The following is a 72,089-nucleotide window of genomic DNA, read 5'->3' as shown; positions in this document are numbered from 1 at the left end:
GCCAGCCCACTCCATGGTCTCCCCTTAAGCTAAGCCCACCTTCTATGCCTTGACAACAAATATCTATCTATCTATCTCTCTATCTATCTCTCTATCTATCTATATTTAATGTTTTGAAGCTTCCCTTATGCTCCTTCAAATATGCATTTTTTGCCAAGCAGAACACACTGAATGCAGCTCTGAGGACAGAAACACTCTCCTTCAAAAATCTCTCTACCCTTAACCAGTTCTTTCTGTTAGGGAGTTTGCATTCCCTCCATTTATATAGGAAAAAGTACCTCCCAGAAAGGACTGTCTCCTGGAAGGGCGGGGTCTCCTATCTAAGTACTCAGGGAAAGGAGGTGTGATCTCAGACTTCAATTGTAATCTCCCAACTCAACCACTAAAAAAATTTGGCAGAAGGTAAAGTTGAAATTGGCCAAAAGAACCTAAATAAGCCTGTGAAGCAGGAGGCTGTAAGAGGCTAAATGTATAAAGTGCAGAGAAGGTGTTGATTTATCTTATTAGTTAGTAGGAATTTCTTCCTCTGCCACTTCTCTGGGTCAGTGAATTCACAAGTCCACTGGCATGCCTACAATTCTGAAGCCTTATTTTCTAAGGCTAGCAACTGAATGATGAGGGCAGGTGTGGGGGAAAAAACAGGGCTTCTTCATTTAGCTCAAATGCCACCAGACCCTAAGCTGCTGGCCCGAAGATGACAAGGCACTGTCCCTCCTGAAATTCCTCTTTCCTTATCTTCGTATTTCTCCCCATCTCACCCCCAAGAGAACATGAGCAACCTTGGCTTTTGTTCCCAATTCAGTATCATACACAGAACTTAAGGCACTATTTTTTTTGTAATTTTTTTATTTAAACAAATACAAAATGAGAAAAGAAAAAAAAAACCACTGCTGTATACACAACAGACCCCAAGGGAGGATTCAATACAAAGCAATCAATGTCCATTTCATGAAAACCTATACAATAAAACTACACATTGTTTTCAAAGCTGCCCAGCTGTGCTTCCTTGTTGGTTTTCTTTTGTTCTGTGCAGTACAATTTTACTTTATATCTTTCTCCTCCCTCACTCCCCCAATGAAGCCTACAATTAATCATCGATATATAAAATTTAGGCATTACTTATATTCACATATAGAAAGATAGCTATAAATATACTCAGATATACCCTCATACATGTGTAAGACCGTACTATGTTTTTTACACCTGTCATCTCTTTCAAGTAGACAGCATCTTCCTTCCTGGTCCAACCTTTGTCCTTTGATCCTCCTGTGGTTGGGGGGAACAGTGCTTATTGCTTCTGGAATAGCATCCAAAGGGGTCCTAGTTATCTGGTGGTGACCCTGATTTTGCCAAGGGGAGGACCCCAGAGGAATGACCTGCTGACTTCCTCCCAGCCCTGTTTATTGCTGCAGGTGTTTGTCCATACTCAGGGATCACCAGATGGTTTTTTTTCCTTAGGAAGGTTAAAAGTTTTATTTTAAAATCACAGATAATTAGAGTTGCTTAACAGAGTCTTTCCCTTGTTACCCTGCTCCAGTCACAGGTTTTTGCTTTGGAGAGCAAGAGTTATCCAGGGAAAAGTGTTCACCTTGCACAGCCACTCATGGAGATGAACAATAAAAATAGGCCAGAAATGGTGTCCGTGGGTCCATGTCTTAGATACTTGTCAACCAGAGCATCCCCTGCAGCCACAGTGGGTACATACAATGATTCGCCCCACTTCCAGCTTGCTTTTTGGAACTCTACATATGCAGTTGGTTCCAAAATTGGTATCCCGAGTCTGGATGCAAGGGAGGCAGCAGAGATTTTCATAGCCTTGTTTCTTCCACTTGGCCATCAGGTTCTTGTCTGCATAACCTTCTTTTGTGCAGTAGTCATACAATTCTCTACTTATGGCTTTCCTCTTATAAAAGAGGTCAAATATGTATCTCGTTTTCTGGTGATGAATTCTGAAGATTGGCCAGAGAGATTCTACTTTCCTCTTTCCTTCATGAGGTTCAGTCTCTGCTTCTCTCATCTTCTGATCAAATTCATCCAGGGTTGGTGCAATGAGCTCCCAGCCATCTGGAGGGGCTTTCCTGCTTCTTCTGACTTTAGGCATCTTGGACTGCTCAGACCACCTCCAGTCCTGGCTTGAGCCAATTCTGTGATTTAGCCAAACCAGAGTTGATACAAAGGGTTATGGCCAAGGACTGTTGTTAGGCGAAGCTCAGGGCACAACTTGCTTGCTGGGCCTTCACTCTGGAGAAAGGATTGATGAGTGGCCCTGATGGCTCCCTTCTGCCCTAAATATAGCAGGAAGGTTGGAATGGTGGGGAGGGGCCTCTGACCAAAGTACTCAGGAAAAGGAGGTGTGAATTCAGTGTCCATGTAATCCACCCAACAACTGAAACTACAATTTGCTGGGAGGACAGTTGCCAATTGCCAAAAGAACCCAGAACTGGAAGGCTATAGGAGGATAAAAGCCCAGAGAAGGTGTTGACTTTGTCCTATTAGTTAGAAAGGGATTTCATTTGGGACTTCCCCAGATCAGTGAATTCACAAGTCCAGTCCCTTGCCTACAATTCTGAAGCCTTGTTTTCTAAGGCTGGCAGGTGAATGGTGAGGGCTGTTGTGGAGGAAAAGACAGGGCTTTTTCATTCAGCTTAAATGCCACCAGACACTAAGCTGATAGCCCTATGATGGCAAGGAACTGTCCCTCCTGAAATTCCTCTTAATCTTTGCATTTCCCCCATCTCACCTGCAAGAGATTGTGAGCAACCTAGGTTTTTCCACCTAATTTTCCCCAATATAACACACAACACTTAAGTCACTTATTTTTTCTTTTTTGTAAATTAGTTTATTTTAACCTTAAATACAAAATAAGAAAAGAAAAAAATAAACATTGCACAGTAGACCATAAGGGAGTATTCCATATAAACAATTTCCATGTCAAGAAAAGTTATTTAATAAATAATACACATTGGTTTCAAAACTGCCCATCTTCCCTTTGCTTCCTTGTTGGTTTTCTTTTGTTCTCTTTATCCTTTCCCCCACTCTGGGGAGATCAATGTGTACCATTACTGTCTTGATCTGTTATGAAATATCAAAAACATATTAACCCATACCACAAGGTTGCAGTCAAGTATTCTACTTAACTGGAGTAACAGGATAGAATGCTTTCAATACTCCAGATAAAGAAAATAATCCACATTTAATCTTTCATCAATAATGACTGCTTTACAGTCTCTTCTTGGATGGTGGCAGGAAAAGAATATTTATGTATTTAAAAATAAACAAACAGATATTTCCAAAGAGTTAAGCCTGAAGAAACAAGCTGGAGAGTAGATGGAAAACTAGGGCAGTGCTACCAATGGGCTCTGCTGTTAAATCTTCCAAAAGCACTGGGGCGTGGATGGGCATGTCAGTGCTTGGCTAGTCAGGGTCCTCTGGTCCCAACATCTCAGGAGGAGTTGTTCAGAGATATTAGAATCCCTCTTGGTCCATCTCTGCAGAGAAAGTGCTACATCCCTGTCATTCACACACACACACACACACACACACACACAAACACACACACACACACAGAGGGACACGATCAGGTCAAAAGTTCAAGAAGCAATGGATAGCTCCATTTTGTGAAGACTCCCCCACTACTCAGCACTTGATGCACAAGGGTAGATAGTTCTACTATGAAATGTTATTCCACCAGAAATAATGTCCCTAAAGCTATAATAGTCTTGTTTTTCTTGTGCTGGGTAGTATGGAGCTTCAGTCAATGCTAATGAGGTGGGCAGAGGTGGGCTTCCTCAGAGGGGGAAGCAAAAGCCTTACACTGAAAATGTGGCCCACCATCTTTAAAAAGAAATAGACTCATTTAAAGTATACTTCCCTTTTCCCCAACCCCAGTAATAAAAAGTAGGGAGGGGGTATGACCCCAGATTTGGTTTTCATCTTGACCATTTACAGAGAATTCCCAAATGACCATGTTCTCAGACTTAAGGATAATAGTTCTTTCTCTTTGAGAGGCTGGCCTACTCCTTCCTCCTCTTCCTGCCTTCGTGTTCATGTTGTTTGAGGGGGCTCCCATCTGAAGGTCTTTTAGACCCTGTGTGTTGTTTGGCCTCTTTCAAAAACTTGTCCAGACCAAAGGGATCTTCCTCAAATGGAATTGGTCCTTCTCGGCCTGGCTGCCTACGATCTGAGCCAGAGAACTCCTTATGGGGAGCAAACCTATTGGTCTTTATTCGGGTCTCTAGGTCATCAGCATACATGTCTTTGTCCAGATTTTTACTGGGTCTGTAGAGATTTTGGGCCATGCCTTTGGCACTTCTCCATGGTTGATCATAAACATTATAAATGTCATCTTCTCCACCAGCAAATCCACTATCCATACCCTTAGTCTGGTTGAACAGCCTCTGGTCATACTGAAGGTCATCAGCAGTCCGAGGATTGGGCACCCCTAGGGCAATGACGTCACTGATATCTCGATCCTCCTTTCTCTGTCCTTTGGACCTCTTCTCCGGAGCTGCTCTGGAAAGATTCCTGTCACGTTGTCTGTCTTTGCGACGATTGTGTCTTATTTCATCTCGTTCCCGAGCCTCCCCATGCTCTCTTTCTTCATGGCTCCTGATTGCAGCTCTTGTCTCCCGAGCTTTCTGGGCCATTTCTCGAAGCTTCTCTTCTTGTTTCTCCTTCTCCTTTTGGGCCATCTTCCTCTCCACTTGAGTCCGCATCTCCACTGCCTCCCGAGCCTTTCTATCTGCAATGTAGAGAGCTTCAGCCAGTTTGGCGAAGTTTTCATTTAAGCGAGCTGTCTGCAGGCCTCTGCCGTCAGCAGCCAGCCGTTTGTCTAGTGGAATAGTGTAGCCCTTTGCATTTTTCCAGTTTGAAATACAAGGCGGAATTTTCCACTCTTGCTGCTCTTTGAAGGTGATTGGTCGGCTAGGAGAATGCATGACAGGTGCAGGAGGAGAAGGAGGCCCACGAGGAATTTTCTTATTGATTCTGAATCTTGGAGGGTCCATGGGATCTGTTTGCATTTCCACCATTCGAATAAGTCTTTGCTTAGCTCCGGAATTGAAAGCTCCTCCTTGCTGAGATGGTGTGTAGCGGATATACTGAGCTGGAGCTGGTTTATGGGCAGCTCGAACCAGCAGAGCAGCAGCAACCTTCTGAGAGACGGTTTTCTCTAGGGCTAGCTGTGTCTTTTCTGCAATCTCTTTAATGGCTTCCTCATCAGGTCTTTGCAGGTCAGGGTCATCTGCATTCCTAACTTCTTTGGGAAGCAGGTCAGAGTACTTGCTGTAAATGACCTTGTCCTTTGACTGTCCCTGTTGAGCAATTGCATCGTATTTAATGTTTCCCTCTGCATCCACCTGAATGGCCAAGGCATTGGACATTTTCTTCTTTCTTCCCATATCCAGTGGGTATTGGGCCACATGTATTTCTGGAAAGGCCCCTCCATCCCCAAAATCTTCTAACAAATGAGGTATCCAACCTTTCCGATACCCGTAAGGGGGAGGTTCTCTTCCTGATGAGACCAGTGCAGTCTGCCTTGATCTCAGTGATCTTGCCCTTTCCTCAGTCTCCAGCTGGTCCTGAGAAAGCTGAGTTGGAGCAGGCAAAAAGTTGGTCAGCGCCATGTTCTTCTGGCTTCTTCCAGTGCACTGGGTGGCCGAGGGGGGAATTGGTGCCACGTTGTACACCCGGGATAGTCACTGGAGCTTGGTGAGCTCTTTGGTCCACTAGTGGGTGCCCACTAGGCCAGCCCACACCACGGTCTCCCCTTAGCTAAGCCTGCCTTCTGTGCCCCGATGATATTTTATTTTATTTTTTTTAGTATTTTGAAGCATCACTTATGCTCCTTGAAAGATTCATTTATTGCCAAGGGCAAGACACTGAGCACAACTGTACAGACAAGTGCTCTCCTTCAAAAATCTCTCCACCCTTAACTAGTTCTTTCTGTTAGGGAGTTTGCATTCCCTCCATTTATATAGGAAAAAAGTACCTCCCAGAAAGGACTGTCTCCTGGAAGGGTGGGGTCTCCTATCTAAGTACTCAGGGAAAGGAGGTGTGAACGCAGACTTCAGTTGTAATCTCCTCACTCAACAACTGAAAAAATTTGATAGAAGGGAGAGTTGAAATTGGCCAAAAGAACTTAAATAAGTCTGGGATCCAGAAAGCCATAAGAGGCCAAGTCTATACTGTGTAGAGGTGTTAACTCTTCCTATTAGTTAGTAGGAATTTCTACATCTGCCACTTCTCTGGGTCAGTGAATTCACAAGTCCACTGGCATGCCTACAATTCTGAAGCCTTATTTTCTAAGGCTAGCAACTGAATGATGAGGGCAGGTGTGGGGGAAAAAACAGGGCTTCTTCATTTAGCTCAAATGCCACCAGACCCTAAGCTGCTGGCCCGAAGATGACAAGGCACTGTCCCTCCTGAAACTCCTCTTTCCTTATCTTCGTATTTTCCCCAACTCACTCCCAAGAGAACATGAGCAACCTTGGCTTTTGTTCCCAATTCAGTATCATACACAGAACTTAAGGCACTATTTTTTTTGTAATTTTTTTTTATTGAAACTTAAATACAAAATGAGAAAAGAAAAAAAAATACCATTGCTGTATACACAACAGACCCCAAGGGAGGATTCAATACAAAGCAATCAATGTCCATTTCATGAAAACCTATACAATAAAACTATACATTGTTTTCAAAGCTGCCCAGCTGTGCTTCCTTGTTGGTTTTCTTTTGTTCTGTGCAGTACCCTTTTTACTTTATATCTTTCTCCTCCCTCACTCCCCCAATGAAGCCTACAATTAATCATCGATATATAAAATTTAGGCATTACATATATTCACATATAGAAAGATAGCTATAAATATACTCAGATATACCCTCATACGCATGTGTAAGACGTTACTATGCTTATTTCCACCTGTCATCTGTTTCTCTCCAGTAGACAGCATCTTCCTTCCTGATCCAACCTTTGTCATTTGATGCTCCTGTGGTTGTGGGGAACAGTGCTTATTGCTTCTGGAATCGCATCCAAAGGGGTCCTAGTTATCTGGTGGTGACCCTGATTTTGCCAAGGGGAGGACCCCAGAGGAATGACCTGCTGACTTCCTCCCAGCCCTGTTTATTGCTGCAGGTGTTTGTCCATACTCAGGGATCACCAGATGATTTTTTTTCTTAGGAAGGTTAAAAGTTTTATTTTAAAATCATGGATAATTACAGTTGCTTAACATAGTCTTTCACTTGCCTGAGCCTCCCCATGCTCTTTTTTCTTCCCGGTTCCTGATTGCAGCTCTTGTCTCCCGAGCTTTCTGGCCATTTTTCGAAGGTTCTCTTCCTGTTTCTCCTTCTCCTTTTGGGCAGTCTTCCTGGCCAGGTATTTTAAGTAGTCTAAAACAACATTGCATAATATTGCTGACAACACAGTGTAATTTTCCTGTGTTTTACTTTTGATTAATCTATTTTGACTTAAACTTTGTCTGCAATCATGATTACTATCCCTACCTTTTTCTTTTTAAACAAATTCTACTCTTGTCCTTCTGGGCAAGTTGTTTGTTGATTCAGCAGAGTCTTCCTGGAGGTGTTTGCACTTTACTCAGGCCAAACCTCTACAGCTGGAGGTGGGGTCTTTCCTGGGGGCCTCTCAGATAGTCCTAGGAAGACACCTGCTTTGTCTGGTGCTGATTTCTACTCTTCTGAGGCCAAGTTCTATCTTTTTTTTGTGGCGGAAATTTGGAGAGCTGAAAGTTTTCTGCCCTATTCCTCCATCTTCCCAGAATCTTCTCCTTAAGTGACTGTTTCATAAGTATTTACAAGGTTAAGGGACTTTTTTTTGTGCCCACAAATTAAACTCCATGCCCTCCAGGTGGTTCCATTCCACTGGGAGCAGGGATAGGGAGGAGATGTAGAGTCAAGAGAAAACTTCCATACAAGTAATGCAAAGTATATACTAAGTAATTACGAGACAGAGACTTCGGTTTTGTCTCTGGACTCCCCCCAACCTAGTGTAGGCAAGCAGTAGTCAGGCAGTCAACAAGCATTTAGGAAAGGGCTGTGTGCCAGGCCCTGGGCTAAGTGCTGGGGATACAAAGAATGGTTTTTACCTTGAAGGAATGGTCCCTTTTGCTGAAGGAGCTCACCTTTAACCTAGTATCAGTGATGGAACATGTAATTTCATTGACATCAGGAGTCCTGGGTGGGGAAGATCCCCCTATCAATGCAAACCGGTATTTCCTTTCCACCTTCACCCCCAAATTTCCCATTTTAAATTATTGTTCAGAGTCCTGAGAGATGACTTGGCCAGGGTGACACAAATAGTCTGTGTCAGGGACCAGATATTTTTTTTGAGGGCTGAGTTAGTGGAGCACGTTGGCAGCCCCTGGTCTGGCCAATACAAATGCCATTTTCAAAGGACTGCATTGTCAGCTCCAAAATCCTCAATCTTTCAGCTTGGAAGTGTCAGCCTCTATCCTCCATCATTCATTTCAGGTACCACGTATCCAACTCAACTCAACAAGCTACCTAGTGTTCCCCCAATTCAAAGAGGTCACCTGTCTAAGGCTCTTCCCCTACTCCTCACCACCCTACCCCCACCCCAAACCTCACGTCATGTTACAGCTGAAAAGACTGAAGACCTGAGAAGGAAGGGGATGCACCTTAGGGAACACAATAGGGGAGCTCAAGCCCTGGGCTCTTGCATGCTGTCTTCTGGTGTCAATGGAGTTCAGGGCATCCTACTTCCAAGTTTTGTCTTTGAAAAAACCTCCATTGGCCAAAGCGGCTCCTGGTCAAGGCATCCACTTCCACAGCCATTTCAATGGCTGATTTTCTTTGTCCATGTCTTCAGAATGAGTTTCCTGAATTATCCCTTTGCCTACTTGTTTCATTTCCTACCTTGGAAAGTAGGTGTGGTTTTAAAGCCTGGGACTCTCTCTCTCAGTGTGTAGCAGAGTCTTGCAAGTGATGGAGATGAACTAAGATCTGTGGCTGTTGAAGGTTCTGGGCACACATCTTTGTGAAGGACCATATTGTAATGTCATGCGACACAGCTCCTCAGACCACAGACTTGGCCCAGAGCCACATTGGAGGGCTGGATATAGTATCAGGAAGTCCCTCGTTCTTTCTAGCTATGTGACTGTGGGCAAGTCATTGAACTCCTCTGAGCCTCAGTTTCGCTGTCTGTGAATGTGGGGATGAACAATCTGTGAGAGAAACATTGTATCGTAGTGGGTAGAGAGTTGGCCTCTGAATTAGGAAGAGCCTGCTTCAGGTCCTGTTTCAACAACTTAATGTGTGTGTGACCTTGGCTAAGTCACAGATGTTTTCTGTGATCCAGGTCTCTTTTTAAGAATCTGTTTCAGGGAAGTTGTCCATTTGCTTGGGCAAAAGGAAGTTCTTCAGTCAGAGCTCCCAAAGAGATCACAGGTTGTATTCATCAAAACCTGTCCACTACATCCCAAGGTTGTTGTGAGAAGTCATGCAGAAAAAGTGGGTAATGTGTTTGACAGACTTTCAAATGTTTCATATGTTTTCATGTTTCTGTTTTTCTTCATGAGCTTCTCAATCTCAGACATTGCTATCCTATAGCAACAAGCTGAGGGTACCTTCTTTATGGAGATCAGTTCCTCCTCATTCCCTCCTTGCTGTTGAACACATGGCATTTTAGCTTTTTAAATTCTACTTGTTGAATATCTCCTATGATGTGCTGGGTTGTTATGTAGCACAGATGAATACAACATGGTCCCTTCAAGAGATTTATGGTTAATTTGGGAATTTCTCTTTCACCAGGTACTCAGTTATTAAGAAAACAAACAAGTAAAACCATGTAAATGCAAGCTAGCATTGCTTTACAGATATATTATCATTTTATTCTCATAATAGCCCTTGAGGTAGGCATTATTATATTCATTTTACAAGAGGAAACTGAGGCAGATAGGGGTTAAATCATTCACCTAGGTTGCCATTGTCAGCAGTGTCTGAAGCATGATTATAACTCAGGTCTTCCAGACTCCAAGTTCACAATCTTACCCCCTGCTCATCTAGCTTGTTCCTTAGGTGAAAGTTTGTGAGGTAAAAAGTTCTTGATGTAAAAGCCCCTGAGGCCATGAGTGAGGTGAAAGTGGAGGTGGAATTTCTTGAGGCCTAGTCAGCTTCCTGACAGAGCTGCTCCTGGGTCTACTGTTCGTTGATTCAGTGGAGTCTGCCTGGAGGTGTCTATACTTCACTCAGGCCAAACCTCGGGTCCCGCCTTTTCTGAGGTCCTCTTGAGTTTTCTTTGGAGGACTACTGTTTTACCCTTTTATTTTTGCTGCTTTACAGTCATTTTGTGATGATTTTCTGTCTGTTTGTGGAGGAAATCTGGAGAGCCTGGACTTTTCTGACCTACTCCATTTTGTCACCATTGGACACCACAGCTTCCTTTGTGAAGACACCCATATCCCATCACCTGTTTAATTATCCAATGGCACGTCCCAATGGAACCTTTTTTCCTCCAACCCTGTTCCTCTTCCAAATTTTCTTATTTCTGCCATACCATTTCCCTAGACACCCAGGTTCATAACCTAGGAGCTGTCCTTGATTCTTCTCTTTCTCTTATCACCACCAGTCCACTCTTAGAAAGAAAAAAGCTAGGAAGGTTCTTTCCCCTGCTCTAATTTTGGATGTGTTAGGGTTTTTGTGTTTTTATCAGCGAGTTATAGCAAGAATAAACCTTAAGTTAAAGAGTAATGATACAGCTCACTTATCTTTCTATGAGTGAGAGACAACCTTCCAATGAAGGGCTCTAGTTGAAAACAGAACCTGGAAACAGAAGGCTTCACAACCCTTTGCCCAGTGGAATTGTATATGGAAGTTTCTATACCTGGAATATGTGGCCAGGGCACACATATGAAGGTGCACTCATGGAGGGAACAAGTGTGAATGGGACATTAACGTGGCGGGGGCAATGCATGTGGGAATCACTTGTGGACTAGGCATACATGTGGAGAAGCACACATGTGCTAAACATGTGACTGGGGCTGTGACTCACAGTTCCTATGCTGAGATGCCTCCTAGTGATGTCGAGTTATTATTCATGAGTCTGCTCCCTCCTGGTTTTGTTTGGTTTATATTTTCTGCTAGATGAATGGTTTCCATTTTGGTCTTTTCCAGGCATTCCTTTAGATGTGTATGCCCAGCCACATATCTGATCTTATCACTGGCTTTGTGTAGTTGAAGGAGAGTGTGTCCCAGATTTATGGGGAAAATGTCCCTGTTCCCCCCTACTTTTTAATTATGCTCTTTTGTTAAAAGCTTTCGCTTAGAACTATTTCCTCTGGCTGACTAGTAAAGGTAAACATATTGGTGGAGGCTCTCAAACTCTGGATTTGAGCAGATACAGACTCACTTAGTACCTTTGATAGCGGGTATCCTTGTCCAGGCTATCTATTGTGAATTGGGCAGTGTTCCCAGGCACTACATAAAAATATGAGCTAATATTTAATGAGAGGTATAAAAGGTAGAGTAGATAAAAAGCTAGTCTTGAAGCTAGAAAAACCTAGTCTCAAGTTCCACCTCTGATTGTCTGACTCTGGGTAAGTCATTTAACCTCTTAGTGCTACGGAAAACTCCCTAAAGCTGTGAGTTACAGAGAAGGTGCCAATCAGCATCAGAAGAGGGAGTTTTCTCATGTAGAAGTTCCTGATACCAATGAAATCACTCATCGCATCTGTGGCTCTATTATTTAATAATTGATCCTGTGTACATAGCACTTTCGGGTTTAGGAATCCCTTCCCCCACAACCATGCTGTGATGCACATAAACAGAACAAGTGTTGTAAACACAGGTAGATTCGAACCCAGGTCCCCTGCCTCCAATTCCATCATTTGCCCCACTCTAACTTGCTGCCCCCTCTTTTGAGCACAGCTATCATGTCCTCACCAAGTCTTGTCTAAATGAAATCACCCCAATTTCTTTCATTTGTCTTTGAAGGGCACAGTTATGTACACTCCTTCCTAGAGTGGGCTGGATTCCTTAGACCAGTCATTGAATTTCTCTGGGTTATTTCCTTATTTTTAAGAAGGTGGAAATTGCTTGGACAATGTGGCCTTTATAGTTCCATCCCCCCCCCTTCCCCCATCTCCTCCCACCCCCACTCTAGATCTAAGAAACTATAAAACAGTATTTCAGACATTATCTGACCAGGACAAAGGATAGGGAAGTACAGGGCCCCTCCCACATTCCACTCCCAGTTTTCATCTTACTGAAAACCTTTTAAATCAAAACCTTGTGAATGGAACCTACTTCATATAGAAGCTCACGTAGCCAGTAGGCTTTCTGTTTCTTTGGAAAAGTTCTGATATTTCACTTTCTTTTATCCCAAAGTGGGGCGATCACCATTCGTCTTGACCTACGTCTTGCCACTGGACTCTGATGACTCTGGAGGAGAGAACAAGGCTGATGACTTTGCACAGGCCTGCTTTACTCAAATCCAATTCACTTGCAAGTGAAGACATTGATGTCATTGGTCCTCTTTGAGAACAAAGGACAAACACAACCACTACCCCAAAGTATATATTCATTGTATAAGGGCCTTTTGTTAGGCTTTACTTATTTCATCCCTTTTCCACTGTTTTTTTTTTTCCTGTGAGGATTTCTTTCCTTTCTCTTCTTTAGTCTCTGCTCTGCTTTAACTGCTGTTGGCACATTTTTTTTTTTTGAATTTCATACTTTATTATTTAATATATTTTAGTTTTCAGCATTGATTTCCACAACATTTTGAGTTACAAATTTCTCCCCATTTCTACCCTCCCCCCACTCCAAAATGGCATATATTCTGATTGCCCCATTCCCCTGTCAGCCTTTCCTCCTGTCACCCCCCTCCCCCTCCCCCCATCACTTTTCCCCTTGCTTTCTTGTATGGCAAGATAGATTTCTATGCCCTATTGCCTGTATATCTTATTTCCCAATTGCATGCAAAAACAACTTTTTTTTTGAGCATCTGATTTCGAGTTCCAAATTCTCTCCCTAACTCACTCCCCACTCACTCTCCCTAAGAAGGCAAGCAATTCAACATAGGCCACTCATGTGTCATCATGCAAAATACTCCCACAAATAGCCATGTGAAAGACTAACTATATTTTGCTCCCTCCTATCCTGTCCCCCTTTATTCAATTTTCTCCCTTGACCCTTCAAAAGCATTTGCTTTTGATTACTTCTTCCCCCATCTGCCCTCCCTTCTATCATCCCCCCTTTCTTATCCCCTTCCCCCTACTTTCATATGGGGTAAGATACCCAATTGATTGTGTATGGTATTCCCTCCTCAAGTCAAATCTCATGAGAGCAAGATTCACTCATTCCCCTTCACCTGCCCCCTCTTCCCTTCCAAATGAACTGCTTTTTCTTGCCAATTTTATGTGAGATAATTTACCCCATTCTATCTCTCCCTTTCTTCCTCTCTCAATATATTCCTCTCTCATCCCTTAATTTAATTTTTTTTAACATATCATCCCTTCATGTTGAACTCACCCTGAGTCCTCTGTCTATATATATGTGTATTCTCTTCAACTACCCTAATACTGAGAAAGGTCTCATGAACTACACACAACATCTTTCCATGTAGGAATGTAAGCAAAACAGTTCCATTTTAGTAAGTCCCTTATGGTTTCTCTTCCTTATTTACCTTTTCATGCTTCTCTTGATTCTTGTATTTGAAAGTCAAATTTTCTATTCAACTCTGGTCTTTTCACTGAGAAAGCATGAAAGTCCTCTATTTTGTTGAAAATCCATATTTTGCCTTGGAGCATGATATTCAGTTTTGCTGGGTAGGTGATTCTTGGTTTTAATCCTAGCTCCTTTGACCTCCAGAATATCATATTCCAAGCCCTTCAATCCCTTAATGTGGAAGCTGCTAGATCTTGTGTTATTCTGATTGTTTCCACAATACTCAAATTGTTTCTTTCTGGCTGCTTGCAGTATTTTCTCCTTGATCTGGGAGATCTGGTGACAATATTCCTAGGAGTTTTCTGTTTGGGACCTTTTTGAGGAGGTGATCAGTGGATTCTTTCAATTTCTGTTTTACCCTCTGGCTCTAGAATATCAGGGCAATTTTCCTTGATAGTTTCTTGAAAGGTGATATCTAGGCTCTTTTTTTTGATCATGGCTTTCAGATAGTCCAATAATTTTTAAATTATCTCTCCTGAATCTATTTTCCAGGTCAGTGGTTTTTCCAATGAGATATTTCACATTGTCTTCCATTTTTCTATTCCTTTGGTTCTGTTTGATAATATCTTGATTTCTCATAAAGTCACTAGTTTCCACTTGCTCCAATCTCATTTTTAAGGTAGTATTTTCTTCAGTGGTCTTTTGGACCTCCTTTTCCACTTGGCTAATTCTGCCTTTCAAGGCATTCTTCTCCTCATTGGCTTTTTGGAGCTCTTTTGCCATTTGAGTTAGTCTATTTTTTAAGGTGTTATTTTCTTCAGTATTTTTTTGGGTCTCCTTTAGCAAGTCATTGACTCATTTTTTGTGATTTTCTTGCATCACTCTCATTTCTCTTCCCAATTTTTCCTCTACTTCTCTTACTTGCTTTTCCAAATTCTTTTTGAGCTCTTCTATGGCCTGAGACCAGTTCATATTTTTCTCGGAGACTTTTGATTTAGGCTCTTTGACTTTGTTGACTTCTTCTGGCTGTATATTTTGGTCTTCTTTGTCACCAAAAAGATTTCAAAGTCTGAGTCTGAATCTGAGACCATTTTCGCTGCCTGTTCATGCTCCTAGCCAACTACTTGACCCTCGAGGAGCTTTTCATCAGTGTCTGACTGATTGTAGAGTAGTGAGTACTTTGTTCCAAGCTTTAGGGGCTGTGCTGCTGTTTTTGGAGCTACATCTACAAAGGAAACTCTGCCACACCAGCACTTCTCCATCCCCAAGAACTGCCAACCCGGACCGTGACCCAGATCCAAGCAGGCTCTGCACTCTCGCTCTGATCCGATGCTTAATTCCTCCCACCAGGTGGGCCTGGGGTCAGAAGCAACTGCAGCTCAAGCTCTGGGAGCAGCCCCAGAACTGTACCACTTCTGCGCCCCCAGGGCTCGGGCCGATTCTGCACTCCTTTCACTCCGATTTAGCAGTTTTTCCACTAACCTCTGTTGTCTTTGGCGTTTGTGGGTTGAGAAGTCTGGTAACTGCCACAGCTCACTGATTCAGGGCACTAGGGCCTGTTTCACCTGGCTTCTGGTCTGGTTGGTCCTGGGGAGGCCCGCACTGGGCTGTTCTCCCCTCTGCTCCCAGCTACATGTGATAGACCCTTCCCAGCGACCATCCAGGCTTTCCTAGGCTGGAGCCCTGCTTCCCTCTGCTATTTCTTGGGTTCTGCAGCTCTAGAATTTGTTCAGAGCCATTTTTTACAGGTGTTTGGAGGGATCTGGGGGAGAGTGTAAGCAAGTCCCTGTTTTCCAGCTGCCATCTTGGCTCTGCCCCTGTTGGCACATTTCTTGCTGGTTTAAGGTGAAGAAGGGGAGCTGGGTTAGATAGGACAGCTCACTCACCCACCTTGCCTGTTACTCATGAACCAGGTGACCTCTAGCTTTCTGCAATGAACAACTGCAATTCAAAATGATAGGTGAGAAGACCCATGTTCAGCCTGAAGAGGGAGAGTTTCTGTACCCCTTCCCACTTCCCAGAACTCTCTGAAACTTGCTTGGCAATTTGGTTCAATGAAAAAGAACACTGTATTTGTAGACAGAGGTCCTGGGTTCAAAAGTGCCTGTGTCACTTACTGCATGTGACCTTGAACAAGTCAATTCCTCTTTGAGCCCAGGTTTCCATATTTACAAATTGAAGAGGTTGCAGCCAATCTATGGCCCTAAGACTTTTCTCAGCCTCAGTTTCCTTATCTGGTAAATAAAAACAATGGCATATATAATACATTTGATCTTAGCTCTCTGGGAGGAGGGAAGGGGAAAGATGAGGGATGTGTGGAATCTAGGTAATATAAAACCAAAAGAAATCAGTAAAATATATTAACTTTAAAAGGCTAGTTGACCGTTGATATAAGAACACAATGGGTTGAGTAAGTATATCTTTTTTTTTAGAGGGAAGGCAGGGCAATTGGGGTTAAGTGGCTTGCCCAAAGTCACACTGCTATTAAGTGTGTCAAGTGTCTGAAGCCCAATTTGAACCTAGGTCCTCCTGACTCCAGGGCTGGTGCTCTACTCACTGCACCGCCTAGCTGCCCAAGTAAGTACATCTTTTAGGTAAAAGACTCCTCTTTCTTTGCTATATACTTTCAGAGTTTTAATGAAAGCTTCCCCAGGATCATAGACTTAGAACTGTCCCTTATAACAGGAAATTAAAAAAAAAAGAAACAGAAAATCAGTGAAACTGATCAACACAGGGACTGATCTGTTTGATGCGATGTTTCACATCCATGTCTGTTATTCCCTACTCCACCATCTCTGTTGAGGAGAGAGGGTTCTTCTCAGGCCTCTTCTTTGGGGCCAAACTTGTTTTTAGACTTTTGTAACAGTTTTGATTGTACCGGCTTTTTTATGTGCCAGGCACTGTGCTGAGTCTTAAGAAATAAAGAAAAATGAAAAACAGTCCATGCTTTCAGGAGTAACAATAGATATGAGTTGATAACTTTAGAGACTCAAGGGATTGGTGATTTGGGGCAGGAGAATCCAGCAGATATTGGTTTCTCTACCAGGATCACTAGCCAGTGAGGGAACACTCTCTTCTCCCTTTCTCAAGCAGCTTAATTTTCAGGGGAGAATCAGTCTGATGAAACCTCTTCCCTGGAACCTGGGCTCCTTGATGTGCTCACTCTCTCACCCTAAGCCCAAGCTGAAAGCACAGTTCTTCTGATGCTAATCTCAGAGGCAGGAGGATAACCAGGGCCTTGGATTCCACACTAGACCAGGTAGAACAGGTGGAACAGCTTTGTTCTTTCAGACAAAGGAGCAGTTCAGAGTCTGGTTTGGTAATCCCCACCTTACCTGGCCAGCTGAGGCATGGTCCAGAATGTTCCTCCTGAGCTGATGGACAAAGCTTAGTCATGTGTCTGATGAATGGATTGAAAATGCTTAAGACTCTGCCAAAGTCGCTCCCAAAAGGGAAATCTGGGTGAGGAGCTGATCTCATTTTTCTTTGTTCCTTTTCATATCCTTCCATTGCTCAGATCTGATGGTGACTCCAAGCTCAATAACAGCCCGGAGTGCTGATAGCAAGTACCCTTATTGAGGGGAGCCTTTAATTTCCTGATGGCTGACACCATTACCCTCCCCCTTCATGACACAAATGAGACAGCAAGACTACTAGGGAATCAGCGGTGGAAGAAATTATAAAGCTGATACAATCTCTGAGAAAATGATAAAAGTGCTGTCCAATGAGCAGCGTCAGCACCCTTCCTTCCATATTAGGTTTGGCGATATCCATCAGTGTTGCTGGGCACTCACACTTATTACGGTCCCTGAGCTCTCGAGCATAGTGCTGTCATTGTGGGGAGTATTAGAAGCTCTGCTCTTTTTTCATACTTCTCCCTCCAACCCTAGTCTCTTGGTAACTTTCAGTTTTATTGTTTCAAAGTCTTTTTGTCGCTAAGACAAGTGGGTGTTTCTGTGGGAAATACGGTTAAAGATTATAGAGATGAGTCTTTTTCTGACTAGGGCTCACTGTGACTTACAGCAAATTACTTGGCTGCTATGAGCTCCATTTATTCAACTACTAAGTGGAGAGAATAATACTTCCAATGAAGGGGTGCTCTGAAGCTTAGTGGCATCTCCTTCTGTGTGGACTTTGGAAAGAGCTTAAAGGACAATGGAGGTTTCTTTGGTCATCCCATAGCTACAGAAGGAAGCTGGAGATTCACGAATTATTTGCTCTTCCCCCAGCACTCTCCCTAAAAAAACCCCAAACCAAAACATTCATGCTTTGTGGATTGTATAAAATTGTATTTGATCAATAAACAATCACTAAACATTTATTAAGCAGCTGTTATATGTCAGGTTTTTCCATGTAGGAGAATCAAGCAAATATTGGTTTCCCCACCAGTGTTACTAGCCAGTGAGGGAACACTCTCCTCCATTTCTTGCGTTTTCCCCATTAGGCAAGAATCAGTCTGATGGCAGTTTGTGAAACCTCTCTTGTGAGATCTGGGTTCCTTGATGTCTTCACTCTCACCTCAAACCCAAGCCGAAACCAGTTTTCATTTAAATATTTATTAAGTGCCTACTATGTGCTAGCGACTATGCTAAGCACTAGAGCGACTAAAAGAGGCAAAAGACAGTCCCACTCACCAAGGAGCTTCCAATCTAATTAGTGGGGGGAACATGTAAACAAAGACACACCAAGCAAGCTAGGAAGGCACTAGAATTAAGAGAGGTTGGGAAAGGCTTTAATTGCAGAAGGACTTGTGGATCTATCACTCAAGAGTGCCCTGCATTCTGGGCCTACCTGTTTCCTTCCTTGCATGATAAGCATTTTCTTCTCCTCTGGGAACTATAGAGAATTCAGAAACTTGCCATTAGTGCAGAATCTGAATGGCCTCTCATCATGTCTCTGTACCACTGATATCGATGCACTGTGTGTGTGTGTGTGTGTGTATCATTAGAACTCAGAACACAGTCTAACTCCATGCTGTAAGCATCTGGTAGGGCTGAAGCTTTCACACACACAAATTCTTACTCCCTCAATCCTTCTCCCTTCCAGAGGTTTACTTCTCTTACTTACAGGAGCTAACATGGAAAGTGCTTTGGAAACCTCAAAGTGCGATATGAATGCTTGCTCTCCTCCTCTTTGTCCTCCTCCTTCTTCCTCCTCCTCCTCCTCCTCCTCCTCCTCCTCCTCCTCTTCCTCTTCTTCCTCTTCTTCCTCTCCCTCTTCTTCTTCTTCTTCCTCTTCTTCCACTTCTTCCTCTCTCTTCTTCTTCTTCCTCTCCCTCTTCTTCTTCTCCTCCTCTTCCTCATCTTCCTCCTCCTCCTCCTTCTCTTGTGTTTATACATACATATAAACATGTGCCCAGCCATTGGGGCTCCCTCTAGATATTTTTCTTGGGTTTTGTTTTGCGGGGGAGGTGTGCTTTCTTTGAAGACCTGACTAATATGGAAATATTATGTGTGCATTATACTGCACATGTATAACCTATACCAAATTAATTCCCTTCTCAATGAGGGGGAAGAGGAGGGAGTGAAAGAATTTGAAAACCAAAATTTTAAAAAACAAATGTTAAAAATTGTTTTTATACGCAATTGGGGAAAAATAAAGTACTAAATAAATAATAAAAAAGTAAAGTTCCTCCCAGCTCTGACAGTCTATATTCTAAGGTTCCTCCCAGTACTATGATAATGTATGTTCCAAGGTCCTTCACATCTATGATGTTTTATGTTTATGAGTCTGTCACCTCGTGTAACTGAAATTTAAACGTGCAACATTTTCCGACTGGTCTGAGATTTAGTCAGGTTTCTATCACAGGATTGAAAACATGTTTGCTTCTGTTACATCTCTTCCTGGAAGAGTTTGTAACACTTACTACAGATCATTACATTAAAAAATGACATTTAGGCAGAAAATATAATAAGATTTAAAAACAGGCATATTAGAGTGTTTAATAAAATATGTTAGACGTGTATTTTTGGCATTTGGTATCTTTGGCATTCTAAGCAATGCCATCTAAATAAAATAAATCACTGTTTGACCCTGAACAAATCACTTGACATCTCTGATCCTACCAGGCCTCATCCGTAAAATTAATTCAATTCAACTCAAGAAACATTTATTGAATCAATGAGTTGAAGCAGGTAATCTTTCTGGTGCCTTATAGCTCTAAAATTCTCTGATTCCCTGAATTTCATTATTGGTTCTGACTTTTAAAGGACACAGATCCCTTTATTGGTATAGTACACATTACCCATGTCTCATCAGGGCGATCAAATAGACTGTGGCCTGAAGAAAACAGTCAATTTTGGCCATCTCTGAGATCTCTCTGGATCACTGCACAATCAATTTAGCAGCAATGTCTGCATAGATGGAGTTGACTGCTCAAGGCAAGTCAAACTGACTGATTGGTTCAGTCATGCCAAGGTCAGTTGTTTGCCTTGTATAGATTCGCCGTTTTCTTTTCTTCTTCCTTTGCTTCCTATTCCCATTCCAATTTTTTCTTCCTTTCTCTTTTTATTCTAAACTCTTCCTTTGTTTCTCCTTTTCTTTCTTACCTCTTCTTTTCTTCTCTTTTATTTTCTCCTTTCTCTTCCTTCTTCCTTCCTCCTTTCTCTCTTATTCTTTTCCCCCCTCTACTGCTGTTTCTTCTCTCTTTTGTTTTCCCTTTTCCTTCAAATTCTCCCACTATCTCCTCTTTTCAAAGGCTGAAGAGCTTGAGAAGAGAGGAATAGTATCATAACTGCCAGATATTCCCCGAGCACTATTTGAGAGGGTCAGGAAATAACTTTAGGGTTGGTGTTGGGTTCTAGAAAGCATCCTTGGTGTAGCACTGGAATGACTGACCGTGGAATAGTTGAGGGAACTTGAGGCAGAGAGGACATTTGAGTGTCTGAAAGTGTATGAAGGAGTGTGGATGGAAGGCTTGAGTGGTGTAGAAACGGTAGAATCAGACAATGATAGAAATGCAGAACAGGAAGGAAGGACTCCAGAGGCTGTTTCGGTTCAATACAAGGCTCTCCTCTACATTACCTTCATTCAGCTTTTGCTTCAAGACCTCCAGTGAATGAGAACTGATGACCTCCCCAGGCAACTCATTCTACTCGAGCATGAAGTATTAGGAAGTTTTCCATACATGAATCACAAATCTGTCTCCTTTCGACTTCTACCCATTATCCCTAATTTTACCCTCTGGGTCCAAGGATCAGTCACCAGTCATATCAACAAGCATTTAAAGATCATTCATTTTCAGTCAACAAAATTCTATTTTCTCTCCCCTTATTAAAAAAGAAACCCAAAAAAAAAATAAAAAAAAATAAAAAAAAAGAACCCCCCCCACCTTATAACAAACATTGATAATCAAGCAAAACGAATGCCTGCATTGGTCATGCCTACATAGATGTTCTCTCTGTCTCTGTCTCTGTCTCTTTCTGTCTCTTCCCCCTTCTCTGCCCCCCCCCATCTCCCCCCTCCCTCCATATAGATATACATATATATATACACACATACATACATGCACACACATCATCATCCATCTATCCATCCATCCATCCATCCACCCATCCATCCATCCACCTATCGTCTACCTATCTATCTCTCAGTTTGTATCCTGAATCCATCACCTCTTAGTCAGATATCAACAAGCATTTTCCTTTTCCAGACACTGTGTTATGTACTGGGGATACAAATAAAAAGAATGAAATAATTGGTACTCTCAAAGAGCTTACAAATCCAAGAAGATGCATTGCTGTATGTTTCACCTCCAAACTCTGAAGACCATTGGACCTTTCCTTCTGACTTGCAGCTAAAACATCCGGTTTGTATTTTCTCCCCCATTAGAATGTTAGCTCTTTGAGAGCAGCAACTGTTTTTGCTTTTCTATTTGTTCTTTGTGTAAACAGAGTTCATTTGAATAAAATTCTCTTTAATGGTGGAGATTGATTGCTTGTTACTGGTGAGGGCTTAGGAGAAGAGAGAGCCTGGACTTTTGGCTTCCAGCTTGGGGGGGAGGAGGTGGGGAGAGATGGAGGGGGCAGGGGGGAGAGGGGGGAGAGACAGAGAAGGGGGGAGAGAGAGAAAGAAGGGGGAGGCGGGGAAGAGAGAGAAGAGGGGAGAGAAAGGGGGGAGTAGGGGGCAGAGAGAGAGAAGACATAAGGTGCCAGATTTTCTTCAGGTCTTTGAAGGAAGAAAAACTTTATTCCCCTACTCCCATGGGCTTGGAGAACAGAGTCAACAAGCTCCACCAGTGATGTGAGTCTGATGCAAATGGACTTTGAGTCTGGGTTTCTTTACCCCTGCAATTGCTTCCTATGTTTGCATGGAAGAATTCTGATAAGAAACCAGGAGTAAGATTTGGTCTCATACTCTGTTTGATGGGAACATTTTCTGAGCTCTTTCTAGACTGTTTTGGGTAGAAAGTTGCCTTGGAGTGTGGGCTGGAGGAGTAACAGGGTGACATCACATGGGAAATGTGTGATTGTGAGGAATAGGACCACGACACCATTTCTCCTTTTTCCTCATCAAAACCTAATTTTCCCCTCTCCTCCTCCTCCTTCTCCTCCTTCTCTTCTTTCTCCTCCTCTTCCTCTTTCTTTTTCATGGTATAATAAGAGAATGACACTGACTGGGTTTACAGCATCAAAGAATTTCAGTATTTGAGAGTAAGAAGTGGCCTCTGCGGCCACTTAGTCTAATCCAGACCTGAACAGGATTCCTCTCTACAACATGGCAGATCACAGGGTCATAGGATCCAAATCTAGATCAAGATGGAACCTTGGAAGTCACCTAGTCCAATCCTCTCCATTTTCGTATGAGGAAATGGAGGTCTAAGGAGGTTAAACCAGTTAGCCAAGGTCATATAATTCCTTCATAGTCTTCATTCCCCTCTAGGCTGCACTGCTGAGCCATCTGCATCAGACTTTCTCTACTATGTCATAGAGACCTCTTCTTCCTGAAATCTCACTCTTCCCCTTGTACTACTTCTCACCTTGGAAGTACCCCCCACCCCTGCAACCTCTCCCTCGGATTGGCTGTTTCCTTTGGGAACCTCCATCTTAAGGAGGATGAGTGGGTCAACCATGTCTGCCTCCCTCTCCAGGTTACCCCCATGGTTCTCCACAGGACCATGCCAGGTTCCAGAGCCTCCATTCCCCAACCCTACCCCCACCCCAACTTCTGTGAATTGTCTTCACCCATTAGAAGATAGTAGAAAGTGTCTTTCTTTGTGTTTGGATTTGTATTCCCATTGTGTTCCTAATTGACTTGACTCATATCTTACAAACTAGGAGTGATGGAAAGAAGGAAGGAAACATATTTCTTAAGCACCTAGCATATGCCAGGCACTGAGTTAAGTGATTTATAAATATTATCTCATTTGATCCTCACAACAACCCTGAGAGACAGGTGGTGTTACTATTCTCATTTTACAGTAGAGGAAACTGAAGATGATTGAGGTTAAGTGACTTGCCCAGGGTCACATGTTATTAAGTTCATCTGGGGCAGTGTTTCTGATTCTAGCCCCAGTGCCCTATCTACTCTGCCATCTGGCTGCCTCAGACACAATGGTGTGGGCATAAGTCAGGAGGACATACCGATAGACCAATAGGGTGAGCCACTACACAGATAGCCAGGAAGATGAATCCCAGGTGGGTCCAGTAAAATTGGGATGGAACCTTATTGCTCCACAGGTACTTCCTAATGAAAAATATATTGCAGAGTTTTTTCTTTCTTTTTGCTTCCTGGAAACTAAAGAAATGACTCAATAGAGGAACTTTCCAAATGGAAGGTTTGCCCTGTTGTTTTTATAAAGAGATTAGGCAGTTGGAGAGGCAGTGTGGCTCAAAGGGAAGGGTTTGGGCTCAGGACTAAGAGGGCCTTGGTTTGAATTCCAGCTCTGTTGCTCTTTACCTGACTGGCTGTGGTTTTCTCTTTACCTCATTGGTAAATGCCTCAGTTTCTCAATATCTAAAAAATGAAGACATTAGACTGGATGATGTCTAAGGTCCCTTTGGTTCTAAATCTCTGATCCTATGACCAGGGGAGGGATATTAAAACTTGTGGCCTATCACCACCATTTTGATGGCCTGTAAAACTTCACTCGCCTTGATATATGTCCAGAGGAGGGAGGGCAACCAGGATGGTGAAGGGACTTGGCCCAAAGTAGGCACTCAATGAATGCTTGGTTCCATGCCCTACGAGGACTAGCTGGAGAAGAACAGACTTAGGTGGTGCATGATAACTGTATTCAAGCATTTGAAAAGCTGTCATGGGAGAGAGGGAATAGATTTGTTTTTTCTGCTTGGCCTCGAAGGATAGAACCAGGAGCAGTGGGGAAAAAGATAAAGAAAGGCATGTTTAAGCTTGATGTTAGAAACACCTTCCCAACGATGAGAGCTGTTCAGAGGTTGAATGGACTGCCTGGGGAGGTGCTGGCTCCCTCCTCACTGGGGCTTTAAGAGGAGGCTGGGTGACCACTTGTCTGGCCATTGTAGAGAGTGTGGGTCAGAATGGTGAGTGTTGAGGTACCATTCAACTTTGAAACGCTATGGCTCATTGAAATATCAAAGCACAAGACTTCAGAAAGATATTATGCATACGATTAACATGTAGAAAATAAAATAGAAGGAATGCCACCGAGAATCAGAGGAGATAAATCTTTAACATGTTACCGTTGCTGCTTCATCTTCTAATAGACTCTGTTGAGGCATTTCCTGTGTCTCTCCATACATCTCAGACTCAAATCCCGTCCCGAAATTGATAGGAAGGAGGGACTATGGAGACTATGGCTTATGGGAATTGGGTGAAAAAACTGGGCATATTTGACCTGTCAAAGATTAGACAAGGCAGATGAATAGGGAACATTGGTGGACTAGTATACAACCAATAAAATCACAAAATCTCATGGAACTGAAGTGTAGAAGAAGAAGGCAAAGCAGAAGACATTCCAGGCACAGAGTGCTTAATAACTGTCTACTGACTAACTGACATTGCAGAGTGAGTGGAGAGCAGAAGGGTAGAGGAATATAGAGCAACAGCTTTAATCACTTAAAGAGCATTCATGTGGAAAAGAGATTAGACTTGATTCCACTTGACATCAGTGGGCAGAACCAGAGCAACTGGTGGAAATGACAAGGATATACATTTATGATTGAAATAAGGAAAACTTTTCAGATAATTGGAGGTGTCCCCTAATAGAATGGGCTGTCTTGGAACATGGTAGATTTACCTTCCCTGAATGTCTTCAAGAGGCTTGCTGAGCAACAGTCAGCTACGATGATGTAGGGCAGGGCTGTCCAACCTTAGGTTTTTATTGAAACAATAGACAATGTATTTTGATTTGCCTTTTTAGTGAGAGCTCTGTGGTAGCTGAGCTTCATTTACTAAAGCATTTATGTAAATTTCTATGCTTGTAGGCTGGCCACATAAATTGCACTGCTGGCCACATACCTCGTAGGCTGCATTTTGGACAGCCCTGATGCAGGGGATAGGGTGCTGGACTTGGATTCAGGAAGCCTTAAATTTGAGTCCTGTTTCAGATACCTGTTACCTGTGTGACTCTGGGAAATTTTTTTCAGCCTCAGTTTTCTCATCTGTAAAACAGGGATAGCATTAACACTTACCTCATAGGGCAGTTGTGAGGATCAATGACATAATATAGGAAAAAGAGTTTTGCAAGCCCTAAAGCATGATATAAATGCCAGTTATGATGATGATTTAGAGGGGGTTTTGGTGGGGTACAGGTTGCACTAGTGACCTCTGAAGTCTCTGGCACCTTGAGATACTTTGTTAATGTAAATCAGTCTTTGCCAACCAAGCAGTATGGGCACAGCACTCCTTACCTGACTTCAATCAGCAGGTGTGAATTGCTCTAACCCAGGGATTTTTAACTTTTTTGTGTCATAGACCCCTTGGGCAGCCTGCTGAAGCCTCTGGACCTCTTATCAGGATAATGTTTTTAAATATTTAAATAAAATGAAACACACAAGATTACAAGGGAAACCAATTATATTGAAATAAAGTTATAAAAAGGTTTTAAAAAGCTCTAAGTCTAAATAAGTCTAAGTCTATATAAGGCAATCTTGATCTTGTTGCTAATGTACCCCTGAGCAGGCTTTATCACTAGTAGCTGCTGACAGATTTTATGATTTTTGAATGGGGGAAGGGTGAAGCCTCCCAGCCCTAATGTCTTCCTCTGATAAGTCATCCTGGCCTAGAGGTGATCTTGGCTTCTCAAAGGTCTGGTCAGTGAAACCCAAGCTTTACTAAGATACCATCAGTTGTCACATACAGGGCCTAGAAACAAGGTGTGTCTGGCTCTTTCAGGTGATCATCCCAGCTAAGTTCAGATATTCTCATCGCCAGGAGCTCGGCCAGTACTTTCTGGGTGACAGAGACTGTGGTGAAATGGAAAGACCATAGGATTTGTATTTAGACACCCTGGGTTTTAATCTCATCTCCCCTGCTTTCTGTCTGTGTGACCTTGGGCAATTCACTTCCTTTAATTGGGCCTCAGTTTCCCCATGTACAAAATAAGGATTTTGGTCTGATTTCAAAGGTCCTTTTGACTGGGAATCTTATGAACTTGTGAAACTATTTACAAGACAGAAGAGTTACTATCTCTACTTAGGCAGGAGGTATTCACAACTAATGACATCAAAGATTTGTTGTGGTGAGAAAAGGGTTAAGATTTTCTAATGGTGTTGACAAGGGAGCCACAACATTAACACACTTGTAGAGGGATTTAAGTTTTGCAAAGCACTTTATTCAAAGCAGTCTACAGAGATGGACAGTGCAATCATTTTAGTGATGAGAACACAGGTTGTGCCTTGCTCCTTCTCATACTGATAGCAAATGTCTAAAGTAGAATTTGAAAGGCCTGTTAAGCACGAGTTAGGCACTCTCTCTGCCATGCCAGTCATTAGGAAGTTACTTGGCTGTAGAGAAAGCAGCAATTTTGACTCTAGCACAATTGGAAGACAGAGGTTAGTTACTAGTTACATCCCATCTTACTAGTCTTCCTAAATGAAATTCTAAGGTAATGCGTGATAGCTAAGTGGTGCAGTGGAATCAGTAAGATTCATCTTCATGAGTTCAAATCTGACCTCAGACACCAGCTGCATGACCCTGGGCAAGTCACTTAACCTTGTTTGCCTCAGTTTCTCATCTGTAAAATGAGCTAGAGAAGGAAATAGCAAACCACTCTAGTATCTTTGCCAACAAAATTTCAAATGGAGTCACAAAGGATCAGATGGAACTAAATAACAACAAGGTAAACTGTTAATAAATATCTGCTAATAGATAACAAGGGTCATGATAGGAACTGAAGGAATTTTCTTAGCCCAACCCTGAAAACTGGCAGGGAGGGAGTGGTTGTTAAGACATCATCATCATCACCACCACCATCACCATCACCACCACCACCATCATCATCATCATCATCATCATCATCATCATCATCATCATCACCACCACCACCACCACCACCACCATCATCATCATCATCATCACCATCACCACCACCACCATCATCATCACCATCATCATCATCATCACCACCACCACCACTACCACCATAATCATCATCACTACCACTACCACCATAATCATCATAACTACCACAACCACCACCATCATCATCATCAACACCATCATCATTACCACCACCAGTACCACCACCACCACCATCATCACCACCACCATCACCACCACCACCATCATCACCATCATCATCATCATCATCATCACCACCACCACCATCATCATCACCATCACCACCACCATAATCATCATCATCACCACCACCACCACCATCACAACCACCACCATCATCACCACCATCATCATCATCATCACCACCACCATCACCACCACCACCATCATCACCATCATCATCATCATCATCATCACCACCACCACCATCATCATCACCATCACCACCACCATAATCATCATCATCACCACCACCACCACCATCACAACCACCACCATCATCACCACCATCATCATCATCACCACCACCACCATCACCACCACCACCATCATCACCATCATCATCATCATCATCACTATCACCACCACCACCACCACCACCACCATCATCATCATCATCATCACCACCACCACCACCATCATCATCATCACCACCACCACCACTACCACCATAATCATCACTACCACAACCACCACCATCACCATCATCATCACCATCATCATTACCACCACCAGTACCACCACCACCACCATCATCACCACCACCATCACCACCACCACCATCATCACCATCATCATCATCATCACCACCACCACCACCACCACCACCACCACCACCACCATCACCATCATCATCATCATCACCACCACCACCACCATCATCATCATCATCATCATCATCATCATCATCACCACCACCACCACCACCACCACCATCATCATCATCATCATCACCATCACCACCACCACCATCATCATCACCATCATCATCATCATCACCACCACCACCACTACCACCATAATCATCATCACTACCACTACCACCATAATCATCATCACTACCACAACCACCACCATCATCATCATCAACACCATCATCATTACCACCACCAGTACCACCACCACCACCATCATCACCACCACCATCACCACCACCACCATCATCACCATCATCATCATCATCATCATCACCACCACCACCATCATCATCACCATCACCACCACCATAATCATCATCATCACCACCACCACCACCATCACAACCACCACCATCATCACCACCATCATCATCATCACCACCACCACCATCACCACCACCACCATCATCACCATCATCATCATCATCATCACTATCACCACCACCACCACCACCACCACCATCATCATCATCATCATCACCACCACCACCACCACCATCATCATCATCATCACCATCACCACCACCACCATCATCATCACCATCATCATCATCATCACCACCACCACCACTACCACCATAATCATCATCACTACCACAACCACCACCATCACCATCATCATCACCATCATCATTACCACCACCAGTACCACCACCACCACCATCATCACCACCACCATCACCACCACCACCATCATCATCATCATCATCACCATCACCACCACCATAATCATCATCATCACCACCACCACCACCATCACAACCACCACCATCATCACCATCATCATCACCATCACCACCACCACAACCACCACCATCATCACCATCATCATCAACACCACCACCATAATCATCATCATCACCACCATCACCATCACCATCACTACCACTACCACCATGATTAACAACAACAGCATAAGTAGCATTTACATAGCGCTTTAGGTATATGGGCTGAAGCACAGAAGTTTCAAAAGAGATTTGATCAAAGACTTGTTGGTGGGTGACTAGGTGAAATTTTCATTCTGACTCACCAGAGAGCTAGAATTACCCCAAGGCTATGGTACAGAGGCCACAAAAAGAGCTGTGACCATTCTCCTATTGGGAAGAGGCTGAATAGCTATGGCAACAAGTACAGAGGGCACCAGGTAGAATCAGTTGATGGTAGTCAATTAGCAGAGAATGAGCTGAAGAGAACCAAGCAAGGTGCTGAAAATAAGCTAGCACATGCCTTCAGCAGCTCCCAGCTCATGAAGGGAAGGAATAAACATTTATAGTAGAACCTTGGTTTACGAATTTAATTCGTTCTGAGGTTCTGTTCAGCATGCTATTTGTTCGTATTGCAAAGTGAATTTTCCCATAGGAAATAAGGTAAAGTCAGATGATCGGTACCACATCCCCAAAATATTCATATAAAAATAATTGTTTATAATTTTAAGTAAGTTTTTTGTCCCTAATGCACCTGAAACACAATAGCAATGATTAGTACACAATATAAACTGAAAATAAAACATTTTTTTGAGGCTGTGACTGACACGCAGATTTATTTGGGATCGTTGTACATTTAAACCAGTGAGAGTCATCTGGCTCCAAGCACACATTTTTGGTCTTTAAAGTGACAAAAGGAAGCAAAAGCCCCCAACCCCCACACCCTACCTCTGTTCTCTTTACTTGACCATGATACCACGGAGCACCAAGCTGACCTGATGGGCAGAGGCTGGAGTGGAAGACCAGGCCATGTGGGCAGGTGGGCACCAGGAGTGGGGTGGGCAGCCAGGAGGGCCCAGGCCATGGCCTGTGAGCAAGGGGGAGGGGCCCAAAAATAGGGGAGGGGGCATCCTCTTCAAAGCAGTAGCAGCACTGTATTCAAGTGGTCCCCTTCCAGCCTGCGGATCTAAGCTAACTTGGTATTTTGAATCAGGAATAAATACATTCAGAGTGGGGCAGCCCTCCCCACCAGGCATCGAGCTCTCTGCACCATTTCCCCTGGTCCAGGCCAGGGTTATTGCTTGGAAGGAGAACCTCCTTCCACGAGAACGTCGGGGATTTTAATATTGGAAGTGTTCTCACTTATGCTACTTCTGCTAAAAGTAAGGCTAACACTACTGCCTTCACTTATTTTTTGTTTTTTAGAATCACTTTCATGTTTTGACTCACTGATTTTTTTAAGTCCAAACATGATGCTTATACTGCGAATTTTTGTTTGTCCTGCAAGACAAATTTTGCAAAAAATTTTTCCTTGTCCAGCGAAGCATACATAAACCAGGTTACTCGTAAACTGAGGTTCTACTGTATTAAGCACCTACTATGTGCCAGGCACTATCCTAATTACTCTACAAATATTATCCCATTTGATATGAGATGAAGAAAGCAGCCCAGTAGATGACATTACCAGATGAGTTGATGGCACCTGTAAATGAGATTTCAGAGGCAAAAATGGAATCTCTGGACATAGTTCTTGGAACTTGAGTTGCCCTGACTGTGTGTATTTCCTCTCGGTCTAAGGAGCTGAAAACCTATGGGGGGAGTGCATCTCCGTATGTAAATGGGGTAATGTCCTTCTGCTTAGTTAGGGGGCTTTTGCTTTGAATTAATATGCCCTTTGAAACATTAGTGGGGGCATGTGAGTTGTGGTTTTAAATAGGTACTGACTCAAAGCGTGCTTTGAACTTACAGCTTTCAGGCTCCCATGTTTAAGAGAGACCCAGCATTATAATTTTTAAAATCAGGACAGGGAAAATCACTTTTACTCAAGGAGAGACAAAAACCACTCTGATATGCTCACCTTTGGTTGAATTTTCAAAGAAATGTAACTTGGAGAGGCATTTCAAACAAATGTGAAGTGATCACAACCATGTGTATCCCATTGGCTCTTCCTCTGGTTACTGACTACATTTCCTCACCTCCCTCCCCTCCCTGCCTCCCCCCCCCCCACTCTGCAATGGAGCTTTTATGTTAGCAAAGTTTCTTTGTGAAAAATTTAAAGCTAGTATTTAGAAACATTAGGAGGAGTACTCACAGACTTTCCCTCTTTTTAGTGAGTCTGTTTTAAAAGAAGTTGACTACCCTTGGACTGAATTATCTTTAAGGAGAATTCATTCAACAAATGTTTATCATGTAATTACTGAATGCTCAGAGCTATGCCAGGCACTGGGGAGACCCAGAGTTTATATGGAACATGGCCCCTGTCCTCATGAGTTTTATGGTCTAGTATGGAGATTATACACAAATATAGAAGAATGTGGGGCATAGGTTGGCTCTGTTGGCAGACGAATGGCCAGTTTGGATGGAGCGTGGAATTTGTGGAAAATCTATGGTTAGCATTTTTCACAAAATCTCAGAGCTCCTAGGATCATAGATTTAGAGTTGGGAGGGATCTTAGAAGTCATTTAGATACCCTCCCCTCATTTTACAGATAAGGAAACTGAGGCCAGAGAGGTTAAGTGGCTTGTCCAAATCCCCACACTAGTAAGATGGGGTTTGAAGCCATGTCCTCTAACTCTAAGTCAATCAATTACCAAACATTATTAAGTACTTAGGAATATAAAGAAAAAATGAAAAGGCAGTTCCTGATCCCAAAGGAGCTCACATTTTAATGCGGGGGTGGGGGGGGGAGGTAACAGACATAAATCAGAAGACCCAGGATAGATGGAGAGTAGATGGAAGGTGACCGTGGAGGATATGCCATTAGTGACTGGTGGGACCAGGAAAGGCTGCCTGGAGGAGGTGGTGATTGAACTGAGTCTTACAGGAAGTTGAGGGGTCTAAGAGTCAGAGGCTGGGAGGGAGAGCATTCCACGTGTGAGGGACAGCCAGTGGCATTTGTAAGAATGGCAAATAGACCAGAATGGCTGGATTGTACAGGGGAGTAGAGTGTAATGTGATGGGGCAGCTAGATGGCGCAATGGGTCAAACAGTGGGTTTGGAATCAGGAAGACCTGAGTTCAAATTTGGCCTCAGACACTTACTAGGTGTGTGACCCTGGACAAGTCACTTGACCTGGTTGGCCTCAGTTTCCTTATCTGCAAAATGAGCTAGAGAAGGAAATGGCAAACTCTTCTAGTATCTTTGCCAAGAAAAGCCCAAATAGGATCACAGAGAGTCAGGAAAGACTGAAAATGACTCAACCACAAGAATGTGAGAAGATTGGAGAGGTGGGAAGAGCTGCAAATGTCAATGAGCTTGACATTCGGTCCTGGGGGTAACAGGGAGTCACTGCGCTGACCTGGGGGGAGGGGTGGAGCTGTACTTTAAAAACCCCATATTGGCAGCCGAGCGGACGATAGATTGGAATGGGGAGAGACGCGCACGGGGAGGCCGTTCAGCATGCCATCGAAGTAGTCCAGGCAAGAGAAAGGTGGACCTGGTGGTGATAGTGGCTACGGGAGTGGGAATTAACGTAAAATATGTCATAGGGAAGAAATGGTAAGTTTGGGTGAGACCGATTAGATTGTGGTGTGATCAAGAGAGAGGGGCTGAGGATGACACAGAGGTTTCAAACGTGGGAGATAAGAAATATTGTGGTCCTACTGAGAATAATGGGGAAGTTCAGAAGGAGGAAGGGTTTGTGAGCAAAAAAAGTTGTTTTGGACAGGTTGAGTTTGCGATAATTCCAGATCTCCAGTTCAAAACATCCGACTGGTGGTTGGTAATGTAAGACTAGCTCCAGAGAGACTAGAACTGGACACAAAGATATGGAAGTGATCGGCAGAGAGACAGCCGTGGAGCCCACGGAAGCCAATGAGATCACCAGCTGACAAGAGTATAGAGAAAAAAGCGCAGAGAGCTCAGGACTGAGTCTTCTGGGACATCCCCAATTAGTGTGCATGACGTGGATAAAGAACCAGTAAAGGAAACTAAGGAAAGGCGATGGCGGGTAGGAGGAGGACACGGAAAGAGGAGAGAAAATCCAGGAAGGTGACTAATAGTGTCAAAGGTTACAGAGAGGTGCAGAAGGGTGAGGACTGAGGAAAGATCAATAGATTGGACAATTCAAACACTGTTAATTTTCCAGAGAGTAGAATGCTGAGATCTGAAGCCAAATTGCAGAGGGTTTATTTTTATTTATTTCTTTATTCTAAATTTAATGGATATCAAATAAGGTGAGCATTTCCACATATGTGTGTATATATATTTATATATGTATATATAATACATACGTGTGTACATATACATATACATACATGAAGATTGTATAGATGGCTGGAGTCGTTCAGGATTGGATTTGACAAGGCACAATCAGCAACAAGGCAGGGGAGCACAGGATTCAGAGTAGAAGATAGTGTTAAATTGAACTGGTTCACCAAGGGGTCAAGCCTGGGGGAGGAAGGCTGGAGCAGGTTCGAGGGCCTGGGCTAGTACTAAGGGATGCAGAGATTGGAAGTTACGAGGAGGCTGAAGAATAGAGTCAGGAGGATTCAGAAATATGGAAATACAAAGATTACAATCAGTCAGAACACAAGCACTCATTAAGCACTTATTATGTGCTAGATACTCATAAAGGACATTCAAGTTTTTGAACATGGAAATGGGACACATGGTGGGGGGGGAGGTGGTAGGATCAAGGGGATGGACATCTCTGTGCATATCTGAGAGTGAAGGCATATGTCATGAAAACTGAGTAGACTGAAGAAGTGGGAAGTTAGCATAATTGGGGGAACAGTATGTATGTGGAGGTTTCCTAGAATAGATGAAGGAGTTGAGGTGGTGAGGGAGACTGAGGTAGGCACTTAAATTGATGAAGGGAGGAGAATGTCCCAGGAGTTAAGATAACAGACACTAGAATGTGGCAGGGTGACTAATTTTGATTGATGAACCGCTAAAGCAGATGTTCCTAAACTTATTTGGCCTATTGCCCCCTTTAAAAAAATTACTCAGTGCCCCCCACCCCGAAAAATCTACTTTAACCCTTTAATATTTTTTAAAAATTTGCATCATTTCAAAAAAACATAAAATATTTCAAAAAATGATGCATCTTAAATTTAATAATTTATTGTAAATTTGTGGTTTTTTTCTGCATTGAAATTTTGATGATACAATATTGCATCATGTCACTGTATAGTATGGTATTGTTAACAAGTCATCACATGCACATATTCCTGCCGATGCATGCTGGACTTCCTGACAATGCATGACATGCTTGCCTGCCAACACTTGCTTGTTAAGACCTGTCCTCAGACTTGACCACTGATTGGTTATAACTTGCATTTTGTGTGTTTATTTGGAAAATAAAGTAATCACTACGACTTCGACTCTGTTACACAACAGATGAAACATGTACAGATGGTTTTGCAAAATTTTCTTCTCTTCTTTCCTTATGCTTCCACTGCCCCTTTATTTTTATTCTCCCCCTCCCCAATTGCACCTGAGGCTACTACCACTTCCCTGGATCATTCTAGTACCCCAGGGGTACCTGTGCTAGAGGAGAGAGGTTGCTGAGTGACAGTGGTAAAGGAAAGTCTGGGAGTGGCTACAGAGCAATTACTATTCAGGCTCCCCCGCCATGAGGGTAAATTAAGGAATAGGAGTGAAAGTGCAATGAGTCCTGGAAAGGGCTCATGGTGCTGTGTCATAAGGAAAGAGCCAGGTCTCAGCTATTTACAAAAGGTGCAAGGACAAAGGAAGAGGTTTGTGATGAAAGTAAGTTTGTTACCTATGGAACGTGCTTTCCAGAGGGCACAGTGAAAAAATGGGTAGATCTGAAGTGGGGCACTGGAGGAAGAGGGTTAAGAGGGATAGGAATGAAGCTGCAAACAGCTGAGGTTGGGGAGGAGGCTTGTTCTTTGGGAGGCCTGGGGTTGAAAATTACAGTGATGGGGATAATAGGAAGAGATGAGCAGAAGAACAGTCAAGGCTTCCCGAAGAAGTCTGGTGATTAGATAGTTCAGAGTTGACCTTCTGGGTTTTTAAGAGTTCTCAACTTCCCAATCTGTTGTGCTGCTGTGTCTTAGGAGGTGCTGAGGAGGTGCTTTGTGTTAGATATGGGCCGGAGGTGGTAGATTTCTGGCTGGGAGGCTACTGTGTTCCACTGTGCCAAAGGAACCATTGAGTGCCACAAAGCTTTAAGCTTTAGAGAAAGAGGAAATCTCAGAGGTCACCAGTCCAACACCTTTAGGGTGGCTAGGTGGCTCAGTGGACAGAGTGCTGGGTCTGGAGTCAGGAAGACTCATCTTGAGTTCAAATCCGGCTTCAGACACTTGCTGGCTGTGTGACCGTGGGCAAGTCACTTCACCCTGTTTGCCTCAGTTTCCTCATCTGTAAAATGAGCTAGAGAAGGAAATGACAAACCACTCCAGTATCTTTGCCAAGAAAATCCCACATGGGGTCATGAAGAGTTGAACATGACTGAGAAAGGACTAAACAACAGTGGAAACCCTACCTGCTAAAGATGAAGAAATTGGAGCTCCCAGTGAGGGTGTTCAATGGCCAGCTCCAAGTCACACAGCTAACAAGATTTGAAGCCAGGTTCTATCACTCCATATCCAGCCTTCTGTCTAGTGCACCATGCTGAGTTATCGAGTCTAACTAGAATCTTCCTCTCCACATATCCAACAAGTGGCCATTCAGCTTTCCCATAAAAACCTCTAGGGAAGGGGTCATAGTGTAGGGATAGTCGCTGCCCTTAAAGTCAGCGTGATCTGGAGTTAAAACTTGATGAGCTATATGACCTGAGTCAGCCTTTTAACCACCCTTAGGCTATTTCCTCATCTATAACAGGGGGATAATAAAAGCCTTAACCTTATCGTGTTATAAGGATCAAGTTAATAACAGATAAAAAGTGCTTTGTAAACCTTAGCCTCATATAAATATCAACTCTTTTCTCCTCCTCCTCTTCTTTCTCCTTCCCTTCCTTGATCATCCTTCCTCTCTTCCTTTTGTTTGCTTCTTCTTCTTTCCACCCAACACCCATGGTCTACACTCCAAACGACTGAGGGGGGTTACCACATTGAAAGCTAGTGAAAGACACAATAGTAAAATGTAAAGCTCGTTGATGCAATGCTGTACTTACTATGCCCAATGAAACAAATCTGATTTTGAATCTGTAGGAGCTGACCAGACTTGCCTTAGGTAGCCAGGAGATGGCACTATCGGATTGAGAGTAAAGGAAGGTTGCCAAGCTATCATTTGACCAAGAAGCACAAGCAAGTTGAAGATACAGGGCATTGCTATTTCTCTGTCTCTGCCCACGAGCTTTAGATGGCATCGGCATCCTATTCCACACAAAGGTGCATGATTGAGAAATTGTCAGAGGGGTCATTGGCCTGCCTTCTACCGTGGAGAAGGACTGTGAAATTTAAACAAATCTAGAAATTACCGACTCTAGTTTGCGAATGTTGCTACTGTTTGTGTAGTAATGACTTGAATCAGGCCAATTCAACCTGTCTTCATTAAAAGTCTGCCATGTTCCAGACATGGTGCTAGGTGCTGGGAATACAGAGACAATCCCTGCCCTCGATGAACTTACATTCTACTGGGGGCTGATGTATCCCATGATGAGTAAATGCTAGGGAATTTGAGAAGAACATTAATAGGGGTGAGTGTCTTTGTGTGTGGGAAAGTCAGGGAAGACTTCACAGAGGAGGTGACATTTGAGTTGGTAACATGTGTCCCTGAAGATTCTGGCCTAGGTCCAGCTTCCTACCCTCAAATTAGCCAGCTGAGGATGCATTCCAATGAAAAACTTGTGTTATTAGGAATTTAATGAACAGTATTATGATATATTCTAAGATGTCACAAAATAAGGCAGTATGGTGCACTAGGAAGAACCGTATCTAGAGTAAGAATTTGGGTTCAAATCTCACCTTTGCCAGTTACTCCCTGTGTCACAGGCAAGTCACTTTATCTGTTTAGCCTCAGTTTCCTCATCAGTTGAATTAGATGGCTTTTGAGGGTCCTTCCAATTCTGAATCTATGGTACTATGATTTATAGTACAAAACCTCTAAAATGTGGTGGGAAAAGTAATCTGTGTGTTGGGGAGTTTGAGGAGGCTGAAGGAAGAGGTCAGGTTAGGAGAAAGAGGAGCTGGGGACCAGAATGATGTTCAAGCAGGGAAAGGAATCCTGTGTCTGGCAGGCAGAAAGAGGGGGAGGTTGGAGGAAAGACATCTCTTGGGACTGGGCCAGGACAAAGCAGGTAAACCAAGTGGATGAAGAATGACCCTTGTCTGTATTATGATATACCCTTGGAGAGACAACCAATAGAAATGGTCCATCAGCACCATATATCTTGGATGGACTCCTTGAAAATCTAGCAAGGACTCCTGTAGAGAGGTCCTCTTCAATACACTCAGGATCCGTGATTTTTATATTAGTTTTTACTTTTGGTCTGAATGCTTCCTCTGCTGATGAAGCTAACCCTCCGGGGAAAAGGTCTTTAAGAATGTATATAGTCTCCCCACCCCCCCGCCGCCCCCTGCCCCAAATCCCTTGTAGTCAATCTTTTAAAAAATATTTATTTTCAGTTTTCAACATTCACTTCCATAAGTTTTAAATTTTCTCTTCTTCCCTCCCCAAGACAGCATGCAGTCTGATATGGGCTCTACACATACATTCCTATTAAACACATTTTCACATCAGTCATGTGGCACAGAAGAACTATAATGAATGGGAGAAACCATGAGAAAGAAAACAAAACAAAACAAAAGAGGAACGAGTCTGCTTCACTCTGCCTTCTAACTCCATAGTTCTTTCTCTGGATGTGGATGGCATTTTCCATCATGAGTCATTTGGAAAAGTTTTAGGTCTTTGTATTGCTGAGAAGGGCTGTCCATCAAAATCAGTCCTCACACACTGTGTTTGTTCTTCTGGTTCTGCTCACTTCACTCAGTATCAGTTCATATAAATCTTTCTAGGTTTCCCCAAAGTCTGCCTTGCAGTCAACTTTTTGAGGAGCCTCCCAGAGCTTAGGCTGGTCCTTGGACAATTAAAATACAATCAGTTGTCAGGCCAGTACTCAAGGCCTTTCTAGCTTGGTTGGGTCTACCAGAGCTCAAAGTCATAGACACTGAAATTTACTTCACCTCTGTTACACCACTAGACATCAGAGGAAGACCTTAGTGGTAAGATGGAAAGAGTACAAATTCCTTGAGAGAAGAAACCATTTCATTCTTTGTCTTTGCATCCCTAGAGATTAGTACAGTGTGTGGCATAGAGTAGGTGCTTCAGACTGACTAATTGGTTGAAAAAAGGGCCACTTCTTTTGGCAAGAAGGAATGCCTTCAATAGGGGACAGAAGCCATTTTTCTGGGAGTTAAGACAGCAGGTAGTAGGCACCATGGTACAATGCAAGGAGCATCATCCTGGAGTCAAAGATCCCCAAGCTGAAATCCTGCCCCTTCCATTTATCACCAGTGAGAATCTTAAGCAAGTCACTTAACTTTTCTTAGCCTTAGTTTCTTCCTTTCTATAATGAGGATTGGACTAGATGACCTCTGAGTTTCCTTTCAGCTCTCCATCTATGTGTTTATGGGGCAGAATGATGAATAGCTCCAGCAGCTTTGGGGGTTGATGAAGGACCTGCCCTTATTCTTTGTCTCCAAGAGAGAAGGGGCCACGTTGGGGAAGGGTGTAGAGAATCCTTCCTGTCTGCTCTGTGACGGTGTCTTCTATACTGTGTTTCCTGCATAAACCATGTTTGCACTGTTTGCAAAGTCTCTTATATCCAACATATGTCATTCCATTGCCCTCTTTGTCACCTGAAAATTTGATTCTTCTAAGATCTTGGGGGTTCCATTGTAGGTAGCGCCCACGTCACCTGGAGAACCTCAGTGTTAAAAAGGTGGATTTTGAGGCAAGAAACAGCTTAGGATCACTGAAAGCATCTTTCAGTTCCCAAAACGCCATGCAATGTGTTCTTTCTGGATTCATGTCTGAATCCAGCCCTCTATCCAACAGCATTGCCTGCCCAAGCTTGGCGTGCTGATTGATTATCACAATAGAATGCCCATGCAGCTGCATGTTATGGTCTGGGTAATATCCATTCTTCATCCTCTTGGTCTTTCCTTATGAATTGTCTTGCCGGGACGATCTCTTTGAATGACCAGTCAGCCCAATTTCTCTTGCCAACAGGATCATTTGGAGAACTTCACCACCCATAGAGAACTTCTTTTTCATTTGGGCTATGAGCACCACATCCTCCATGATGGTGAGAATTTGGAAAAGGGAAGAAAGAGAGGGAAGAACCAAAGGAAAAAGAAAGATACAGGAAGACACGTGAAGAAAGGACTGAGCTTAGTGGCCAAGAACTCTTGGGGTGTTCTCAAGCTGCCATGGGTTAAAGAAGCAAGCTGGAGACTGTGGTCAGAGTAGGGAGACCAGGGGCGGGGCTGTGTATGGACTAGTATTGTGATGATATCTTTGAATCCAAGAGTCTCGGTGGGATCCTGATGACTTTGGAGGTGAGATAGGAGGGGCAGATAGCAGATTCCAGCCTGCCTTGAGAAGTCATCAGATATTTATGCTGACCACTGAGCATATGCTGAGATGAAATGGGGAGAATGATAGTTTCTTCACTCTGTCCATCCTTGTGTTGAAGGACAGTTTCTCTATCCCCTCATGACTTTCTCCCTGGGAGGTTAATTATCCCATTCTCTGCCATGGGAGGTGTGTGGAGTTATAGCCATTTGTATATGGTGATTGAGAATGATTATATGTCTCGATTTTTTTTACTCGTTACTGTAATGGCGAGCAAAGTGAGACTTTTTGTTTTGCACTTTTTTCTTTTGGAGTTCTAGTTCTTCTCAGCACTAAGGCAATCAAATGCCTTTGAGTCTTGCCTTTGTTTCAATCAAGAGTCTTTGATGACCTGTTTAAGTCATAAGAAAGCCTAAGTCACACACACACACACACACACACACACACACACACACACTCTGAGGTTAGCATTTTGTTTTGGGGGCTTACTCATTGGAAGAGTGTTCCTGTGACTTGGCCAGATGAGACTCTGGGTAGTCATTAAGGAGTACCCTCCCCACCCCAGCTTTGAAAACCCAGATGTTGGTGCTTCTCTCTCTGGTAACTATGTATGTATTGCTATGGACAGACAGAAGCTCTGTCTGCTGATTTGTGTTACTTGCTCTGTTTATATAATTTCTGCTTGTAATTTCTGTTTATTTTTTCTCTGAAGTTCAGGGTGCTGACTTTTCCCCCTGAAGTGAGTGAATGATATATATATATATATATATATATATATATATATATATAACACATATATATGTATATATATGTATACACATATGTGTGTATGTTTAATTAAAGTGAGATTGTTAATCCCTTAAAGTTGCTTTCCTTAGAAAAGGAGATCAAAGAACCTGTGTTAGCAGCCCTCCTGTGTGCTGGTGTTGTTGGTCTTACACCTCCACAGCAGTTGCTAGTAACCTTGTTACAGTTACTTACATTGCTTCTATGTCTTAATTATATGTTCTTTTCTATTGGGTTGATGACCCTTGCATCTAGATGGGGGTGTCAGGCAGTTATTTACGTATTTGAGTACCTGAAACTGTTTCACTGGACTTGGGAAAAGGAGCCAAGGGCTGCAGATATCAGAACTTTTTAGGGCCTGCTGTATTAAGAGCATCTTTCTTAATGGATGCAACAGAGATGACTTTGTTCAGTGACTCTGAATGTTAGTATCAAATGAGACAAAACAGGAAGACAGATGTTTAACCAAGGTGTTCTCCACTATCATGGAGGTCATTCAATATGGAGTTCAAATGGAAGATGAATTTTCTCTAGGTAGTGAGAACATCCAGATTATTCCTGCTTTGGGATGGTATTGAACTGATTACCATATTTTAGAACCTTCTACATGAGAGTCACAACTACACAAAAGAGTTCAACCCAAGAATACACACTGGAAAATTCAAGTGGATGAAGAATGACTTTGTCTATTTGGGTGGACAACCTATATAATTTGTCCATCAGCACCTCAGTTCTGGATAAATGAAGCCTCTTCATAACTACTATAATATACTTTCATGACATGTTTGTGATTTGCTTCCCAAACTTCTCATTTTTTTCCTTCTGATCGTATGGTCTATTATATTCTTTCAACAATATCAATTCTGTTTTTCCCTCCTGCCATTGGTCCTTTCCCAAAAGATTTCCACTGTTTTCTCCCTTAGGTTTCTGGATTCCTCACATGAGTATAGATCTTAAATGAATAATGCAATCCCACTGACCCTATCCTCTTCTTGGAACACCTAGCATCTTTCAACTTTTTTCATGTCACGGACCTCTGGTGAAGCCCGTGCATCCTTTTTCAGAACAACATGTTTAAATGCACAAAATAAAACCTATAGAATTCTAAAGTAGACCAGTTATATTGAAATATTAAAGGAAACAAGCTAATGGATACCAGGTTAAGAACTCCTGTAAAGGAAACCTTTCCTTATCCCTCCCAGTTGTTAGAGCCTTTTCTCCAGTTTCCCTCGAATTTATTCGAGAAATACATATACATATGTGTGTGTGTATGTACACACATATGTATATATGTGTATGTATATATTGTAACCACTAGGTGTCACTGTACATAGCATGGTCTAGAGATTCAGGGTGGAGAATGACACCCAAGAAAAGCTTTTGTCTCTCCCCTTCCTTCTGGTTCTCACTTAAATCCAGTTCCAAGCAAGCCAAGATGCCACTCTCCTGATGTCATTGGTCCAAAGGTAAAGGTCCTCAGGAGCCCAGGCTCAGGCTCTTAGTTGTACTCCAGGTTATATTAGCTCAGTCTTCTAAGGGAAAGAAAGTGAACACCAAGTTCAGGCTGAAGGTTCTGCTCATAGGGAATTATAGAATGACTCAACAGAACTCAACAATAGCTTGTTAAGTCGCTAGGGCACCCAGACCCCCAGACTGGGAGTGGGAATTTACAGCTAGTTACTTACTCAGCCAAACATGCCTGTCCCCCCGTCCCCCACCCCGCTGCTCCCCACTCTCTCAGACTCCTGGAAGGACACGCATGCCAAGACACCCATCTTGGTTGCCCAAATTTTTATAGAGAAAGCAAAAGCCCGTGTAAAGCAAACAGCTCAGCATATAACAAGGAAACAATCAGCAGTGAATGCCTGCTAATGAACAAGCAAGTGGAAAGGAGATGAGAGTTGGATAGAAACTGCTAGCTCCCCCATATTTCCTGCAATCTGACCCAAGCTTCAGCCACATGGCAGGTTGCCAATGAGGGCAGTCTCTAAACCTCTCTGTAATCACTTTTCCACCCCATGGATCAGGAAAGGGAAACAGCTGGGTTGGTCCTGGAACAGCTGCAGCTGCCACTTTGGGGCTCTTGGTCCCCCCTCTGGCTTCTTGGCAGCTGCCCTCTCCTTTCTCCTCTTCTGACCTTCCCGAATCTCACACAGTCCAGTCCCCAAAGAGTGGGACAGTTCTGCTGAGATGTCAGACTACATTTCTCAAGGGGTAATGTATTCAGTGTCTGGAGCCTTGTTCTAGGGTACTTCACTGTATAAACTTACATGTAAGTTTATATACATACACACATACATACACACATTATATATAAATATGAATATTTATACACACATGTGTATCTGTATACATACATGTGTGTTATATATATGTATATATGCATATATATGTGTATATATATACAAACACATATACATATATACACATAGTTCAGTTGTTTTCAGTCATGTATGGCTCTTTGTGACCCAATTTGGGGTCTTCTTTGCAAAGATACTAGAGTGGTTTGCCATTTCCTTCATTTTACAGTAAAGCCAACAGGGTTAAGTGACTTGCCCAGGGTCACACAGCTAGTAAGTGTCTGAGGCTGGATTTGAACTCTGGTCTTCCTGACTCCAGGCCACCCCCCCCCCCCACACACACCCCATCCCCACCCACACCTCTTTGTCCCAAAGCCCATTGGTTTGGGCCTCTCTTTATTGGTGGAGATGAATGCCCTCAAGTCTGGGATGGGGCCTGGCTCAGAACCAAAGCTCTCTGATTTCTGGACACCTCCACCCCTCACACAGGGCAACATTCATCTCCAACAATAAGCCGTCTCATCTGAGTGGGCTTTGGTACGAGAATTGTATTGTTTCCTTTTACAGAATGTGAGCTCCTCGTGAGGGCAGGGAATGTTTTAATTTTATTTTTGTATCCCCATCTCCCAGCACTCTGCCTAGCATAGGGTAAGCACTTCATAAATGATGAATGATTGCTCCATCAATCCAGCTTTCTCTCTTCCTTTAGACTAAGGTTTCACTTTCATGTCGATTTGTTGCCATGCGGCATAGTGGAGCTGCAGAGATGGGACAGCAGCTTGTCAAAGTGTTAAGGAATTTTCCTGGCTATAGGGGATCTAGTAGAAACTCAAAGTCTGCACAGTAACCCTGAGTGAAGGGGACATGCCCCTGCCCACCTGCTTCTTCAATTTCTCCCACAATCGATCACAGTTCTAGAGAACAGTAGAGATTAAAGTGTGAGCAACACACAGACTTAATGTTTCTAGCACCCTGGGTTCAAATGAGTCAGCTCTAGCTTAAGAGGCTCCTGAAAAATAACTGGAATTCTAGGAATTTCTGTTAAAAATTCTAGCCATCCCCAGAGAAACTTGTAGCTACATCAGCCTATGCTGACATAATTGTGCCCCCAGGGTAGGGCCTTGGGGATATGAAAGGTGCATGTTTTATGAAGCATTACAAAGAATTCAGGGTTGAGAGCTGCCTTGTAGAAGGACAGGATTATTTGTAAATGGGTGTGTGGGAGATGAATTAGTGGATGAATTTTTTCAGTTGCCACACTGATTCGTCAGGAGATGACATTCCAAATTCAGTTTCCGACTTAACTTTGCAAGAATGACTTAAGGGTGGGTTCTTTTTAGAAACTAATTTATTTCCAAAATTTGGGCCAACCGACCCAGAAATGTCATTCTCTATTGCTCTTCCTACCCCTGACTTTGCCATGGAAATGTGCCAGTATATCGTTCCTGATCTCCAGGCGATAACATGATTTCGCTTTGCTTTCTCCCTGGTCTTGAAAAATGACCGTCAGTCAGGGAGATTGATGCCTCTTAAGCAACTCATTTCTTACATGTGTTAATACATCACCACCGACTTGGAGCACTCCATCTTTCTGAAACATTCTTTTTGCCCCTCCCCCCACTTCCTTCTTAAGGTTCATTAGAAAAAGAACCCTCCAACCATTTCCCCCAAGATTGCCTCCATAAAGAATCCCAGTCACCATTTCCTACTTTGCTTCTCTGTATTTCCAAGTTTGATTTGGCTCTTTTCCTCCTTATTCAACAATCACTGTTGAATCTTCATTGATTTCCCTAGCCTTCCACTAAAGGTCTCTTCTGAGGAGCCTCTTCCTGAGAAGTCAGTGACCTGGCTTCAAGGTCACATCAATGTACCAGAATGGTCCACCCCCGAGCATCAGTCAAGGGACAGCATGTCTGTAGTATGAAGACCAGCCTAGTTAAGTTCAGAGAGGCTGACGATGAGAGGACTGAACAGTGAGTGTTTGGGCCACTGCAAATGAGGACATCAAGGTACGGCAGAAAGAACACTGGAGCTGTAGTTAGAATGGGGGTTAAAAATCCAATTTTACTACCTGGGTGATCCCTCACAAATCACTTCACCTGGTTTGATCTCAGCTCCTTGTCTTCAAAATGAGGGCACAGCTCTAACCGTTTCAGGCCTGTGCTCCCAAAACTTCAGTGGACTCGAATCTGGGGGTTCCTATATTTTTGTGTCTGTCCTGGACCCCTTTGGCTGTCTGATGAAGCCTATGGACTCCTGCCTAGAATAATATTCTTAAATGCACAAAACAAAATACATAGAATTTTAAAGTAAACCAATTCTATTGAAACAGTTATCAAAAATATTTTAAAAAAAATCAACAAGTTTATGGATCCTGGGGTTAAGAACTTTTGCTCTGGGATCAGTTATAAACTCCTTAGTCTGGCATTCAAGGCTCACCTTGAGTGGTTCTACATTATCTTTCTGGCACATTTCTCCTCTCCACCACTATTTCATGAGGGGCTGCAGACCCTCTGCAGTCTGGCTTGACTCACTCTCCAGACTTTTCCACCTTCTTGCTAGCTTTATCTCCTCCCCAACCTATCCTATTTTCCAGTACCTTTTTATGAGTTTTTTGCCCCCATTAGAATGTATGCTAATTGAGGTTATTGTAGTTGGATCCCTAGTATTCAGGGCTCATGGTGAGCACTTAATAAATGCTTGAGAACAATTGAATCATTGTTTTTATTATTTTTTTATTTGGAAGGTCATACAATAGAGTCCTTAATAAAGACTTTATGGATGCCTGCATCTATCTATCCATTCATCTATCTCTCTATCTCTCAGCTCCATCCATCCATCCATCTATCATATCAGCTCCATCCATCCATCCATCTATCCATCCGTCTATCTATCAGCTCTATCCATCTATCTATCCATCCATCTCTCTCTCTATCATGTCAGGTCTATCCATCCATCCATCTCTCTATCAGCTCCATCCATCCATCCATCCATCTATCATATCAGCTCTATCTATCTATCTATCTCATTGATCTGTCTCCATGCACTCTACATTTGAGTCATGCTGGTTATTCCTGAGCTTGGTGCTTTATCCCCTACTCTCCCTCCTTATTGCTGTCTGTCACCCTATCTTTCTTCTCTCTCCAAATTCTTTTGCGTCACACTCATCTATGCCCATGTTGTATGTTCCTAGGAGAATGTAAGTGCCTGGAGGACAGGGGCTTCTTCATTTTTATCTTGTGCCTTGTGCAATGCCTGGTGCCTAGTAGGCTCTTGATAAGCATTTGTTGAATTGAGTAGAGTCAGTGAAGTAGGCCTTTTCTGCTTGGCCCAACAGGGCAGAATGAAGAGCAATGGGAAGAAGGCTTGAGCTTCATTGGCAAGACAATTCTTGATATATTCCCCTTCATTGGAGGTCCTCAGGCATCTAGACCACCACTGGTCCATTAGGAAACAGAAAGGATTCTGGTTTGGGTTTGGTTTGGACAAGATGGTCGCTGAGGTCAATCAGGCAAATGACAGACACGTGTAAGTGTGTATGTATCACCTACTATGTGCCCGCTGCTGGGGATACAAGCATAAAGAGTGAAACAATCTCTACTTGCAAGACATTTACATTTTAATGGTGAAGATGAGTTCATATGTTGAACAAATGTAAAGTTAGTAAGTACAGGATTGCCTGGGAGGAAGGCACTGGCGGTTGGGGGAATCACTAAATCATAAAGGAAAAGTTGTATCAGTCTTTGTGACCCCATTTGGCCTTTCCTTCTCATTTTACAGATGAGGGAATTAAGGCAGACAGGGATAAGTGGCTTGCCCAGGGCCACACAGCTAGTAAGTGTCTGAGGAGCATCTGAACTCAGGTCTTCCTGACTCTAAGCCTGAGCCTCTAAGCACTGAGCCATCTTAAAGTGAGAGAGGGAGACCCTATGAGGCCCAGGTGAGGAGGGAGGGCATTCCAGCTGGGAGAAGTAACCTTGTGAGAGAAGAACAGACAGAAGGCCAGTGTGGCTGAATCCTTTTGTGGGCTTTGGTGACCCATCCCTAATATCCCTTCCAACTCCAAGTGACGATCTCATGACCTCACCAAGGCCGTCTCCTAAGGGCTTGGAGGAGCTGTGGTCTGCATCTGAGGAGGGACAAATTACAAGGACACTTGAAGTTGTGAAGTATTCCTAAATTGCATCTGGACATTTCTCACTGGGAAAATGGGCGGGGGTGGGGGAGTGCGGGGGTTCTCTGATGAGCAGAAGGGGTGGTCCTGGGCCACAGTGGACATCTTCAAGCAAAGCCTAGGTGACCACTTGTCGGGTGAGTGCAGTCGGCTTTCTTTGTAAGACTAGATGGCCTCGGAGGTCCTGTGACTCAGGAAGCTGTTGCATTTCCTAGCCACGGTCCCCGTGTCACAGGGGCCGACTGGCCTCCACTGGCCACTGTGACCCGAGCCGGCAGATGCTGTTGTTCAGCCAGACCTGCCTCTGTTTCCCTACCCGACTGTAGGAAGGTACTAACTTTTCATTGAGTTCCTTCCTTCTCAACTTCCCAATTTCAAAAACACTTGAAGAAGGAAGGTGACTTGTGAAATGCCATGATTTTGCCCTTCACTCTCTGTAATCTATGTCTATATGCACACACGCGCGCGCCCACGCACGCACACACACACACACACACACACGCGCGCGCGCGCAGGCATGCGTGCCCTGACCCTCCCCTCCCCTAGGTGGGCCGGGCTAATCCTCTCTCTCCAGCACTGGGGAGGGTCTCTTTTTCGGGGCAGGGGTGACCTGCCGGTGTCTCCCCAGCACAGAGCTGGCTGGCACCTAGCAGGTCCTCAGCGATTGAGTGAATGAATGCACATGCCCACGTGCCTACCTCCATACATGTATATTGCATTGTGAAGATTTCACCTGCCCCGGCCTCAGTTTGTCTGTAAGATGAAAGGGTTAGGATGCGTGAGCTCTGAGGTCCCTCCAGGTTCTCAGTCCAAAGTCTGAGAACGCTCTGGGAGTCTTTGGGCAAAGCCCTTGGTCTGCCTGGCCTCCGATTCCTAGCTGTAAAACGAGGAGGTGGATGAGGGGATCGCTACGGCTGCACGGCCCCCTCCCCCTTCCTCGGCCTCCGGCCCGTCGCGGTCCTAAGGGATGAAATCGCACCTTAGGAGGAAAAGGGGAAGCTAAAATGCGAAGCTCCCGCTCCACCCGCAGCGAGCAGGGTTCGAACCTGCGCGGGGAGACCCCATTGGATTTCAAGTCCAACGCCTTAACCACTCGGCCATCGCTGCAGTCGGAAAATGACGCGGGTGGGGACACCTTAGAGCACTTACCAATGCGGACGCACGCCGCCAGTTGTGGGGCGGGGCCCTCGAGTCTCCCGGGAGAGTGGCCAGGAAAGCGAGGCGCATGCTCGAGAGGGGACGTAACATAGCGTAGGCTTCTGGGCGGGGCCCAGGGCTCCCGGGTCCGGGAGGAGGGGGCTGGTTGCGGCCTACTCTTTGCGCAGTTTGGATCTCTTTTGTGATCCGCCCGAGCGCCTTCCGAAGGCGGCCCGACAGCCGTGAAACCACCAGTGTTCCCTTCGTCCTTTGGGGTGCGTGCCCGCCCGCTCCAGAATTCCTGCGGCGTCTCCCGCAGCCGAACCCTTGGGAGCGGGGCTGCTCTTGGAGAACCCCTAGGGACCCCGAGGTCCCAGAGGCTGGGGGGTTCAGGGTAAACCGACCAGGAGAGGGGGACGGTCTCCCCCAAAGACGCAGGAAGTGCCTTCAAATTCGAAACCACAACACCCGATTCTATAATTAGCCCTTTCCGAGGGAAAATCATCCCCCTCCTCCCTTTCCTCTCCTTCCTCTCCTTTCCCCACTAGCCCCCTCCCCCTCCTCTTTTCTTTTTTCTTTCCCCTCCCCATCTCTCTGTCCTCCTCCCCCTTCTCTCCCCTCCCCTTTCCTCTCCTTTCCTCCTCTCCCCACCAGTTACTTCCTTTCTCTCCCCCTCCCCAATCTTCTTCTTCCCCCGCCGCATCTCCCCCTCCCTTCCCCCTCCCATCTCTCCAGCCCAAACCCTATTGGAAAACAGCCAGCAGTTCTGTGCTCTAGGCGCTGTGGACGTAAAGAGGTGGGGGAAGTGGTGCAGGCCACCGCTGATCAATTACACCCCCCCCCCCCCCACCCCCCCCGCCCTCAGCTTCCTGGAGAAGGTGAAGGGTGGTTTTAGGCATCTGGGCGCCGTAGTCGGAGATGTAAGAGACCCTGCCCCCGGGGGGCTTCTTTTCCATCAGAGATATGTGTGTGTGTGGGGGGGGGGGGGCGAGGGTGCTGTAGAGCTTTCGGGGAAGCGTGGATACCTTGGAAATGAGCAAATGGTACAAATCGGGGTGATTTGTTGCTTTGCTGATTGTTTAGACTTAATAAAGAGATAGAGACTATGTTAATGATGCGAGTTAGAACTAAGAGTGTGTCTGGCCTCTGCACCTCCTTTTAGCCTCCGGTTAAGTATCTACCAGCGTACCCCTGGATATAGACCCTCCTCCTCCCTCCCCTCCTCACCACCCGTGCACAGAGGGAGCCCCCATTGTGGTCACTGACTGGGGCGGGGGGACAGGCACAGGTACCATGACGTGGGATCTGGGGTTGGAGGGGAGCATCCACAGGCATGAGGACACATCTCTTTTTGGGGAGCACATAGGAGAGTTCTATACTTCTGCCAACAGTTCATAAGATCAAAAATGTAGAGGTGGAAGGAACAGTAGAGGCCCAACTTAGCAGTCCAACCTACATACTTTACAGATGATGGCATTGAGGCTCAGAGAAGTTGTTTAAATCCAGGCGGAGGCAGGATTCAAACTCTGTGCCTCTGACTCGGTATCTTACTTTCTCTTCACCACACCCCTAGTTGCAGGTTCCTGCATTTCTTGATAGCTCTTTCAGTTGACTTTTTCTCCCTCTATAAGGGACGTGAATCTTTCCTCCCGTGAAATTTCTCTGGTCTCACCTAGGAACAAAGCAGTTTGATAGTAGCACTCTTGGTGTTAAAAGCAAGTCAAACTGGGAACAGATTGAGATGAAGGGCAAGGGCTGAAAGTAAATGGAAATTTGGGAAAAAAATTCCTCACATTTGTTGCCAGTCCTTTGTTTTTTCTAAAATTCTGCGAGGCAATTTTAACTGTTCTACTTAGTACATGACATTTGAAAGAAAAAATACCGCTCAGTTTAATTCAACAGGGCATCCTGTGAAGGCATAGTAGGTACTGGGCATACAAAGACAAGAATGAAAAATTGCCAGCCCCCAAGGAGATTGTATTCAAGTGCTTCAGGCAATTGGACGAACACTTTGGTGGCTGCAAATCAAAATGGTAAAGGTGAGTCTGATTTGACATCAGTGTGCGTGTGAGAAACAAATGAAATTTTTGTTGACTATGTTTTGATGTTAGGACTTTAATTAATTATGCCAAGGGGAAGATCGGATTTTTTTTTCATTTTTGGAAGATGAAAGGAAATTTCAAGAGATCAAACTGATTAAGAGGAAAAGAGCAGGCTGGATCACATTTGGGTAACTGCATTACATTGTCAATAATCCCAAGCTGCTTTCCCTGACAGAAAAGTCCATTTTTTCCTCAACACTGACATCCTCCCAGTGATGATAATGTGGTTGTGGATAGTGGAATGCCAATATCTCTGAACAATCACATTTGCAGGTGACCTATAGGGCAGTGTAAACTGGCTGTAGCACATTACCAAAGTTTACTTGTGTGCTCGAAGAAGCAGCATGAGATGTTGTGTCAAAGTCATGGATGAACAGAAATAGAGGTGGATAGTCACAAGAGCAAGGGATAGTAGTTAGACACTCTGAGCATCATCCTGATATCTTGGAAATGTTGACAGTCCTATGGGAAGGCATCTAGTGTATTGGGTAAATTATTAGATGAATAGAAAGGCCCAGATCAGAAATGCACTGACTGAGAAAGCTTACCTGGGTTGTGATGATAATAATAACTGACACTTATATAGTGCTGTAAGGTGGGGAAAATGCTTTGCATATCTAACAGGGGAGATAGAGCTGGATATGTGCTGATGGGTATGCTCTCTGCTGAGATAATGCAGTTGGCTTCTTCCTGAGGGGAAACTGAGCCAAGAAGAGTCACCCACTTTTGGGCTATAAGGATCAAGGAGGTTGGGACTTAGTCAATGCCAACTTTTCCTTGTTCTTCCAATGGAATTGGGGTGGGCATTTCTCCCCTTCCTCCCTCCAGCCCCTAGGAACAAGGGTGACTTACATGCACATAGCAGCAAGGACGTATCTTTGTCTAGACTGTACCATGACTCCCTGGATTCCTTTTCTGTTTTGTATTTCTTTCCCTGAATTCAGGTCACTGAATAGCAATCCTGAGAAAAAAGATATTTTCAATCTTATCAGTGACCTCCTGAGTTGAAGAGGTTGGGAGTTCCTGAGTAGGAAGCTGATTGTTTAGGAGGAAGTGATTTTTGCAACAGTTTCTTGGAGATTGATTACCATCTCCTCGAGGATGGTACAGCTAAGACTAAGAAAACCCAAGGTGTCAGTTACTCAGATAGTAGAAACCTGAGGGCACATGTCTGTTGAGTGGGCCTACAAAGCTGTTTTTACTTCCCAAGAGAATATTACTAGCTCTGTGACCCTGGGCAAGTCACATCATTCTGTTCTCCTCATTCGTCATCTGTAAAATGAGCTGGAGAAAGAGACGGCAAACCACTCTAGTATCTGCCAGGAAAACCCCAAGTGGAATTGTTTGGTCAGACATGACTGAATCTGTGCAAAGAGAAGGAATATTCATTTTTGGGTGGAACATTCATTTTGGTAAGAGTAGGGGTACAACAAAGTGTTGGAGTATCAAGTTTATCCTAATTGGAAATATTTCTGCCGTTGGGAAAATTCCCCCATATTATTTTTGCCTTTGGTTCAGAGCAGTGATTGTAAATGATCATCGTTGCTTTAGGAACAGTGAATGAGACCAAAAGGTGGGGAACATTTTTTGACTCCCAGGCTTGGGTTTATCATATGCATGAAATTTCCCTTTTGCCACTTATGTCTCATTGCTTTTTTGTGAGGAGTAATAAGTTTCTATCCACTTTCATCTTGTTCTCAGTGTCAAAATGTGCTCAGAGAGAAGTTGGAATTTAATTTGATCTTTTTGGCTAGTTGTCCCCTGATTGTCTTTTTCCTTCTTTTACTGCAACTGAGGGATACCTATGGTTAGTGTTTGCTCTCTCTTGCCTGAGACCCATCATTTTAAGAGCTTTTTTTTTTTTAAAAACACTAGTTTAAAAGCTGGGATGTACAAGGGATTGCTTACTTTTTGAATAGGTCAACCAAATTCCCCAAAATTGTTCTGAGATGATTGTTTGGAGGGGGAAAGCAAATCTGTCCAGGAAGGAAGAAAATGCTGTGAACTTAATATGTATTTGGTGAGCTATGTAGTCATTTGAAATCTCTCGCTACATCTCAAGAATCTAATGCTTGTTTGTAATAAGATTTAATTTTCATTTTGAATTAAAGTAGTCTTTAAAAAGATATCTTGACTTTGTTTCTCAATGGTCTTATTTTTTTTAAATGCACGAAAAGATTGGAATGATAATTGAACTCTGAATGTCTTTCCCTGTGAGCTATTTCAAATTTAACTTTAGAAAAATAAGAGACTCTTGTAATTTCATGAAACACGCCTCAGTGTTGCCATCTAATGTAGTGGCAATTCAGGGACAGCATGAATGAAGTACAGAAACCTGCTGGCTTTGGAGTCAGAGAAATTGGATCGGAGTCCCAGCTCCTACAGATAGGTGGCTTCACATTTATGAGCCTCAGGCTCCTCACTGGCAAAACCAAGGCCCTAGGTTAGACTCAATCTAATTCGGCAAACATTTGTTAAGCACCTACATTTTCCGAAGCACTGCCCTAGGGGGTGGGGCTCCCTCTTCTCTTGGCTCTGCTCCTGACCCTCTGGATTTATCTGTATCGTAGCAGCCTTCCTACCCTGGAAAATGCCTTTTTCTTCTTCTCTGATTAGTGATTTTGTTCCCAGAATCTCCTTTTGGGGAAATGCCCGAGCAGCCACTCTCCCTGCTGTTAGCTCCTGATTCTCCAGACTTTTCCATGCCTGGGTACATCCCTCACCTCTCCCAGCCTGCCCCTGCTTTTCAACTCTCTTTTGCTGTGGTCTTTCCCCGTTAGAATGGAAACTCCTTGAGGGACTGTCTTTCTTTTTTCGTTTTTTGCTTATACATTTTCTATACCTTGTCCTTCTCACTTGCCTGGAACAGAGTAAGTGCTTCTCTCGCTCTCTGTCTCTCTGTCTATGTCTGTCTCTGTCTCTCTGTGTCTCTGTCTGTCTGTCTCTCTCTCTGTCTCTGTCTGTCTCTGTCTCTCTCTCTTTCTTGTCGCCCGGTCTCTCTGTCTGTGTCTCCCCCTGCCTCTCTCTTTTCCCTTTCTTCCCCCTCTCCCCTCCTCTCTCTGTCTCTGTCTCTCTCTCTCCCCTCCCTCTCTCCCCTCTCTCTTCTTCTCTCTCTTCCCCCTCCCTCGAACTGTCTCCCCCTCCCCCTCTCTCCTTCCCCTCCCCTTCTCTTTTTCTCCCCTCCTCTCCATCTTTATCACTATTATTTCTAACTCTATTTTTCTGTCATTTATAGAGACAAAAATAAAATTGTCCCTGCCTTCAAGGGGTTTTTATTCTTCTGGAGATAACAGAGAAGTAAATACAAAGTAATAAACCATCTTTTCAGCAGTTGGAGAGCTCTTCGGGAGGAGGGGTCAGCAAAGGCTCCCTGTGAGAGATGGCACCTGAGATGTGGGTTGAAAGAGGTTAGGAATCCTAAGAGGCAAAGGGAGGGCAAGAGTTCATTGTGGGGGGGGGGAGAAGGGGGGGACAACCTGTGCAAAAGCTTGTGATGATGTGAATGAAGTACAACAATAGGTCAGTTTGATTAGTACAGAAAACACACGAAGAGCACAGGGGGAATAAACCTTGAAAGGAAGCTGGGAGTCAGACAGTGGAGATGACCAGATTTCTTTCCATCTCCAGTCATCCGTGACACTTTGATTGGAATTTTATAATCATTCTAAGTGGAAGTAAAACTGTTGGCAGCATTGTTTTCTGTGCTGGTCTTCTCTCATTAAAGGGAACATCGGGATGGTTGGGCTTTGGCTGTAAGCTTCCAGGATGATTTCATCAAAGAGAATTACCTTGTTGATTGGCACTGCTCTTCCTCCCAACAACCAAAGCAGATTTCTGGGCTCCATGGCTTCTTGCCTGAGTCAAATGGGACTTGTTAAATGGTTAAATAAGAGTGGTTGGGAGCTTTTCTTCAGCTGTTGACTTGTGGCCCATCATAGCCATAGAAAGGTAGTGCTAGAAGGGATCTTTGAGATCATCAGGTCCTTTTTCAGATGAGGCGATTAAATGCCACTGAGGTTGGTGACAGAGCCAGGATTAGAAACCAGGCCTCCTGACTTGAATCTATTTCTCCGTCCACTAATAGATGGTACTTACACTTTATCTGAAGAGACACTTCGATATATCCATGGATCCATGGTCTCCTCAAGTTTTTCCCTTCCCTGATGCAGATCACAGGACAGCATGCTTTTTCCTCCTGTATAATTCTTCTTTGTGACCTACATAAATCTTCCCCAGAGGAGGCCTTCTTCTGGGTCTTTTAATATTTAATGAATTCTGGTGTAACTCTCAGCCCATACATCTTACAGAGCCCTGTATCCTTCTGCAGACCCTGTATTATCTGGGGACTACATTCCCCAGAAGTCTGTGCTGAGCTTTGCTGCAAGATGGTGTCACCCAATGTATGTTCTTCTGATACACAATTTTAAAAAGAGGATGTGAATCTTGAAGGGGTGAGGAGATACAGGTGTGGGTGCAACTAGGGGGAGAGATGGGAAAGATGTGGGGGCAGTGAGGACAGAGTGAGAAACTTCCTCTGGCCTGGCTGGGTGTCCTGAACATCCCAGCACTCCCTAACTTGCTCCTGAGAGCAGTATATGCTAAGCTCACATCTTGCTGTGTGAGGCAACCTCTTCTGCTGCACCGGGCAGACAAAGGGCTAGCTGGGAGCTAAAGCTAGAACTTCTTGGAAATCCTTGGGCAGGGGAGAGGGTGGCCATCATTGGGGAATGGGTAACGAGAGCCTTTTAATACTTTATCCAGTTCCATATTATTCCTTTATCACTGTTTTAATTAAGTGTCTTTGCTTTGAATTCACGGGTCATCTTGTTTGGTCTGGTATGGAAAGACACTGATGGGGAGCAGCTTAGGATTCTTGAAAGGACTTTACCTCCTGGGTTTCAGCCCATATATTTTTAGTCCCAACCAAACCTTGCCAACCTACATTGCTTGACCGAAACTTTCCCAAAGATTATTTTCTCATGTTATTTTCTTAGTATTAATAAGTCAGTAAGCATTAATAATGGGAGTGGTGGCCTATGTCTGTGGTCCTTGTTACTAGGGAGGCTAAGGTTGGTGGATCCCGTGAGTTTGGCAGTTCAGAGATGTACTGAAACTAAGGCCAACAAAATGTCTGTATTAAGTCTGCCTCCAATATGGTGAGCCCTAGGAGGGAGGGGGGCACCAGGTCACCTAAGGACAGCACACTGGTCCAGGTCAGAGCATCAGTACTGATAAGCAGTGGGGTCAGGCTTCCCAGTGATTACTGCACTTCCAGCTGGGAAGAGATGGTCTCAGAAACAAACCAAAAATCAAGCATTTAGTAATTGCCTATGGTGCGTCTGGACTGTTAGGCGCAGGGGATACAGAGGCAGAAGTGGAGTAGTCCCTGCCCTCAAGGACCTTATATTCTCTTGGAGGTATGTGCCATGTACACAAATCAATAGGTATAAACCAATTCTGAAGGGGAACTCATTTGCCTTGAAGGTCCCTTTCAGAGGAGTTAAGTAGAAAGTAGGGCCTGAAATGATCTTTATAAAAAGGCAAGGTGGTGTGGTGGATGGCATCCAGAACTTGGAATTAGCATGGACCTGTTCAAATCTTCCTTCCAGGTGGGTGCTGATTTGCCTTCTAGAATGGGCTGGGAGTTCCCATATTGCTAACATCTTATAGCCTTCCTTCCTTGGTGCGTTGATTTGTTTTGTTAACTAAAACTTCAAAACAGTTATTTTCTGGATGAATGGTACTGGTTCCCTCAACACTAAATTCTCTCCAATTTTCAAGAAAGAAATAGGAAAAACTAATATTAAGGATCTAGAGGAAAATTGTTTTTACATGTAATTGTGGAAAAATAAAATATTATTAAAAAATATTAAGTGCCCTCCCCCCCCAAAAAAGCTCTAGAGCTAGAAAGGACTTCAGAAGACACATGGCTAAACCCCATCACTTACAGAGAAACAAACATCCAGGAGAGTTTAATTGTCTTTCGAAGGCCCCACATGAGGAAAGCAGCATTGAAGTTAGAGGACCTGGGTTCAAATCCTGCCTCTGCCACTTAATATTTTTGTGCCTTTGGCCAGGTCACTTCCCTGCTTTGAACCTTAGTTTTCTTATCTGTAAAATGGGGCTGATGGTTCCTAAGGTCCTTTCCAATTCTGAATCTGTGATTCCTTGATCCTCTGAGACCAAAGCTAAATTCCTTCCCATTCTACTGTGCTGTTTGCTTGCTCGGCCTTGGTGCTTGTTGGCTTAAAGACCCTTGACCCCATGCTAGCCCTTCTGGGTGAATGTCTAGGCCACAAACCCATCAGATACTTTGGTGTGATTGGCAGCTGCCACTCATCAGAGGAGTCCTAATGCTTACTATAAATATACATTTCTATTACCAGGGAGATGAAAATGGAGGTCTTGGATTTCGGATCCAGTTTGATTCAATTTGATACGACTTAGATCAGCCTTCATTTGTTAAGTGTCCACTGTGTGCAAGGCCCCGAATTTTAAACTGGAAATGCAACTAGGGCAGACTTACTCTTAGTTGAAGTTGCACAGGCCCCTTACGGTGTTGTCGTTCCCACCCCCCCCTTCCCCTGCCCCCCCCTTCCCCCCCCCCCCCCCCCCCCGCGCCACCCTGTCACGCCCCATGGCAAAGCTAGGAAGTGGCTGCTTGTGGATAGATGTTCCAAGATGTCAGACTGCTGGGGGGCTTTGTGATAACGATAAGAGCTCGCCTTTCCATATCTCCTAAGGTTGGCAAAGCAGTTTATATATATTATCTCATTTGATCCTCATGATGACTCTTTGAGGTAGGCGACTTTATTATCCCCATTTTACAGATAAGAAAACTGAACCTGTGGGAGATCAAGTTACTTGCTCAAGGTCATATAGCCCATAAGAGTTTGAGACAAGATTTGAATTCAAGTCTTCCTGACTCCGAGGCCAGCACTTTATCCAATAAGCCCTGACTACCTAGGAATGAAAGGGAAAAATGGCATAGAAAGAGGGCAGCTAAGCCCAGATATGCTGGTGAATGTTTAACTATCTGCTGTCTGGAAAAAATGTGTGCGCTTACTAGCTGTGTGACCCTGGGCAAGTCACTTAACCCCAACTGCCTCCAAAGGGAAAAAAAAAGGAAATGTTCATCCTTTGAAAAGAGTAATATTTAGGGGCAGCTAGGTGGCAACACTTACTAGCTGGGTGACCCTGGACAAGTCACTTAACCTTAATTGCCTTGACAAAAAAAATGCATGTGCACAACATACTTTTAATTTTAATCTGCATTCTTAGCATTCTTTCCATCACTTTCTTAAATCTCTAAACAATCAACAAAAATTAAATCATAACATTTGCTAACTTCTGACACACTGAAAATTTAACAACCAGCCCTCTTTCAGCCTGTTGGAGCTGGTTCCAACACACCCCTGGAGAGAAGTAAGAAAAGCAGGGCTGTCAGACCTTAGAGGGAGCTGAGATGGGGGGTGAGGGCCAGGCTGCCTTTGGAATGTGGGACTCTGGTGTTCAAGACTCTGGTGTCATTCTCTCTGCAGCTCTTCTCCTGTTCCCCACCCTTGTCCTTTATCTCTGCCCATTCCCATGGCTTTGCTTTTCTTAAGAACATTCCCCTTTCCAGGGAGTTTTCCCAGCTCTACTTTTTTCTTTTCCAAATTTTTGCCTCAGTGGAGGTAGCTGTGGTACAGTGGAAAGACAGCTAGGTGGTGCAGTTGATAGAGTGCCAGGCTTGGGGTCAAGGAGACCTGAGTTCAAATCCAGTCTCGGATACTTACTAGCTGTGTGACCCTGGGCAAGTCACTTATCCCTGTGTGCCTCAGTTTCCTCATCTGTAAAATGAACTGGAGAAGAAAATGGCAAACCCCTCCAATATCTTTGCCAAGAAAATTCCAACTGGAGTCACAGAGAGTCAGACAGAACTGAACAGCAGCAGCAACAGCAACGTGCTATGGTGGAAAGACATTTCAATTTGGAAGTGAAGGACCTGGCTTCCAATGCCAGCTCTCCTACTTACTACCTCTGTGACCTTTGGCTAAGTCACTTCCCATCTCTGGGTCTCATGTTTCTCACAGTTTGTCTCATGCTGTGACATATTTCCAAATCTTCAAGCCTCAAGTCTTGTCAGGAGGCCTCAAGCTTCAGACCCATTGGAACTTTCTCTAAACAGCAACTTTCTGATCTCACTGTTGTGGGCACGTGTACTTGTCCTGTGTACAGGCATCAGTAGAGTTTCAAACCCTGTAAGTGGCCTCTTAGCTGGGGTGCCATGAGCAGCAAAAGGTTTTCTACTAATGAAGAAGATTGAAAAAGAAAGTCCAAAATTGTTAGAAAAAATATTGGCTTCTGAGGCTCTCCTGGTTTTTGGCATAAGGAATCCAGATATTCTAGCGAGATCTTAACTAGAGTGAGTAAGTACCTGAAGGATTATAAAACTTATTTGAATGACTCTGTGATTTCTCAGAATAGGAGCTTTCTAGTTTTGTTTTTTTAGAAATTCAAGGCCTCAAGTCTTTGGGAACTTGTAATAACCACCAATGCTGTAGTAATCTCTGAACACCGTCACACAGTAACTCCCCCTCACTCTCCAGTGAGCAGTCTCTCTGTACTTCTTTGAATGGATGTCTGCCAAGGTAGTGTATGAATCTGGCTTACCTAAAGCAAGCTTTTGACCTATCCCAGGGAACCCCAAAGTCTCACCTTTCTCTGGAGATCAGAAGGTAGGTAAGCACACTGCTCTGAGACTGTTCCTGAAACCAGGAAAAGTGTTGTGGTGTCGGGTTAGGCTACTGCTACTAGAAAGACAGTGTCCCGCCCAGGGGCCCAGAGAGTGAGTGATGTATCTGCTGGCCCTGGGAAATAATCAAATGAAATGCCCGCATAGGTCTGTGCTGCTGATTTGCCTTAGGCTCTTATGAGTAGGAAATCAAACATTTTCCTCTTAAAATATTTCCTTCTTGTAAAATGTCTGGAATGTGAAAAGAACTCAAGAGTGTGGTGTGGTGCAATGCATCGAAGACCCTGGGTTTGAATCCTGACTTCACCACTCACTCACTCCCTATGTGATCTTTTTGGGCCTAGTTTCCTCATAAATGAAAGGTTTGGATCAGGGCAGGGATTCTTAATATTTGTGTGTGTGTGTGTGTGTGTGTGTGTGTGTGTGTGTGTGTGTGTGTCTTGGAACTTTTTGGCAGTCTGGTGAAGCCCCTGGATTCCTTCGCAGAATACATTTTTAAATGTCTAAAATAAAATACATAGGATTACAAAGAAAAACAATTATGTTAAAATACAGTGTCAAAATAGTTAAGAACCCCTCAAATTCATAGCCCCCCTAGAATCTATCCATGGATACCTTGGTTCTCTATTGACCCCAAGTTAAGAAACCCTGTCCTAGGTGTCTTAACATTGCATGGAAACCAGTGCAGTACCTGGGCTGGGTCTGGGTCATTCCTCATCCTTGCCATGGGACTGGACCACCCACCCCTCTTTTGGGTCAAATGTCTCTTATTCTGGTTACACATCTTTTTATCCCTTTCTTTATCACTTTGTGTATGAAATTCTTCATTGGTAATGTGCTATTGACAATTTACACCTTTGGGCATCTCTCTACTGCCCTCTGGTGGATGCACAATTTTGATTCGTCGGAGTTGGGGACATTGCATGATTTGCAGCCATGTGGTATTGCTAGGAGACTATAGGTACTAAGAAGACGGGATTTTTATTTCAGGGAGAAGCTTCTAGTTATTGAAAATGCTGAGTAGTTTCCCAAAAACAATCCATCCCACTCTTTCCCTGGCTCATTTTACTGTCTGGATGCCATGTCTATATATACCCTGATGGACCAGTCTTGGGTCCATAGAGCTTGTTTATAACTGCGTGGTACGGTCTGGACAATAGACGTGCTTCATCCACTTGGATTTCTCTTGGGGACAGTTGGGCCAAACTCCAGGGAGTAACCATAGTTGTCGGAGAAGAGTCTTTGCAATGTTCCAGGGCTTGATGCAAACCACAGGAAGATTCTCAAACAGAGGCATCTGGTGGATGGCACTGTCTAGTCTTTCTTCCATTTGGACTTTGCAGAGGACACCCTTGATGACACCAGCAGAAGCCTTTGGCAGGTACACGCCTCCATGTTTTATGCCTCGCTTGACATGGGCAAATCAGGAGACTCATCAAACCAAATGATTTCTATTGCATCTATTAAGGGATCTTGTAAGATATTAACATAGGCTTAGAGAGTCATGTGTTGGATAGGAGCCATTTTACTCCGCTGAAAAATTTAAAAAATAGCCAATAATAACAGATATAATAGGAACTTGTGTTATCTATACCTTTCAGTCAATGTGTGACTGTAAAAATGTGGTAGCCTATTGATCATTTGCCAACATGAATCTCCTTGATTCCAGAGTTCCCTCTGACGATGCACACTGTATCGTACTCCTGTCTGTCCATTTGGTGAGACTCTTGTCCATCCGTGTCATCCCCAGAGTTGGCCAACAGGCTGGAGGCCTTCCTCCCATTCTCTTGACCTCACTGAGGTGCCGGATGGGAACTTCGGGCAGTTATACCTGTTCTCCTGTACATTCCCAGTGAGAACATCTCACCTTCTCTTTCTGGCATATGATTCATTGATGCTAATCAAAATGATAGTGAAAATGATAACTGCCACTTATTTCACACTTTAAGGTTTGCAAAGTACTTTAGGTCAGTGATCTCATACGCGGTCTGTTCTTCTCCTGGCAGACAATTAGAAGAGGCTATTGATGTGGGCCTTCCGGCAACCTATTAAAATTTCCCGCTTGCTCCAGAAACTAGGAATGCACGGGGTGCACTTGAGCAGAAATTATAGCCTTCAGAAAACAAAGCAGGGGATTTAACTTTCCCTTTATTGTTTTTATTTTGGGATATTTAGACATTTATTTAGACAAAGGCTTGAAAGACACAGGAAAGATGGGGTGGGCAATCTCTTTCCGCCCCATCTTGTATGGTTCATTTAACAAATAAGTTAATAGATCTGTAAATGCTCCTGCCATTTTGAAGCAGTCAGTAAGCACTGCCATTTGCCATGCAGGATGGGCACGAGGCTTATTGTTATGCTTTGCTTGGGGCTCTCCTCCCAAACAGGCCCTAAATGGGGTGGAATTTCCCAGGGTCACCTTTCAATTAGCTTTAGGGAAGCTGACAGGAGAAGAGTTAAAAGCTGGGCTGGTGATTCTGCAGTAGCCTGGCAGCAAGGGCATAATATGAGCAAACCAAATGAGGGGGGCCATGAGCAAAATGGACTCACCCTTTTAGTTTGATATAGCTCAAGTGCCAAGGAACTGGGAGGTGGCAGAAGGAAAGAAGAGCTTTTATATTGTTTTTTGTTGGGGGAGAAGGAGAGACGAGAAGGTCACCAGAGCCTTTGCCATCAAACGATGCTTTAAGGTTTGTAACCTTGAGTTTGTAACTTCCAGGTGGCACAGGAGATAGAGCACTGGGCTTGAAATCAGGGAGATCCATCTTCCTGGATCCAAATCTAGCCTCAGACCCTTACTAGTTGTGTGACCCTGAGCAAGTCATTTAACCCTGTTTGCCTCAGTTTCCTCATCTGTAAAATGAGCTGGAGAAGGAAATGACAGACCACCTCAGGATCTTTGCCAAGAAAACCCCAAATGGGGTCATGGAGAGTCGGGCATGACTGAGATGATTTAACATCAACATCAAATCTCCCACCCTCGCCCTTCGTTAGCTGCTCTATCAGGGAGCACGGAATGGTAACAGGGCAGAGTTTGGATTTACAAAGAACCCAGGTCTTCTAGGTCCTAAATCCAGGGACTCCAACAGTTGAGTGATGGGTTTGGGGTTTGAGCATGGGGCAAATCATTTAACCTTTCTCAGCCTCAATTTTCTCATCTGTAAAATGGGCATAGAGTTAGATGGAGAACTAGCCTCACACTTAGGAAGACCTCAGTTCAAGTTTCCCTTTGACACATACTGACGGTGTGACCCTGAGGAAAGTCACTTAGCCAGAACACTGGGCCTGGAGTCAGGAAGACCTGAGTTCAAATTTGGCCTCAGGCAATTACTAGCTGCAGGCAATTACTAGCTGTGTGACCCTGGGCAAGTCACCTAACTCAGGTTCCTTATCTGTAAAGTGGAGATAATAATAGCACCTCTCCCTCAGAACTGGATCAAATGAGATAATGTGTGTAAAGCACTTAGCCTTATTCACTTCCCTCTTCTGTTCCTCTCCCCCTCCTTGATCTGCATTGGAAGAAGGAGTCCTTTCACTGGAAGCTTCCTCTACTAATGAAGTCAAAGATTTAGATTAAGAAGAATAGGGAAGAATTAAGCTCATGTGAATGTACCACCTAAGATTTGCAAAGCATCTTATAAACATTAATTTGATTAATTTGATTAACAACCATGCGAAGGAAGGTGTCTTTTTGCCTTCCTTTTACAGAGGAGGAGACAAAGGTTCAGAGTGGTTCCATGATTTGCTTATGAAATTCATAAGTGTCAGAAGAGGATATCCAAACCCAGGGTTTTCAGATTTCTAATCTAGCCCTCTTTTTCAGATGCTAAACTGTCTCAGTAACATTATCTAGGCCACGTGGCTATACTCTAGCCCACTTTATTAGGGCCAGGCCCCAGGCTTCTCTTGTTCCCAGAAGGGGTTGGGGGAAAGTCTCCCTTCTCTGCCATTAGCTTGAGCCTCCACCAATTTTGTCCTTTCTCCTTGACCCCCCACAGTGATCAGCATAGATTCCATTTAACCATTTAAGGTCAGATCAGCTTTTACAAAGGAATGTTTACTTCAAAGGCATAGAAGTAACAAGCACAAATCTTTTCCCCAACACCTTGGGGGCATGCTCCTTCTCCTCCCTTCCCTTTCTCCCCCTTTACCTCAGGCTTTAGGGAGGCTCACAGCTGAACTCAGTTCCTAAGTAGCTCTAGTCGCACTAAGTTTAAGTCCAAAGCACCAACCCCCTCAACTCCCCCCAGTGTCCTGGGACCCTTGCTCCTCAGTGATTCTCTATGGGGCTGGCTGCAACATCTAGCCTGGAATCATGGGCTCTAAGATCCCTGTGGCTCAAGTGCTCAGATTAAGGACTCCCTGCCTCCCTTCTTGTACCTAGAAACACAAAGGTCAAAGGAAACTGACTCAAACTCCAAGTCCATTTCTCAGGGGTCACATCAGCTGAGGGTGGTGGTAGCAGCCCTAAGTGAACAAGTCTTTAGCCCGTAGAAGCAAATACTAGAAAGAGAATGTGTTTAATCAGGTAGACTTAATGCCATGATCTGTTCAGACTAAGCATTGAGTGGACAAAAGGCTGCTCCCCACCATGTGATAGGCAGAATGTGCATGCATGCCTCAGTTCTTCTGTCTTCCAGGAGTAGGTCCCAAGCATTGCCCATGTAGGTGATGCCATTTTGGGCATGCCCCAAACTCCCCCTTTCCCCTTCCCTCCTCCATTATATCTGTAATACCCACTTCACAGGCTGTTGTGAGGTTCAAATTAAATAGTATATGTAAAGCACTTTGAAATTTTTAAAGTACTTTGCAAATGTTGGTTATTATGGCTATTATGTTTGAAATCACAGTCTTATTGAGGAAGGAGGGAGGGAAGGAGAGCCAGAGAGAGAAAGAGAGAGAGAGAGAGAGAGAGAGAGAGAGAGAGAGAGCTCCATATTCCATCATACACTGGAGGGATCCAAGAATGATTAATTAGAGAAACAAAACCCCAAAAGCAACCTTTCCCAAAGTAATTTCAGAAAGGATCAGAACAGATCTTGGGACCTGTGGGAAACTGGAAAGAAAACTGTGTATAAGTAGCATAAAACTGGAAGCAAAGTGGATGCCCCATGATTGGGCAATGGTGAAACCAGTGACTATGAAGAAGTTTGAGAAGTCTGGGAAGACTCATTTGACCTGATGCAGAGGGATGTGAGCAGAACCAGAAAAACAATATACACAGTGACTTTGATAATATAAATGGAAAGGAACCCCCCCCCCCCAATTGAACGAGATGTGTTGTCCTAACTTGCCTCCAAAGAAGAGATCAGGAAATGCATCCCCCCTTCTTTGCAGAAGCCAAAGACTATCATTGTAAGAATAATAACAATGGTGCTTTTGCTATGCACCAGGCACTGTGCCAAAGTGCTTGACCATTATTATCCTACTTGATCATCACAACCCAACAACCCTGGGAGGTAGGTGCTATTATTATCCCCATTTTGCCAATGAGAAAACTGAGGCCCGGGAGGCGGTGTTAAGCGACTTAGCTAGTGACACATAGGTAGCAAGTGTCTGAAGTGGGGCCAGACTCCAGGCCTGGCACTCTGTCCACAGTGGCACCTGGCTGCCATCGACGTGGAATATTCACTCACTCTCAGACTTGGTTGATGTATCGTTTAGCCGAGCTGTTCTGCTTCCCCTTCCCTCCTTCTGTGTTACAAAAGGAGAGCTTGCTGAGTAGGTGAGGTAGGAGGGATGCATGGAGAGATAAAATAATATAAGAAAAGATATCAATAAAAATTTCTAACAATTATTGGGTGGTGCATCACAGCACCTTTCGAAACCCTGACTGAGAAATTACTTGTTCAAAGATAGCATTTGATAGAGGTAAAGTGGTGAGGAAATGTGGACTTTAGTCCCCGATTTGCTGCTGATTTACTGTGTGCCCAGGGCCAGGTGACTTCCCTTCTCTGGGTCTCAGTTTCTTCCTCTTTGAAATGAGGGGTCTGGACAGAACATTCCCATTCTTATAGCACTTCCACAAAGCCCTGTACATACATTGCCTCACTTGAGTCTCTCAAGTGATGAAGGATGTGCTATGATCATCTCTGTTTTAATAATGAAACAAATAAACTGATACCCAGAAATTGAATGATTTGACCAGAGGCACAAAGCTAATAAATGTCTGAGGCAGGATTGGAACTCAGGTCTTCCTGACCCCAGGTGCACCTTGGCCAAGACCTCTTATAACTCTAAATCTCGTGAACTGTGATGTGAGCAATGGTCTGTGATTCTAATGGACTTTTCAAATCTATGGGTGGTCGTTCAGCCAGATGGGCTGGGGCTGCTGCTGAGCGCAGATGGATGTGCCTTTCTGCTAACTGTTCCAATTGTGTTTCTGAGTCCTTGGAAAGAGAGGTCAGAGGCAATGCTTGGAAACCAGCTGCCTCGGAAGTCCCAGAATTGCTGTCCTTTGCTTCCAACTAACGATCCTGCTCATTTTGTACGTAGGTCATTCTGATTCATAAGTTGATTCCAAGAAGATGAAGCCTGTGGAAAGCTCACTCTCCCTGGGACCCCTGGGATCTGTGGGCTACAGGGAAGTTGGATTTGAAGTCTAGGTTTCTTTATTATCCCATGAAGGATGCAGGTGGGTCATTGTTTAAAGAAGTGCCACAAAACCTAACAGAAAGTAAATGTGGGGAAATTCAGAAGGGACTGGAATGAAGGTGCCAAGGAGTGGGCAACCTCCAGGGATTATAGACAGGATGGGACAATCTGGTCCTATGAGGTGTGAGCTGAAAAACCCCTTCTTAAAAGGAACACCAACTTTAAAGTCATTATTATTATTAATAAAAATAATATTAAACATTTCATTAAATAAATATACATCACATAAATAATAATCATAATAAAAATAATTGTAATTATTATAGGATTACCACAAAGGGGCGCCCAAGCAAAAGATGCCATCAAAGATATGTATGATCATATAAGAAGGATTGGTTTGACCATGTCCCTCCTCTGTCCTATAAGTTCCAGGGGCTCCCTGTCTGCTCCAGGATCAGATATATAATCCTCTGTTTGGCATTCATAGCTCTTCATATCCTCTCTCTCTCCACCCTCCCCTTTACCTTTTCAGTCTTCTTACACAAAACTCCCCCCCGCCCAACACTTTTTGATCCAGTGACACTGGCCTCTTGCTGTCCCTCAAGTAATAGACTCCATTTCCAACTGGGCATTTTCACTGATTGTTCCACACGCCTGGAATGTGCTCCATCCTCATCTCTGTCTTCTGGCTTTTCTGGTTTCCTTCAAGTCTAACCTTCTACAGGAAGCCGTTCCTGATTGCCCCTTAACGCTAGTGCCTTTTCTCCCTAAAGAATCTCAATTTTATCCTTCCTATGGCTTAATTGTAGATAGTTGTTTTCATGTTGTCTCCCTCATCAGGTTGTGATCTCCTTGGGGGCAGGGTGTATCTTTTGCCTTTCTCTGTATCGCCATTGCTAAGCACAGTGCTTGGTAAATAGTAGGTTTTTAATAAATGCTTGTGGAGTTACTGACTGGTCCTATGGAGAGATCAAGGTAGATGGTTTTGTGCATACTCCTTAGGCATCTTTGTGATGTCAAGAGGAAGAGGAGGTTCTCTAGAAGGTTGTCTTGCCACCCTGAGGAGCAGTTTTGGAAGACTTTGGTCAAGAGTGGGAAGGCAGGATCTGCATCATTGGAGAAACAACCTCTCCAAAAAGATGACAGATTCACTGGGGCATTTGACTCCTGGGAGAAAAGGCATTTCCCCTTCCCCTTGTGTCAGCCAGCTACACTTCCTAACCTTTTCCCACCCCCCCAAACATCACCACCACCCTTATCACTATCATGGCATCGTGTTAGTTCTACTCCTCCAACATTTAATAAACTCCTACCATGGGCCGGGCTCTGTGCTTGGAGACAAAAATGAAAGCATTCCCTGGCCTCAAGGAGCTTTCATTCTATTGGGTGGAGGGTAGTTACAACACATAACCGAGAAGCAGAGCAGAGTTTTATAAATGGCAGCATGGTTGCCCAGCTTTGTTGGGGGCACGTTGGCACGAGACCTCGGAGGAAGCAATGACCAAGATTAGTGGATGTTTTTGAGTGCGGTCTTCACATAAATGCATCTATTTAAAAAAATGAAATCAAAGTCAACCAAGGTGAGGCTGGTACAGGAAGTTCTTTCCAATGGAGAGTCAACGTAGCGCAACAATTATAATCACTGGTGTTTATATAGCGACTTAGGGACAGCAAAACACTTTATAAGTCACCTCATTCGAGCCTCACAACTACCCTACACAGCAGGTGGTACCGCAGGTGCTATTATTATATTATATTGTATTGTATTGTATTGTATTGTATTGTATTGTATTGTATTGTATTGTATTGTATTGTATTATATTATATTAATTATATTAGCAGGTGCTACTATTCCTCTCATTTTACAGATGAGAAAACTGAGGTTGAGGGAGTTTAAGTGACTTAACCAAGGTCATACAGCTAGTAGATGTCTGAGGCAGGATTCAAACACGTGTCTTCTTGACTCCAAGGTCAACAAATATTAACCATAAAGAAGGTCAAACTTTAGAGTATTTCTGATCTTGATGTCGACATTTGTGCAATAGGCTATAACCACCATCCGTCAATATAGCCTCGTGAGTCGTGTTACTGCACGGCTAGCTGCACTGGAATGTGAAAATTGAAGCTAATCTGTGTATGGAAGGTACTTTCGTACCTAATATTGGTTATATTTCTCGAAATAACTTATTTTGGTCAGTATGGGGTAATACACTGTGTCCCGAAAACACTATAACTTGCAAGAAATTGAAATAACTCGAGAATGATTACAAATATTTGACAATTTTAATGGGTACATTTTGTCTTAGTTTTAAAATGATCTCTGATATTTAAAACAATGAAATAATGTGCTTTCATGATGCATAAATACATAGCTAGTTTGAAGAGAAAGCCCATTGGAGCAGCGGAAGCCAGTACAACCAAAAAAATAGAGGCCGCCAAAATAGGGGAAATACATAGACACAAAGGCCTAATACCCAAGTCAAGAAAATGTGATGCTCCATATTTGTCACTGGGATTTACAACTACCTGAAAATTAAAAGAAAATACCTTTTCTTGCTGGAAAAACCATCGTTTTTTGCTTTGTACAACTTCTTTAGCTGAAGATAGCATGAAAGCTAATTAAATTGAAATGACATCTGGAAAGTGTATATGCAGCATACATTGACAAGATGAGTATTTTTTCCAGAGAAAATGAAATGCTTTTAATAAGCAAGAAGCACACTTTTCAAAAATCATGTCTGACATCAAAAGGACAGCTTGAATTGCTTAATGTTGCTTACAGAATTGCTAAGTGTAAAAAGGCTTGTTTTATGGGAGAAACTTGCACTACCTATAGTTCTGAATGTGGTCAAAATGATGCCTGGTGTATCATATGCAAATTATTTTGGAATGGTTCCATTTGCAGATAAGAGAGTAGCATTCTCTATATATTTGAAGACTTTCTTGATCAATTAACTGGGAAACAAAATCTTTCTATTTTGCATTTCATGTGGATGAAGCAACAGATGTAATTAAAGGTGCTCATTTGATTAATTAGGTATAATAGGTTGTTGAAATCGATGTTTAGGAAATGTTTTTTTGCTTTGCAAACCTATTAATGGCAATACCATATATATATATTTTAAAAATGGATGATTTAAAAAATGAAAACAATATAATTTGGAAGAATTACGTTTGGACTTTTTATTGGTAGAGCTTAATCAATTTGAGGAAAAAATGCAGCATTAGTTAAAAATGTGATCCTAGTTGCAATTTGGACACATTGCATGCTTCACAGATAATCCTTTGTGTTGAGAAGTATGAGTAAGGAGTGACATACAGTTTTTCAAGTTGTTTCAAGGGCAATCGACTTTATTCAGCAGTCCATTGAAAGAAAGATTCTTTGCAAAATGTTATGATAAGAGGGGGAGACCATGGGATTATTGTGAAACATTCTAACTTTCTTGTACCCAAGAACTTGGAAGAGTGTTTGAGTTAAAAGAAGAAATTGCTGATGTAATGATGAAGCAAATTCACTTACGACCAAAAATGTCCTCTTGAAACTTGCACACTTTGTGATTATTTCTGAAAAACAAAGTACTCTAAGTCAATCAATGCAAGATAATAAAATTCATATTCTTATCAGCAAAAATAAAGTGCTTGTGTTTATGGAAAAAAGGTATGAACAGTAAATTTAGAAAGCAATATTTTTGTTATGCTTTCAAATTTAAAATATACCTTCCACAAAAACAAAATAAAAGATCTGCTTAATAATCACTTGAATTCTCATTTTATTTTTAAAGATTCAGCTAGAGTATTTCTAAATATGAATGGATAAAGAAATAATTTTCCATGGCTAAATATGATACATTTGATCTCATTCCATCTAAACAAGAATGGTGGATAGATTTACCTTGTGATGGTACATTATTGGGTAGCTAGGTGGTGCAGTGGGTAGTGAGGTGTCCCTGTCTTCCCTTCCTTCTCTTGACCTAATAGCTAGACCCTTCAACTAGGTGGCACAGTGGATAGAGTGCCAGGTGTGGAGTCAGAAAGACTCTTCTTCATGAGTTCATGAGTTAAAATCTGGTCTTAGGTACTTACTAGCTGTGTGAACCTGGGCAAGTCACTTAACCCTGTTTGCCTCAGTTTCCTCATCTGTAAAATGAGATAAAAAAGGAAATGGCGAACCATTCTAGTACCTTTGCCAAGGAAGCATAAAATGGGGCCACGAAGAGTTAGGCATTACTGAAAAATGACTGAACGACAACGAAGTACATTAAAACATAGAAACAAGTGTTTGAACCTGAAAGTCTTGTATTTTGACTACAGTTAAATAAAGGGGCATCCGGTTTATCAAAGTGATATAAATTTTACTATTGTTTATACTTGTATGAAGTGAGGTTTTCTGTTATAGATGTTTTAAAGACAAAACACTGTGAAAAAGAATTATGAATAACCATATTAATGAAACCAAGTTTTCAGGAGCCATATTAAAAAACCCTTCTTGTCTCATTAATAATGTTACCATCATTATTACCAAAATATTTATGTTAAAAATGTGAACACTATGAAGGATTAAATCAATAGTAATAGCTGTATGTCACATTATTTCAAAGATTTTTTGTTGTGTTTTATAACTGTTTTATTTTACTAATACTATTGTAATAAATTCTGACTTTTAACAAAATACGATCTTACAAATTATTTACATACATTATCCTATGCAAGGTATAGAATCATAAGAAATTTTAAAAAAGGTAGATGACACTATATAAAAATTGGTAACTATTACTCCTCGGCTAACCATTACTCCATGGATATACATGGGCAGTTTTCTACTTCCTTCCCTGACCAGCTTCCTTTTTACTTTAAATCCCTTTTGATTACATTTTTGACTGTTGGCAGATACATTCTTTACAATATTATGAACTTGACGAGCACCTTCTAATGAACATTTCCACTTGTAAATAACATAAAAGAAGGTTGCACATGAAACCATCACTCTTCAGTATGAACAATTTGGCTCTTGTCCACTTAAAGGATACAAAGGATACAAAAATTTAATACATTGGTACCAAAGCTGTCCAACTTGTTTTGAACCTCCTGTTTCCGTCTATGCTTTAAAAATGCTTCACTGGGGGCAGCTTGGTGGCGCAGTGAGTAGAGCACCAGCCCTGGAGTCAGGAGGACCTGAGTTCAAATCAGATCTCATGCACTTGACACACTTACTAGCTGTGTGACCTTGGGCAAGTCACTTAACCCCAATTGCCCTGCCTTCCCCCCTTCAAAAAAAAACAACCAAAAATGCTTCATTGAAGCTCTAATCTTTATTTTCTTTTGTATCCCTGTCACTATACACCCTTACCTACCCATCCCCCACCCCATCCTCTCTGTTCAATCCTTATAATCAATATCTATAGTAAAGTAAAGTAAACCCACTCATTGGCCTTGTCTGAAAATGTACATCTCATTGTGTACCTCTAGATCATCACCTTTCTGGCAAGAAGTGGGGAACATTTCATCACTGACTTTCTGGAGTCTTGCTTGGTTGTTGAATTGATCTTAGTTCTAAAATCTTTCAAACTTGCTTTTTTTCCTTTAAAAAATTATATAAATTTTTCTCTTGGTTCCATTCATTTTATTATCATTATCAGGAGTTCCCTATACTGAAGAAATAGGTCCATCTTTCCACCTGCCCCCCAAAATATCATTTCACTTGGCCACATGGATGTGGCCGCTGGATTTCATCATCACTCACTTCCCAGATGAGAAACTCTGGCATTTCTGTTTGACCATAATCATCTCCTTTTAATCTATTTCTCTCTATGGCTTCCCTCTCATAGATCCATTCTATGTTCTCATTGAGACCTTCTATCCCTTCACCCTGATTTTACTTCCCTTCCCTTTCTCTCTAGCACTGACTCAATTATTATTCTACTGAATTCTACACTATCCTCTACCTTCACTCCTTGTTTTCTTGTCCTATACCACTCATGTCTTGCCAACCTCAGTGTTGATTAATCCCACCCTCTGTCTCCTCTACTCCTACTAACATGCTGCCACCAGAATTGAAAGAAGCCACACAATGATCCTGCTTCAGTGTTCTAAACTGTAGAATGGGGAATAAGAATATCTGTATTGCCTTTCTTGAAGGGTTATTGAGAGGCACAAATGAATTAATATATGTAAATTGTTTTGGAAAACAAAGTTTCTAAAATGCTGACAATCATTGTTGATGATGTTACTATGAAATGACATTGGGTAAAGCAATATTATACTCCTTGACTTCAAGGGGAAAGAAACCTTACTTCATTGGAATTACCTGCACAATTGCCTTTCTTATCTATAGAATGTTTGAGGCTATATTTCCAATCTTCTATTCTATCCAATTTATGTATGCACCCATTTCCCTCCAATCGTTCACAACTTTCCATTAGATTTAATAAGAAAGTGATTTCTCCATTATTCATTACTTTTGTAAGCCATGCAACTAAAAATAGCTGTTGGTAATATGTTGAATTCAGTAATATCTGTACAAGTGGACATTTAATTTAGATTCTTTAGGCCGAGATAATGGTGGGCCTTTGTGCTGCTGTCAGCAAAGAGATGATGTTGGCACTTGCATAGAACTTAGAATATTCTGTTTCCCATTGCCCTTGAAGAATGGAGATGCCCCATGAGGAACCAATGAGCAGAGTGCAAAACTCGAGGAAAACCCTGAATTGGTTGAAATGCAGAATGAGCAAGTCCGTTGATAAAGATAAATTTCAAAGCCTGAAAATGTTGTTTTATCTCCAAGTTGTAATTCCTTTGAATCATTCAGTAAACAGGACAAAAA

The 72,089-nt window shown here is 43.2% G+C and overlaps 3 protein-coding genes and 1 non-coding gene across 4 annotated transcripts in view; all 4 read right to left on the bottom strand.

Moving 5' to 3' along the window:
* Positions 1–1,605, bottom strand: part of LOC118829450 (ATP-dependent RNA helicase DHX8-like) — a 14,604-nt gene extending 12,999 nt beyond the window's left edge. The window contains 2 exon segments of the mRNA XM_036736464.1: positions 1–9; positions 1,589–1,605. The exon segment at positions 1–9 is cut by the window's left edge and continues 90 nt beyond it. Of these exon segments, the coding sequence (XP_036592359.1) occupies positions 1–9; positions 1,589–1,605 (26 nt within the window).
* A 61-nt stretch (positions 1,606–1,666) lies between these two features.
* Positions 1,667–2,101, bottom strand: LOC118827991 (protein BUD31 homolog). The gene has a single exon (XM_036734348.1). The coding sequence runs from the start codon at positions 2,099–2,101 to the stop codon at positions 1,667–1,669; it is 435 nt and encodes a 144-aa protein (XP_036590243.1).
* Positions 2,102–4,013: 1,912 nt separating this feature from the next.
* On the bottom strand, positions 4,014–5,624 carry LOC118830182 (SNW domain-containing protein 1-like). Its single transcript, XM_036737089.1, has one exon. The coding sequence runs from the start codon at positions 5,622–5,624 to the stop codon at positions 4,014–4,016; it is 1,611 nt and encodes a 536-aa protein (XP_036592984.1).
* A 42,100-nt stretch (positions 5,625–47,724) lies between these two features.
* Positions 47,725–47,806, bottom strand: TRNAS-UGA. The gene has a single exon. It is a non-coding gene; the product is annotated as a tRNA-Ser (tRNA).
* Positions 47,807–72,089: the final 24,283 nt, after the last annotated feature.

This window comes from Trichosurus vulpecula, chromosome 8 (assembly GCF_011100635.1).
Source record: "Trichosurus vulpecula isolate mTriVul1 chromosome 8, mTriVul1.pri, whole genome shotgun sequence".
Taxonomy (NCBI): domain Eukaryota; kingdom Metazoa; phylum Chordata; class Mammalia; order Diprotodontia; family Phalangeridae; genus Trichosurus; species Trichosurus vulpecula.
This window is presented reverse-complemented; position numbering and strand designations above follow the sequence as displayed.

Excerpts from the sequence above, each read along its gene's own strand:
- LOC118830182 (XM_036737089.1), bottom strand. The coding sequence starts at position 5,624 with ATGGCGCTGACCAACTTTTTGCCTGCTCCAACTCAGCTTTCTCAGGAC.
- LOC118827991 (XM_036734348.1), bottom strand. The coding sequence starts at position 2,101 with ATGCCTAAAGTCAGAAGAAGCAGGAAAGCCCCTCCAGATGGCTGGGAG.